Source organism: Molothrus ater, chromosome 12 (assembly GCF_012460135.2).
Source record: "Molothrus ater isolate BHLD 08-10-18 breed brown headed cowbird chromosome 12, BPBGC_Mater_1.1, whole genome shotgun sequence".
Classification (NCBI taxonomy): Eukaryota; Metazoa; Chordata; class Aves; order Passeriformes; family Icteridae; genus Molothrus; species Molothrus ater.
The window spans coordinates 4,744,242-4,813,540 of NC_050489.2; the positions used below are offsets into that span (position 1 = coordinate 4,744,242).

Genomic DNA, 69,299 nt, shown 5'->3' on the forward strand with positions numbered 1-69,299 from the left:
GTGCCCCAAGCCACGGCAGCCGGACCTTTGCAATCCCTTTAACCGAGCCCTTTCCTGCTCTGTCCTCGGCCTCCAGGGGCAGCGTCACTGGACCGAATTTACACTTCGACCTCCCTGAGCTCGACTTCGGGGACATCTCCTTTGGTGAGTGTTGCCTAGGCTGGGACACAGCGTCAGGGATCTGTGCCTTCCAACAGAAAAGCATCCCTCACTCCTGGTCTGCCCCAGCAGCCTCTTCAGGCTGTGAACCAATGAGTGTAGTGGGTCTAATGCTGCCCAAATGCCAGTACACCTACTAGAATTATTTACTCATTCTCTATTGCGAGGTAAGAACCAGGACGAGAGCAAAGCAGGCGCACTTTTAGACCAGAAAATTATTCCTGCTACTTGTGTGTCCCTAAGAGGAACGAGAAGCTAAATGTCAGTGCCCAGGACCTGCAGCTGGCTGATTCCCACTTGTACTATCGCTGAACACAAACTGTTGAGACCCTGGGTTTTTCCCTTTGTGGAGGAGCAGCCCAGAGGTGGGGCCGAGGCTCTGGCGACATCGAGCGCTGCCTCCGGGCCCGGGAGCGAACCCAGCCCGCTGTGCCCGGGGACCGAGGGAGCACCAGGGCTGGAACACGGGCAGATCGAGAGGGGACCGAGGCGGGACTAAGGTCCGCCCAGCGCCACCGCCCCGGTCCCGCCTCGGCCCCCGGCGCTGCCCGGCCCATCCCGGCCCGGCCCCCGCTCGGTGCCGCGGTTGCCCGGTGACTGCAAACGCGGCCGCAGAGTCTGGGGCCGGCCATGCGGCATCAGTGCCCGGAGCCGGCTCTGATTGCGCGTTCAGGCGGCGGCACTCGGCGATTCGCCAAGCGAATTGTTCGCCCCACCGTGGTTTCTGTGAGCGAGTGCTGTGAGATCCTCCCTTCTCAATGGCTTCTAGATTCCCAGGAAGGACACCAACACCTCGACTTTTGCTTAGGGAAGGACTTAAGCCTAATAATGTGAGTAGCCCCTGGGGCTGTGTTAAGGCTGGAAACTGCCCTGGTGTCCCTGCTCTCCCTGCCCCTGTTGTCCAGCAGTGCTCTGAAGCTGCAGATCCCCTCCCCAGCCCTCTGTGCCATGCTCCTGTTGCTGGGGCTGTCCTGGTGCAGTAGGGAACACTGTGGGATGTGTCAGGGACAGCCCAGCGCCTTGCCTGGCTGTGCCAGCAGAGCCAAGTGAAACCAATGTACAGCTGAAGCCCTCAGCATGGGCTTCTTTCCTTCCCCTTTGCCACAGCAATTCCTCCTGTCAGGCTGGGCACTCACCTGTGCTGCTCTGACCAAGCTGCCCTTGGGCACCTGGGCATGTGAGGGGGAAGCTCAAACTCTGCCCCAAGCCTTGAGAGCCACGGCTGGTCCCAGCTGGAAGAGCTTCCAAAGCAGCTGTTCTCTCCCAGCTGCTGGGTGGGCACAGATGCAGCCCTGCAGGCAGCACTGGAGCCAGGGCCACAAAGGTCCCTTGCTGTCTGCAGCTCACTTGACTGAAGATGCCCCACTGCTGAGGCTCTGCCAAGGACATCCCTCTGTTTTCTTCTCTCGAGGGCTCTGTCAGCCCAGACAGAGAAAACCAATGCTAAGTAGCAGAGAGAGCTAAAACTTGGACACATTCCTGTGCACCTCACTCTTGCTACAGCTTTTCTTGCTTGCTTCCCTTGGACTCAGCCAGCAGTGCTATCTCCTGCCTGTGAGTTTTGAGTGTTGTGCAGGGGTGGAGTTCAGGCAGTTCTGAGAGCTCCTCCCCACTCTCTGGAAAGGTCACTGCCTCAATCCAGTGAAATGTAAGAGGAAACAAATGCCCAAAGAGCAGAAATCCCCAAACATGTCCCATCAAACCACAGAGAGACTCATGGGACACAGCCATGTGGCTGGAGTATGTGTATTGCACTCTGTATCATTAATTTATTGGTGCTAAGTATTTCAGCAGGCAACTTCCAGTGTTTCCAGAACTGTCCAAGTGGTTGTGATCACAAATTATTCATCAGTGCCACTTGTTCAAGGAAAGCCTTTCTGAGCAAGCACATCTCTGACATTCTTGCTGTTTGTTTTTTTTTTTTTTGTTTGGTTGGTTTGTTTGTTTGTTTTTGCCTTTCAGCTGCTTCCCTCTAAGTTCCAGAGGGAGAAGTTTGTCAACTCAAAGCAGGAGGCCAGCACTGGGGGGAGTTTTCTGCCCAGAATTGGCCCGTGTGTAGACATGAGTGAGACTCGTCAAAAGGTAGCCTTTTCCTGCTCTTTTCCTTTCTGTTTAACATGAAGTATGAAGAGGGTCAGTGCTTGTGACAGGCTCGCCTCCAGCAAAAGACCTCAGTGTCCAGGTCCTGTTGTCATTGCAAACTGCTGGGAGTGGTGGACTGGGAGTCCTGATCTGCACTAAGCCAACACAAATGACCTCTGCTGAAGCTGCTGGGCTGTGCTGGAGTGTAGCTGCCATTGCTAAACCAGGGGGGAAGGCTGAGGACACAAAGGCACAAAATTGCCATTTGTCATTCTCCTGCTGAAGGAGCCACCTCTTGCTTTGGTGTGGTCACCATCAAATGCTTGGGGTCACAGCATTCCCTCCAGAGTGGCAGCGTTGGCCTTTGAGGCCGAGGACCTGCAGGAATTACTTCAGATTTAGCAAAACAAATTGCATTACTGCTTTGGGCGGGAACAATGTGTTGGGACCCTGATGGGGTGTTAGATTTTGCAGGCTGCCAGATGTACAGGGGACTCACCCATGCCAAAAGAGCAGCTTGGCTTGAGCCTGTTCTGTGTGGCCCAGCAGCTCTGAATCAGCTCAGAGCAGAGGTGGGTGAGCCAGTGTTTGCCCAGTGTGTCCTGGGCAGACATGCTCACCCAGAGTCTGTGCTTCACTGGGGATCAGTGTAAGGGATCCTTCATGAACTTTCCTCCCAGCAGCTGAACCTCTCCCTGCTCTCTCTCACCTCTCCAGCTGTCACCAGTTCCCCCAAAATGGAGCTTGTTTCAGATCTCCCCATCAGATATGGTATTTCAGGACTTCATCTTGTGAATCCCAGAGGGCAGAACCTGGCCTGCTGGCTGCAGGCAGGAATGCCCAGCAGCCCAGCTTGCCTGCACAGGCAGCAAGAAGCCCTGCAGAGCCAAGATTGGCTTTGCATACTGGAACCACACTGTCACTCAGTGCTGGTCATGTTTCTCCAGGCAGAAAATGCCTTTGAAGCCCAGAGTCAATAGGCACAGCCTGTCTGTGTTTCCATCACTTTTGGCAAGCTGAATGCTCTCATGGTTTTATGATTCCTCCTTGCTGCTTTACTGCCCGTTTAAATTCTCTTTGCCATCTCCTTGTTTTAGGGATTGTCTTGCTGTGTTCCTTCTTTTGCTTTTCAGGTTTACTTTTATTCCCAGGAAGGCCACAGTGGTTTGGTCTCCTCTCTTGCTGCTCTGCCTGCATGACTCTATCTCCACAATGTCCCTACCCAAACCTCATCTGCTAGAAGGGAATATTTTCCTTCCCCCCAGGACAATTTGATGCTTTGCTTTCAGGAAGCACATTCACCCCTGGAACATGACAACTTCATGGCTGTGTGCAGGCAGAAGCCAGCAGGTTTTTTGGCCTTGTTGAATATGCAGATGACTTGGTTCAGGTGCTCTGTCTCCATCCTGCTGGTGCTGACCTGCTTGGCCCTTTCTTCCCACCAGGCACTGCCCTACTGGCCCTGGCCACAATGCTGGAGCCAGACAGGAGGGATTCAAGCTCAGCCTTGTGAATGATGTGCCTGTGCCTGCACAGCTGAAAGTGCTTTGGAAAAGGGGCCAGGGAGGGATGTCAGCAGGGCACGGACAGGTCTCCTCTCGTTTCCACAAGTGGCAAAATCATCATTTGATGTCTTTGCTGCAGATTGCTCGGATGGTGAAGGTCTCCATGGAGAGCTCACCTTACTTCCAGCTGGCCTGCCCCAGTGATGTGTACCACATCGTGCCACCAGGCGCCTCTGCCCCTGTGCGCATCCGCTTCACTCCCGACGAGAACAAGGTGAGGCTGGAGGAGCCAAAGCACACAATGATCTCCACAGCCATTGTTTTCCCTGCACTCTGCTCCAGCCCATTGCATGCTGTGAGCTGGGCTCCAGGCCCTGGGCAGGCAGCCTGCAGCCAGTCACACCTTGGCACTGCTGGCAGGCACTGCAGCCAGGCCTGACAGGCTCTGCTTCCCCTCCCTGCACATCCCTGAGCATTCCCAAGGGGAAGATGCACAGGGAACAGAATGAAAATGACAAAGAGATGTTGACAGATATTCAGCCATCTCTAGGTCCAGTGGAAGGGGTTTCATTATTATGGAAAACACTCGAGGGACAAAGAGGTCAGAGAGCTTTCCTCCTTCCTGACTGCCAACAGCTTCCCTGCCTGCCCCTGGGCTGGAGCAAAGACGGTGCTTTTCCACCCCCTCTGTTCTGCAGCCTTGCAGCTGTGCTGTCCCAGAGCACAGGTGACCATGGCACAGCTGCAGGGGCAGGGCAGAGGATGTGCTGTGCCCGTGAGCCCAGCCTGGCACAGGCACACTGGGCTCTGGGTGCCCTTGGTCAGCAGGCGGTTGCTGAGCTACAGGGGACTTGGACACCTGCCTGAAGGAGCTCGTGTAGGGCAGGTACAACCTGCAGGCAGAGCTGTGGGCCCAGAGCCTGTGGCAGTGACACTGCTGGGGCTCTGTCTTCATGCCTGTCACTGTGCTTGCTCTGTCAGCTGGCACCCATTCCGTGCCAAAGGTGCTTCTGCATGGAGGTTTGAACAGCAGTGCTGAGGCCCTGGCAAGTCTGATCTCACTGCTGGCATCTGGAGACTTGTTCATACGGAAGGGTTTAGGACATGGCATGGAAGGGAGGAAGCCTTGCAGGCAAACAAAGAGAGGCCCTTTCCAACAGCATCCTGCAACCTCTTAGCACTGTTCTTCTCCTGACTTGGTTGGAGAGACAAAGTTAGAGGGGAGTTGTGAGCCAACTGATGTTTCTGCACCAGGCCAGAGGTGCAGGATCTCTTTGGGTGCAGCTGTTTTCTCATCTTCCTCTTGCTGCTTAGAGTCAGTTTAACACTTTGTCCTATTCTCAGACAGTGGGAATATAGAAACCTAAAGAGGAATGTGCTGTGTTCCCTAGCTCCATGTTCCTTAGAAGGAGCTTAGGAATTCTTTAATATCATTAAAATTTGTGAGTGAAAATTATGGTGGCCTAGGGCAGTTCTCCGTATGACCCAAGTGACACAAGAGCTTAATGCCACTGAGATAGCTTTTGCAAAGTGCACTGGTGCCTTTAAAATGTGACATATTAGAAAAACTCAGTGTTTATTTTAGGGTGGAATAGATAAATTGATGCCCAGTAAATTGATGCCATGGATGAGTTACAGGAAATGGTTTTTCTTCTGCCATGGGGATGGCACTAAATGCCCTGTGCTGAGCCAGTTTCTTTTCCTGCAGGATTATTCCCATGAGCTCACCTGTATCACGGCAAAGGAGAAGATCGTTGTGCCAATTCGGGCCATCGGTGCCCGAGCCATCCTGGACTTCCCTGCCCAGGTGGACTTCTCCGAGTGTCCGGTCAAGCACAGCACCCAGAAGACTCTGCTGGTTCGCAATGTCGGTAACCGGACAGCTCATTACCAGCTGAGCACCCAGAGGTGAGGCAGCTCATCTGTCCCTGTGCAAAGGATATCACCTTTGGGTGAGAGCAGAGTTGGGAAAGAGCAGCAAAAGGAACCAGAGCATCAGAGCTGCTGCCCTGCAGCCCTGGCTGGAAGTGAGCAGGCAACCCCTGAAGTCACCCCGAGGAGTGTTATTCCCATCCTGCCATCTGAGGGCAGGAACATGTAACATGGGGCAGCAGTGGGAAGGGAATGGAATGGAATGGAAGGTAGTGCTGAAGTGTGGCCAGGGATTCCCTTAACTGGCAGCTTCTCTGTTCTGGTGGAATTTCTGGCAAAAGAATAAGAAGAAAATCCCGTGCCTTGCCCCCAGCAGGCACTGATCCCCCCGAGCCCCAGCAGGGACCTGCAGCAGTGCTGGCATCAGCCCTGGGGCAGATGCAGGAGCCCGTGCACTGATCTGGCTCTGGGGCTGCTGGGGCCTTGTCTTTCCTCCCCTCCCTCCAAAGTCTCACGTCCAGCACATAAACATTGCTGGCCCAAGGCTTCTCCATCAGCCAGTGATGGTCTCACCAGTGGGAATGGGAACAGCTCAGCCCATCATTGCAGCAAGAGGTCCTGAATGAGCTGAACCTGAAGCAAGTGACATGAATCAAGCTCAGCTTGCCAGATGTTCTCTTTATTTCTGTGTGTGATGTAATCATCACCAAACTCCCCAGAACACACTTTAAAATGACAGAGTGACCAGCAGCAAAGCACTCAGGGCCAGGAACTTTTGTTTCCTCAGTGGGGCTGGAGAAGAGCACAAAGCACATTTCCCCTGAGCTGTCCCTGAGCATCAAAGCACAGAGTCTTGTGCTTGTCAGGCAAGAGCTCTTTACCTGGTGACCAATCCTGATGGCTCCTGTTAAATCCAAAGTGCACCAACACATTTGCATTAACATTTCCAACACCTCGCCCAGAGTTTCTCTGCTGGGCCAAGCAACAGTTACCAGCCTGGATGACAAGCCACAGTCCCAGACTGCATTGCTGGTAAACACACAGAAACCTCCTGTTCTGCTTCCTTGATGTGCTCCTGCTCATGGTGCTTCATTTAGCTGGCATGGGATCCTTCAGACTGTAAATAGCATCCTCCTTTTGGGTTTCCATGTCACTCTATTGCTCTAATCTGCATTTGCACTCTTTCAGAGTTTTGACTGCTCCTTTTCTTAGAGCAGCTTTCATTGAAATGTTGATAAAATGTGCCCTTGTTAGGCTAAATCAGGATATTTTCAAGGCAAAATAAACCAAAGAATCACACTGCAAATTCAACTGTAACTATTCCTTGGTCTTCAAGGAAAAGTTCCTTCTCCCTGTCTGATTCCTAGGCTGTAATATCCCAGGACAGGTAGTGCCCTAACATTGCATCTCCTGAGATGAGGTTTATAGGCAGCAGGAAAAGAGAAATTCCTGAGGCAGTCAGTGTCAAGTTCTGCATGCAGATAGCTCTGAACCCTCTCTGTGCTCTTCACAAACCATTCTCTGATGGGATTGCTGGCAGTGGGACCCTTGAGCCTCATTGCAGAGAGCTGGATGCAGAGTCTGGGGGAGATGAGGTCATTTTACCCCCAGGATCTTGTGAGGGCTGGATCTCCTCAGCAGTGGCTCAGTGGCTGTTTCTGAGCCTGTCTGTTCTGTCCTCTGCTGCCTGTGCTTGGTTTGCTCCCTGCTTGCCCAAGGGAGCTGCAGGAGCTGCAGTGCAGCAGGAATCTCCTGGCCAGGTGTCCCCCCAGCCCTGATCCCTCTCTTTGTGTTGCAGTCCTTTCTCCGTGGTGCCGACCGCAGGAACTCTGGGTGCTGGTGACACCATGCGGGTGACAGTGACATTTCATGCGCTGACCAACGGGGACCATTTTGGGTCCCTGAGCTGCAACACAGGTGAGTGCTGGGCCCTGCAGGGCACAGGACAGTTCTCCACATGGCTCCCTGTTGTCCCTCCCCCTGCATTCCCTCTAGAGGTACCTCCCTGTTCAGCTTTACCCCAAAGAAAACTGAAAACTGCCTTGGTGTTCAAGGATCCCATCTAAAGGGTGAAGATTTTTGATTCCTGTTTTGCTGGGAGTTGCTGAGTGGAGGAAGGAGGATCCCTGATTCTCCACTACCATGTGGCTATGCCTGGGTGAAGTTTTATTTGATTCCTGGGCCGTGCTGGATGTGAGGTCTCCATCAGACTCTCTCCAATGCAATGGATTTCTTGCACACCTCTGTCCCATATGCTGCTTCTCCACTGGCTTCTCACACATCCTTTTTCTATGTGGCCCTTACACATATATGTAGTTTCTGTCTAATAACATTTTCAGGCCCTCAAGTTCCTGTTTGGTGACAAATCAAGACAAATTTTTCCCTGTGCCCATTTCCCAGGCTGTTCATGTTGTTACAAACCTCTCACATCTATCTCCCATTTGATTTCTAGACTGAGGAATCCCATTCAGTCTTAATGTAGAAGCTGCTCTGTACTTATTAATCTTTCTATTGTCCCTTTCTTCTTTAATGTGCAATGCTCCAGCTTGGTTTTTGAGATCAGAACAATATAAAATATTTCAAGACTGATGTGGCTGTGGGTTTGGACAGGGAGATGATGATGATGATTTTCATGGTGTTCATTTTAGAGTGGTTTGTCACATTGCAGAGCCAGGCTGGTTGTGTTTCCTCACCTGTGTCCCCTCCTGCTGTGCGCTGTCACTTCACTTGTTCCTCTGGGCCTCCTTTTGCTGCCCACCTGCCCCCAGGCATATTTGCTGGTCAGCAACAAGGGATCCAAGGGATCAGGAGAGATGGGAGCCTCGTGGGATGCCCAGGGAGACCCTGGGCAAGGCAGGGCTGAACAGGGCTCCTCACCCTGTCACCTGAAGGACTTGGATGCAGAAATCCCAGTGATCTGAGTGGGTCACCAGAGCACACTGACCAATCCCACTGTCCATCCTGTCACCTTGGGGCCAAATCTCTACAAACACACTCAGAAACAAGGGGTTTAAGGAGCTGCCCAGGACGTCCTCACCACTCTACACACAGAGCTGTCAGGATGTGACAAATGGACTGATCCACAGAACTGCTCATTCAGATAAAAACTGTGACACCTTCTTTTGTGCCCTGGGATTTGTTCTGTTCCTTGTGCTTCCATCAGCCAGTGAGCTGAGCAAAGACTCCCCTTTGCTTTGTTCCAGGTGAAGAGAGTATCCACACAAAGCTCCATGGAGAAGCTGTAGATGTTGATGTTGTGTTGAGCACAAATTCTGTGGAGGCTGGCAAGACCTTCATCACCACGGCATACCAGACAACCGTGTTCCTGGAAAACAGGAGTAACATCACAGCCCACTTCCAGTGGAAGGCTTTGCCTTCTGAGGGAGAAGAGACTATGAAGAGAAGAGGAGGTTGGTTTGGAAGATGCATTTCAGTGAGATATATGGCCCAAGACTGAAACTAACGTATGGCCTCAGGGGGGTGTTGGTGCTTTTGAATGGTTTAGGCCAAGTAAACCATGCCTGGCACTGGGGCGTGCGTCCCTGGGCTTCAGGAGCTCAGCACTCAGCATTCCAGTTCCATTTATACTCCAACCAGGAATGGCATTTTGGGAAGGAAAGGTTGGTTGCAATGACTGATTTCCTCAGGTTCTAATTGGGCTCTTGTCTCTCTAATCTTATTCCTACATGACCTGGCAACATCTCCCCTTCCCAGGGAAGTGCTGCAGTGGGTGCTCTGTGACCTTTATCTGCATCCCCCAAGCAGCTCAGTGGGAGGAAAAGCCAGCTGAGGTGGTCGGTGGATTCTCCCTCAGTTCTGGCAGAGGCTTTGAGCCAGGAGGTTTCTCTGGAGGGATGTTGGCTTTGGAAACCTCTCCTGAGCTTGCAAGTGTGGGGTGAAACTCCCTGCTGTGCCAGTGAACAACAAGTTATCCTCTGATCCATGTGGGACCCTCGTGGCTTGGCTCAGCCTTTGCTGGGGAGCTGCTGCTGATCCTCCCCAAGTGCTTTGCTCTCCTGCACTCCCACTTCTCTATGCAAATCTGTGGCTTATTAAATGATCAGCTGGCCTTGTCTCTCCCTGGGGCTGCAGGCAGTGTCGTTTGCTGCACCCATCGGGTGAGGAGTGGCTGGAAAACTTCATGGAGGAGAAAGAAGTAGAGAAGGTGCAGGGCTTTTCTGAAGATCACACTGCCCTCCTGAGAAGCAGGGTCCAGGAGAAGAAGGCAAAGGGTGCAAGATGACCCCCTGCTCTTCTCCAGTGACAATTTTTTCATTGAGCCATTGGTAAGTGACACCCGAGAACCTCATTTTCTTCCCCCTCCTCTTCCTCCTCCCAAGCACCCTTCCCCCGGCTGCAGTCACTGGGCAGATCCTCAGCTGGCCCCATGTGCTGGCAGGGAGGACGTGGAGTTTCTGGAGCGGCTGCAGAGCTCCCTGCTCAAAGCATTTGTGCCCTGCAGGCTCAAGGCAGGGCTGGGAGCCTGACACAGCCCAGCTCTGCTGCCAGGCTGGAGCTCAAGGCCCTGCGTGCGTGTCCTTGCAGTGTCACAGGGAGCAGTTCCTGTAGGCAGGGGCTCCCCCCACACGTGGGGCTCAGCAGAGGCTGTTGGAGCACTGCCAGCTCACACACTGACCTGAAGCTTGCAATGGCTCCCTGGCAAAAGGAGGCCAAATTCAGCCCAAGGTTAATGACAGAAATGCCAATCCCCTCCTGTAACCATGCCTTGCACTATTGCTGAGTGTCCCTTCCAGTGTCATCCTTGTGTGAGCCTGGACACAAGGGTGCAAGGTTGAAATGGGCCTTTGGAGCTCTCCTGCACACAGGGACAGAAAACCTTTTCCTTTTCTGGTGATGCAAGCAAACTGCCACGTGCTCCCATCAGCCAGAGCCCTGATTCTGAGTACTGGCATTGGGAGAGATGATGAATGCATGGTGTCTGCACGGAGCAAAATCCCTTCTCATCTTGCAGTAAAGCCCAGAATAATCCCAACCTCTGCTTTCTTTCAAAACAGCTTAACTAATATCTGTAGTTGTCTCTTCTTGGTTACTCCTATGGCCCATCTAAGGCCAAGAGCCACCAGTGCACAGTGGCACTTACATCCCATGTAGCTGACAGCAGCATGATGGGACCAAGAGCTTGTGTCAGAGCAGCAGGAATATTGTGGAGAGTGGCAGCTGATCAGCTGAGCATTGAGAGCTTCCAGCGCTGTGTTGAGCTGGGTTTGGAGGCTTTCCTTGGCTCCTTGTGTTGTTCACTCATCATTGATGCTCAATCAAGGCTTACAGGCCTGTGGTTGGAAACAAGAACTGTGGAGTTTGAAGAGCAATGCTTTGCTGTCTCTTTCTGTTGTAGGAGGGAGAAATTGGGCCGAATTGTTCGGCTGAAATCACGGTGACCTTCGAACCCCTGGAAGCACTGGAGTATCAAAGTGTGGCTTACTGCCATGTCTCAGGTGCAGCTCCTTTGCCCTGCTCCTGTCCCCCTCAGTGAAGCCATGGTGCAAGCCTGAGCCCTCTGGGCTCCCATGGAAGTGCTGGGAAGAGTCCCTGGTCAGCAGGGCAGTGCTGGCACATCCCCCCTGGCCCTGCAGCCTCCAGGGAGTCTCCTGTGCAAGGCCAGGGCTCAGAATGCTGGGTCTGCCTTACTGATCCCAGAACAGCCCAGGCAGTGCAGGGAGAGGTTTTCATGCCATGGCTTTGCCAGCATTTCCTCAAAGGCCAGAGAGCTCCAGAGCAGAACAGCTTTAGTGAACAAGCACTAAGCCCCTGCAGGCCCCTGGCCTCCAGGATGGGTCCATTTGCCATGGATCCATCATCAGGTGGAAGGAGCTGAGTTAGAAATGTGCTCCCTGGCCCTGGATCACCTCCCAGTGCCCAGACACCCGCAGAGCAGAGGTGCTGAGCCCCACTGAGCACAAGGTGTTTGTAGAGGGAGCACCCTTGGCCAGCAGCTGCTTCTCTGCCTGTGTGGGAGTTGTCCCCTTGCAGCTCTCACTCTGTGGAAACAGAACACAGTGCTGAGTGTCAGAAGGGGAGCACTTGGGCAACAAAGGCCTGTGCTCCTGGCCCAGGTAGTTTGGTAATTGCCAAACTCCTCATGAGCTTTGTGCCTGCACTGAATGGATTTCAAAGCTCCTCTAGGTGCACAGGAAGGAAACCACAGAATCACAGTATGATGAGGTGGGGTGGACCTTAAAGATCATCTAGTGCCAAGGCCCCTGCCATAGGCAGGGACACCTCCCCCTAGACCAGGTAGCTCCAAGCATGACTACATCCAGCTCAGAGTCAGGGACTAGCACTGAGGCAGCCTGGAAAATCCAGTGTGACAGAGGGAATGATTGTACTGCAATGGACATCTCTCCCCAGGCCGTGAGAGCAGGCTGCCCCTGCAGCTCAGAGGGGAAGGCCAAGGACCCCTGGTTGAACTCAGCTCTCCTATACTGAACGTTGGGAGATGTTTTTGTCAACACCTCCTATGTCTATAAGGTGAGCAGCAGGGCTTGGGATGGATCCTGATGGCTCCTGAGGCAGCAGCAAGCCTGGTGGAGCTGCGGAATTGCTGCCAACCTGGGCAGCTGTGAGCAGGGAATATTTGATGTACTGCTCAAACCTGGGGGGGGTCAGAAACGTGTGTCTGTTCCTGAAGCCCCAGTGCCTGCTTTTGGGCAGCCTTCCTTAGGGATCAGCTGGGAGGCTTCCTGCAAAACAACCCCTTGCCACATGAAACCAACACTGGGTCAAAAAGCTGCATGTTCAGAGGCTTTTGTGGCAGTGCCAGACACAAGGCACCTTTGGACTGGGCTCTGCAGAAGCAGCTGCAACAAACTGGCTGCCTTTGAGCTTCAGCCCACTGCAAACAGCTTCCAGTCAAGTGTCCCTGCTTATTGCTGAAGTCACAGGAAATCCATCCAGCCTCCTGGCTCAGTGCTGGCCATTGCAAAGGGCTTGGGAGTTCTCTCCCTTGCTGACCAGTCCCTCACCACACTTCAGCCTTGGTGCATCTCTGGCTCTGGAAGGAGAAAACTGTTCCTGGAATAAAGCAAAGGATTTTTCTATCTATTTTCCTTGCACCCAGTAGTGTCAAGTTTGCAAAAAATTCATGAGAGAGCAACTCAAAGAGGTAGAAAATGAGGCACTACATCATGCCAGACACTTTCAAAAGCGCGGCTGGGGAAGGGAAAGACACGCTGAGTTTTCTTACCAAAAGATGGTGCTGTCTGTACATGTTGATGCTGATGCCTCATTCTCAATGAATTGTTTCCATGGTATGGGAAAAGGTGAATGAGTAGATGGTGCTGTTGGAGCTGTGCTCACTGGGGCAGCAGCAGCTCTGGGGTGATTCACTCTGCAGCTGCAATCACCCCACTCAGGGCTCTCAGGGCCAGCTCCCAATGAGCTTGGTGATGCTGAGCAGAGGTGCACTGCTCTGTGTCCATGGGATAAGCCCAGGGTGACTGCAGGTCTGTGGAGTTGCCACTGCTCTGCATGAAAACCCAAAGGCAGAACTTGTCCTGCTGTATCTTTTGACTTCTGCCATTCAGCAGCACAAAGCATCTTCTGCCTTTGCTGGGTGTTCATTGCATCATTAGACAATAACTCACAAGAAGGGAAGGTTCCACCTGTATTTCTATTTTGCTTTCTTGCTTCTGCAGGTGGAACTGATTAACAAAGGAGCTCTTGATGCTCCCTTCACCTATATCCCTTCAACCACAAATGTGGACTTCTGCTTCACGGTTGAGCCCGAGCGGGCCATGATTGCACCAGGTGGGACCCAGACTGTTCAGATCTCCTTCCATACCACCGTGCTGGGGAGCTTTGAGGAAAAATTCCAGTTCAGTGTGGCTGAACTCCTACACCTGTGATCCTGACCATCAGGTAAGGACTCTAGGGAGCTTGGTGGGCACATCTGTAGCTGTCTCTGGGACATCCCCCACCTACCTCATTTTGGGGTGGAGCAGAGAAAAAAGGTGATGCCTGAGGTCTTAATCTCTGCTGTGATCCTGGCATTGCCTTAGTGTCAGGATGCCTCCTGCCCTGTGTGGTACCCAGGAGCTGCAATGACTCCTCCCTGCAGGGATCTCCCTGGGCCTTGGGCCATGGCAGGCAGTGGGATGGAGCAGCTCTGGGCAGCAGCTGCTCTGGGATGTCCCACCTGAACACCCAGCAAGGCCCCCAGGGCTTTGCAGATGGGCCAGCCTGGGGGATTCTGCAGCAGCAGCAGTGTTTTTAAAAACTTCCATTAATAATCCATGCCAGATGGGCAGCAGCAGCCTCAGCTCCCCTCTCATGGCCATGCTGTGGGGGACAAGCTGTGCTCCCAGCTCCTGTGCACAGAGTGCTCTGGTGCCTCCTTTGCACAGCCAGCAAAGGGCTGATGTGGGAGTCAGGAACTGTGCAGCAGGGACTGTGCCAAGGACTGGGGCACCATCCCATGGGCTGGTGCCATGGCAGGAGACAATCCTGGCCCAGCCAAAGGGAGAAGGGCTGATCACAGGGGAGGCAGAGCTCAGTCCTCAGCACCACAGCAGTGTGAGGCCTTGTCCCTGCCAGCCCTGTGCCATGTGCTGGGAGGATAATGGAGTGGAAGCAGGAGAGCTGATGCTGGCTGCTCTGCAGCTTTGGAGCTGGGCTCCTGCTGTTGGGGGGCACTGGCTCAAGGCAGTAAAGAAATGAAAGCAATCTGCACTTGATTGTACCAATAAGATAAGGGAGATGGATAAAAAGGAACAAGGAAGTTATTATTTGGCAAGAGAAAAGTGGTGAGTAGGTCTGCCCATAGTGGAGAAACAATTATGCTGGCTTTGTTTTTGGAGGAAAAGTGCTGCTTTTTTAGTTTGGAAATCAAGAGGGAACCTTTCACCATCAAAGAATTGATTCTCCTCTGTCCCTCCCCCAAAGTGGTCATGGAGTGTTTCTGCATAAGCAGCTTTCTCCTTGAGCAAGGCAGGTGTCTCTTGTTGAGATGTGCAGAGCAGAGCCAGGGGCAGTCCTGTGAGTGCAACAGAAGGCACAGTTCACTGCTCCTTGATTTTGAACCAAAAGGCGGAGTGGGCATTGATTGGCATCAATCATGAAATCAACTGGTGAGTGTTGTGCAGCTTCAAGTGCTGATTTCAGTGGATGTTGGTGACTTTTGGAGTGTGTCTGCTGAGTTCAAGGCCAGGTGAGGTGCTGTGCTAGATTCAGGACAGCCTGGTTTGGTTGTTGAAGCTCTTGCTCTTAGCTGTGCCAGCTGGGGCACTGCTGACAAACCATTCCTTTCCTCTAGGATTCACCTGTCCCCTGGGTAGAACTGTTGCTGCTCTTTTCAGAGGATGTTTGGGGCTCCCCTGGATTCATGTCTCAGAACTGTGTCTGTAATGATTGTGTGGGTCAAACTCTCCTGAGAAAGCTCCTCCACGGGAACAGCAGTTCCAGCTAAGAAGGAGCAAAGCAGGGAACCTGTGGCTGGAAAGGCTGGTTACAGAAGTTTGTGGGGACACCTTGATGTCCATCCCATTGCAGCTGGGGAAACTGAGGCACGGAGCCATGTCTGGGTGTGTGTTCAGGGTCCTTCATGGGACCCCCAGCATCCCAGGGGCTTCTCCTGCCTGCCCATCAGTGGCTGTTGGCTGCTGGCCACTTGGCTTGAGCTGCCTCCTGTGCACAGGGCCCTGTGCTGAGCACACGGTGCTGTGTTGGTTGAAACCCAGGGTGCCCTGAGCCCAGGTTTTGTGCCCCGAGCCACGGCAGCCGGACCTTTGCAATCCCTTTAACCGAGCCCTTTCCTGCTCTGTCCTCGGCCTCCAGGGGCAGCGTCACTGGACCGAATTTACACTTCGACCTCCCTGAGCTCGACTTCGGGGACATCTCCTTTGGTGAGTGTTGCCTGGGCTGGGACACAGCGTCAGGGATCTGTGCCTTCCAACAGAAAAGCATCCCTCACTCCTGGTCTGCCCCAGCAGCCTCTTCAGGCTGTGAACTGCAGGGCTGCAGGGCTGCTGCCTCAGGGGGCATTTTGCCATTGTGAGATCAAATAGAACCAAGGAATAGAAAGGCAGTATTTTCTAGTGTCTCTGTCCTGCTTTAAAAGACAGATCCCCACCATGTGTGGCTGTATCTCTGGCTTTGCAGGATGGAAAGCAAATCTCCGAGCCAAAGTGGGGGATCCCCTTGCAGGCACAATCACAGTGAGCAGCATGGCTGTGATGTCCCTGTTTGTTGGGTGAGGTGGGAGCTGGTTCCTAATTGCTAATCTCAAACCAAGGCTGGGGTTTGCCCCCAGTTGAGTGGGCTCTGAGCTGTCACGTGCTCAGTCTGTTTGGCCCAAACCAAGAGATGCTTTAAGGGTCCTGCAGAGAGAAACTGCATTAAGGTGCATCACATTCTAGTTCCTGATTCCATCCTCATTTTCTTTTGCTGTAGCTTCTTCTCAATGACAACTCACTGTTTAATGTATCGTGAAAACAGTGGGAGTGTTGGCAGACTTACCAGGGAATTTTACAGCTTGAATTCTCAGAGTAAATGCTGGGTCTGGGTGCACACTCATCACTGAGAGATAACTGGTGCTGGTTTGGGGCAGGGGAGGGAGCTCCTCCCCATCACAAAGAGAGAAGCTTGCAGTGTTCAGCAGGGCTAGGAGTGGGCATTTTCAAGGCTGCGGTCTGGAATCAGTGTCAAAGGGAACTCAGTGACGATTAATTCCTCATGCAGCTTCTCTGGTGAGCTGTAGTTCAGAAAATAAAGAGCTAAACTCCAATCTCACTTTTATCCTGGCAGGATATTCCCACCAGGATCATGCCATAATGGGTGCCTGAATGGATATTTCTGTCCTTTCTTAGGCTTTCCCTGCACCAAGAGCATTCGCCTCACCAACTGCTCCGTGGTGCCCGTGACGTTCAAGCTCCGCATGTCGACAATGGCACGCAGCCGGCTGTTGAGCAGCCTTGATCAAATACGCAAAGAAGGTGACCCATCCTGGAGGAAGGGAATTCATTTCTATGTGGAGCCAAGGGAGTTCACAATGAATCCCAGCCAAGGAACCATCCTCCCCCAGGGACACCAGGACATTGAGGTATGGGAAGAATCCCATAGATGCATCCCGTAGATGCTTCAGCACCAGGGCTGAAGCTTCACTGGAGTGTGGGAGGGCTTTAGCTCTGGTGCCAGCTTTGAGAATCCTGGGAGTGAGAGATCTGCACTGCTGGGAGGCCTCTGCTAGCTGGCTTACCCGGGATGTTCCTCAAGGAGCACTGGTTTGTTTCCAAAATCCTACACTGAGATCAATACCATATGGTCAAGTCCTGAAGCCATTCTTGTGGTTTTGAGAGCGATTTCAGAGAGATGTCATTGTATAAAGCAGTTAGCTTTTCTTCTTGGTCTCATTTCTTCTCTCCTGGGGAGCAGAAAAATTTGTGTTCACTGCAGGGATCTCCAGTGGAGACAAAACACTCTGCAGCCATGAACTGCCCAGCACCTGCTGGGCCACACTTTGACCTCAGTCTCCTGCTGTAAAGCTGAACTCATTGTGTTCAAGTCAGATTTCCTCTGCATTTATGTCATTGTAGTCAGATGAGAAATTGGCCCCTTAATTTGAATACAGTGGTGTGTAGAGCTTTAGTCTAATGTTTTAATGAAGCTGACTTATGCTGTGATAGCAAGGTGTGTTCAACAAATCTGGTATTGCCAGAAGGCTTTTGTTACTCTGAGACTGTGCTCTACACATGGACCAGCAGAAGAATTAAAGCCAAATCCTTCCTCAAGAACTGGAGGATATCACACATGGGTAATGAGCTTTTGTAAGGAAGAATTTACTGTTCTTTTTTCTACCAGGTGACCCTGTGTTCCAACACCGTGATGAGATACAAACAGAGATTGCTGGTGGACCTGGAGGGTTTTGGTGAGGGAGTGGCATCAGTGGTCATCACAGCCAGGTACCAGCCCTTCCTGGCCTCCCCCAGGCACTGCCTTGCACAGGCTTTGCTGGCTGCAGCTGCCAAGGAGAAGAGCTGCTTAATGGCCTCGTGTTGTGCCAGCTGGACATGAGAACAGCAGTGCTTGGGCAGCAGCCTGTGGTGAAAAGCCCCTGCTCACAGCCCAGCACGGTCCTGGGCCCTTTTCTAAAGGGACCAGGAATGATATCATTGATTGGCCTGGGTTTTGGTGCTTGAGGTGGAACAAATTTCCCGAGGGCCTCCTCTCCTTCTCCCTGCAAGAGATGGAGTTGTGCTGGTTGTGACCACCCTGCATTGGTTTGGGACACACCAGGCAGCCTGCTGAGAGTCAGGGTCTGGCTCTGTTCATGAGGGCACATGACAGGGGAAAGTGGCTCCCAGCAAGAGTGGGGAGGGCAAGGTCTTATGAGGGGAAAGCAGCCTTGATGTGGCAGGTCAGCTCCAGTTTTTCTCCTTCCCTGTGCTTCCCATTTTGAGCTTTAATGTTCTCAGACTTAAACCAAAAGTCGTTCTTGCTGCAGCAGAATTCCACCCTGCTGTGCTGCTGTGGGTGTCATTGTGTTGCCAAGAGGGATGCAGCTCCCTGGTGCTGTTCCCTCTCCCAGGCAGAGCCATCCAGGCAGTGCCTGGGCTGCCATTTTGTCAAGCAAATGGAGCTGGGGCCAGTCAGTGCCTGGAGCTGTGCAGTGAAGGAGCCAGGGAGCTGGAGGGGGTGGCTGATCAGCCACTCTGTGGGGCAGCTGCTGTCTCGTGCCCTCCAAGGCTGGGGCCAGCAGCTGAGTTCTCAGGCAGGGCAACAGCACCATGGCAGAGAAGGGAGTCATTTTTATGAGACACTAGGGTTGTGTGTTGCTTGAGCCTTAGGGAGCCCTGATCCTTGTTGGGAAGGCTCCCCCAGAGCTCGTGGGTCACTGGGACTGTTCCAGGAGTCCTGTCAAGCCTTCTTGGGTAAAGGAGGGGCTGAGGCAGCTGTGGCACAAAGTGCTCTGCCTGGGGCACTTGGCAGCCTCTGGGTGCTGCCTCTCAGGGTTTGCCCCTCCTTGACAAGACATGTTGGAGTGGGAAGAAGTAGAAGGCAATTTATCACTGTAGGGCTGTTCAATGTGCATTTGACAGTGACCAACGTGTTCTGCTCCATTTCACAATCTTTGGGGGTAAATGTTCTCCATTCTCTCAGTATCTCTGACTCCCTTGGGGTCATCTCTTTGCCCAGATGTCTTGTTCCAGAGCTGCATGTGTACCCCCAAATCCTTCTGTACCACGAGTGCCACCTGAAAGTGCCGTACGAGAGGAAGCTCTTCATCAGGAACCTCAGCAACCTTCCTGGCTGCTATGGGCTTATTCCCCAGGTTTGGCATCACGTCCACCTCCTCCTGTCAAATATTATTGGGGAGACTATTAGTGGAAAAAGGGTTTGGATAAGACCTTGCTGGTTTCTATTCAGTCTTAAAGATCTGCTGAGAAAAGGATCCTACCTGAATGTAAACCTTAGGATGCAGTTTAACCTCCTGAGGAAACAGTTTATGTTCTAGTCTAGTCTTCAGGGTGTTTTCTTGTGGGAGGTCTTAGAGGGTTGTGAAAAGCTGCTGCATTCACAGACTCCAGTGCCTGTGCTGGCAGGCTCCTTGCAGGATCCCCTGGGAGTGCTAAGCCTACAATTCTTGCAGCTTGTTTGTGCCTTTACCTTTGTCCTGGGGAGTTTTAAACGTGTGTGTAAGTTGCTGTTGTGGTGGATGTTAAGGAGTCTAAAGTTTCTTCAGAGGTCCCTCTGAAGTTGCATTTCATTCTGTCCCTTCCAGAAACGCAAGGACGACTCTCCCGTGCTCTACTCCAGCCCCAAGCCCTGTGGGATTGTGCAGCCTTACGGCACTGCAGAGATCCCAGTTATCATCGAAGTGCAGACGCTGGGCGAGCATCGCACCAAGGCTCTCGTCGGCGTGTTCGGGGATGAGAGAAACCCACGGGTGAGTGCAAGGGGAGATGTGAGCCTGTGTGCAACTGCTCCTGGCAGGGTGCACAGGGACAGGGATTCTTCCAGGGAAAACAGGCACAGGCTGCTGGGGAGAAGGACAGCAGGGATGGGTGGCATAAACAGCCCATGCCTCATAGGTGGTGATCTCAGTGTCTGACGCAGAAGGTAGTTCATCTAAGCTGGAATTGAGGGTAGTTTTAGTTAATTAAGCTTTAAAATGCTGTTAACTTTGGAAACACCTGTTTTCAAATGTCTTGTCATCTCTCTGAGCACAAAAGAAGATGTCAGAAGACTTCTGGGAACCTTGAGCTCTCTGTAAAAGAAAGGAAAGCTGGCACTGGAAGACTGGTTGCAAGGATTTAAACTTAGATTAAAACATAATGAAATGATGATGCCAAATTCCCTGGTTGGCACCAAACATCTGAACCTGGGCCATTGTGGCACTGCATGTAAATCAGTGAACAGGAAGGACAGGCAATGCAGGCTGTGCCAGGGAGCTTGAAGTTTGACAAAACAGTTGCTTTCAACTATCAGGCTGCTTACCTTAAAAAGGAGGGTTTCTCCCTGCCAGAATAACCAGTTGTTTAACTGTCAGCCTGGTCTTAACTAGAGATTTCTTGCAAAGCTTTTACCTTTGGGCCAATAATTTGTAGTTTGAAAGGTTCTCTTACCTTAATCCTTTTAAATTTGGAGGTGAACATGTAATTTTCTTTTTCTTTTTTCCCAAAAGCCCAGCATTTCAGCTGGAGTGTGGTAGCTGTCCCTAAAGCAATAACTTGAGCAGGGTTGAGCTGTTTAAGCTTTTTTAGGTTTCCCTGTTGTGGTTTGTTTTGAGTGGTTTTTAATCTTTCTTGCCTGCTTCCTGGAACAGGGAGTAGAATTACGGAGCTCTGGACGGCTGGCAGAAATCTACCCAAGTCCAACTGTGTTAGAGTTTGGCAGGATCCCAGTTCTACAGCCTGCTTCACAAAGCTTTACCCTCTTCAGTGAATGTCTTGTCCCTGTAGACTTCAGCATAGAAATGGTAAGTATCTGGGGGCTGTTTTCCAGGGAAATGGACTGGTCAGTAGCAGCCATGACTTGGCTTTTAAAAGCAAGATTTCCATATTGCCCTGTGTGAGAGGAGGCAAGATACTCCAATATTCCCTCTGAGCCAGGCAAGAGGAACCTGGCTCTGGAGTGGTTTTAGCTGGGGCATCCCTCAGTGAGGTCAGGTGCAGAGATGTTGGAGCAGCAATTAATCTGGGTTGTGTTGACAAGTTCTCCCTTAATTTTATCTTTTGTCTTTAGCTGTGTGTGTCACATTTTGGAGCTCCGAGATCAAGAGAAACCTGTGGTCCTTTGCTCCCCAGAGCATGGATTTCACTGTGGTTTCCCTGTCCCATCTACATTTGCTTTGTGCCAAACTGCTGTTAATAGTAGAGAGCAGGGTGTGAGGTGTGTCCTCAGACTGCTGGTGGGGAGGCAATTTTCACACCTCCTGGGGGTCAAGCCAGCTGGGCTGTCCACACAAGGACAAGGGTGGAGGTTGTGCACCCCCCAGCCTGTGATCTCTGTGCTATTGAAGAGCATCTTTGGGGAGCAGCTGCAGAGAAAGGCTGTTTAATATGTGGGGGCTGCATAGGGCAGAAGGAGCTGGGGCTGCTCCCCTGGCAGGGGGAGCAGGGCTGGTGCAGCCAGGAAGGGCTTGTAGGCTGGGCCTGGGGCTGGGTGGGATGTCTGCTGGAGGGGGAGATCTGTGAGGGGCTTGAGGTTTGTTCTTCTTCATGCTGGGTGTGTTGAACTTGTAGAGCTGGTTAAAACCTGATACCATGGACTTGTCTGTGTCTGTGGATAAAGCATCAGGCCATGTGGGAGAGTCCAGCCACAGCCTCCTGGGCCAAGGAGGAGGGGTGTGACTTTTCCTCTTGCTGCTTTTCCAGCTGTTTGGGAGATAAATGTTATTCTAAAGCGAGGTTTTTTTCCAGGGCAGCTTTCCCTGACTCCACAATGGAGTTCTGCTTTCAGCCTCTGCAGGGAGCAATGCCCCTTGGCTGGGTGCTCATGGTGTGTAAAGGTTGAGTTTCATGTGCTCCTGCCAGGGCCAGACCTGCAGAGCTGTGTCTGCACAGCTGTGCTGGTGCAAGGCCTTTCCTCCCTCCTTTGGGCAGCCTCCAGCTCTCTTGGCCAATCTGTGAAGTCCATGAGAAAGCAGATGACAAGAGTTCTTGGGAAGAGTGGGCCATGCCCACAGAGCACATGTTGTCCAGTTTTCTTTCTGCTTCCTGCTTTCCTGCTCTGCTATAAGCATTTGGAGGTGACTTTTCTTTAGGCAGAGGGCACTGGGGCACCTCTCTACAGCTGATGATTGGTGGGGAGTGAGGGCTTCAGTCCTTTAGGGGGTGTTGAGAAGCACTGATGGCCTCTTGGGAAAGATTAGTTTGGTGTTGGGGTTTTGCTTCCCTGGTTTTGCAGAGACATTCTTCAGGCTCTCAGCAGTGTCCTCCAGCCATGTGGTTTCTGCAGTGGGATTTGAGCAGTCCTGCCTTCCTCTGGCCTTGAGCCTTTGTGAGAGGCCAGGAGAGAGAAAGCAGCTTTCCTTGGCCCACAGTGCAGAGAAAGACTGGGGAAGGAACACTCTCCTGAGGATAAGCATCCCTTGGGTTGGGCAAAATGGGGTTAATTGGGTGAGTCCCTTAAAGGAGGGGAAAATACAGGTTGTATGAGCTCTGCTGTTGCCCAGTACTGTAGCTTAACTTTAGGGAGATTAGGCCTTCAGGATTTTTATCCTCCCCTCTTTAGTCTTTCCTTTTCTTATATCCCACAAGACACCAGGGTGTGTGGTTTCCATCCTAAATGCATATTATGCTTGTCTTACAGGCTTCCAAATCCAACTGCTTTGTTATTGAACCCAGTGAAGGAGCGATCCCTGCTAGGGGTGAGGTTCCTGTGACTGTCACAGCAACCCTGGATGACACTGTGGGTTTTGATGACGCTGTCCAGCTGTTCATTGGGAACAGCCTTTGGAGCAGTGTCTTTCTCCAGGCTTTCGGCATTGGCACCACAATTGTCACAGACAAACCATTTGCCCCAGAGCTCAACTTGGGATACCAATTCAGGTAGGAGATCTCTCCACTCCCACCTCTCCTCCTGTCTCAACAAGGAGCAGTTTTTCTGTAGTCCTTCAGGCAAGATCTTCTTCAGTGTTCAAAGCCCTGACTCCTTCCCTAAAGGCAGAGATTCCTTTACAAACATGTGATGGGCACTTGAGAGTTGTTAGACACCCTCAAAAGCCACTGAAAGGGAAACCAGTTGCTAAATTGCCACAAACTGTCTCTAGTTCTAATACATTGATGTCCTCACTTGATCGAGTAATGATCTCACAGGCTGCCCCAGAACTAAAGGTTCCTGAAATGGTGCCCAGATGAGGCAGTCCCTCCATGTGGCTGAGGCACCAAGGGAAGATCCTTTCTCTTGCCCTTGCCCTTGCCCTTTCCCAATGGCACCTCCCAGGCAAGCAGGGGCCCTGGGAACAAAGAGACAGGAGGGTGACAACCCCCACCAGGAAGGCAGGAGCCCACAGAGCAGTTCCAGAGGCAGAGTTGCCAGCAGAGTTTGCAAAGTTCACTTCCAAACAGTTTCTAATTGCAAAATGAAATTTCTACAAATGGCTACCAGTGCAGAGCCAAGGCTGATACGAACGAGAGAGGCTCTGCTCCCCTGGTTTCCTCTCCTGGAGCAGGCAGATGATTTTTACCAGCTTGCTGGGATCATCCAGAAACTGCCTCTGAGCCGGCTTTTAGGAATGTCTGCAATCCTACCCCCACACACAAGGTCCCCAAGGGCAGCATCTCAAAGATTCAGTTTCAGCTTTGGGCACAGATTAATACAAAATGCAGCAACAGTATGAATCACCCCAGAACAAACATTTTGGGGGAAAACACCACGTCCTGTTAGCCTCACCTGGAAAATGTTACATTACCATTATAAACATATTTCTCTTTGCAATAATGACATCAAAAGGGCACCTTATCAGACACCACTTCTGGTCCACATTAAGAGCTGGAAATGAAGACAGTCTCTAAGCAATTAACACCTCAGGTTGCTCACTGGGAGCAACCTGATGACCAGGGAAATAGCTACTCTCATACTCTTTTCCATCCTGCCTTCTATTCCAGCCTCGTGCCCTGTATTCATCAGTTCAAAGTAACAAACAAGGGCCGCCGTTACCATCAGCTCTTCTGGAGTGCGGAATGCTACAGCCCACCTGAGGAGGGGGGCCAGAGTGTCTCAACCCTCAGCAGCCCCAGGGCCAAGGATGATTCCCAGCGCCCCAAACGTTCCAAGCCTGCGTTTGGGGTGAAGTCACCGACGATTGGCCTGCAGCCAGGCCAGTCTGAGGACATGGTGCTGCGAGGCTTCTCCCGCATCCCACAGGTGAGATCCCCTCCTCTGGGCTTGTTCCACAGGCCCTTGACATTTGCCTGGGGAAATGAGCAGGGGCCTTCACAAAACTGATTTAAGGCTACTCGTTTCTGTGGCAGCACCAGTTGCTTTCCTTGCTGGCCACCATCAGACCAGCTGAGACTTTATTGTGATTCCACAGCTAGCAAAACCCAGTGCTGATCCCAAAGCAGGGGTGGATGGAAATATTGCTCTTTTGGGGCAAGCAGTGTTGCATGCTGAGTCAGCAAAGAAGGGCAGAGAAATAAGTTACACTTAGACTAGGAGTCCAAAAAGAAAGTGAACTAAACAAGTGCCAAGTGGTTTATCTGGGGTGAGCACGGAGTAAAACAAAAGCCATGTCAAGGGAGGGGGTTTCTTACAAATGCCTTTTGTGGTTATTGGGGTGCAGTGTTACAGACAATTGAGCACAGGAAGAAAAGGGGGCAGGGACTGTAACTGTGGCAGGAATAGGGCCCGTGGTGGGTGCAGAGCCAATGCAGGGCATTTGCAGGGTGCCCTGCCACTACGCACTGGTGACAAGTGACTCTTGCTTGCAGGAGGTGCAGGATTATGTGTTCTGTGAAGCCATCATTGGGACATCCCCCAAGATGGAGAGGATAATAGAAACAATCATTACCTGTCAGTTCATTCACCCCTCTATAGAAGTATCAGCCAGACAATTCTCTTTCTATGTGGAGAAGGTAAGTCTGGATTGCATGCTGGCATTTTAACAGCATGGCTGAGGGGGGTGTGTGCTTGTGCTAAAGCCCCTCTTTACCCTTCCTGAGGCACTTTGTAAAGTGAGTGAAGATGCTTTTAGAGATGAGACTGGTATTTGACTTCCCCAAAGTAAAAGTGCAGTTCCAGCTGCAGTGCCAAGGAGATGGTGGCCACCCCAGAGAAATGCCAGTTTCTGTGCTCACTGTAAAGGGAGGCTTTTGAGGACCCTCCAAGGCACGGTGATGTCTGTACACTGATGCTGCAGGGAAGCTGGGAAAACTGAAGATTCCTGCGAATTCCTCAGGCTGACAAGGAAAAACCCAACATCTCCTGTGTCTCTTTGCCTTCTCTGCTGTTGGCATGGATGCTTGATGGTACAGCTATATGGATCAGCTCTGTGCATTTCCCTAAGCCTCCTCTGCTTCAAACGACCCCCAGGCATCCTGCAACTGCAGTGATGATAACACTGAGGCAGAGCAGGTGCCCTTTAGTCTCTGGATCCCAACTCCAGCATCATCTTTCTGCCTCCTGCAAGTTGTCTGAAAAAGAGAAGATGGTTAATGATTTGGTTTCTGTAGTTTCAGGCCTCTCCTCTGGTTCCCAGGCTTCCAGTGAAGTACAGAATCCCTGGAACAGGCAGTTCAGATGTAACTGAGAAGCTTTTCAGCTCTCCCTGATTCTGCCTGGGTTCTGCTCAATGCCACACACACAAACTGATTTATTGCATACTATGGCACAGCACCTGTTTGGTATCAGTACATGCAGAAGTCGTTTCCCAAAGTCTCTGGTTTCTCTAAACCATGCAGGAAGCCCAGCACAATGCTCAGACAGGAAGGAAGAGCCCAGGCTGATCAGAGCTTTGAGACCACAGACACCTTGTCCCTGTAGCAGGGGCTGCAGGACACGTGGTGCAGACAAAGTGCTTTTTGAGGCTGCTAGAGCCAGGAAGGTTGTGAGAAATGACTGTATGTGAGTGAAGATCCTCTAGTGCTGTTCTGCCCAATAGAGAGACAAAACTGGAGACAAATGGCCTGGATTCACTTTCTGCTTTAGATCTTAGGTCAAGCAGCCACCTCCTCTCAGGGGCCTATTCCCTCATCTGTACTTGGGAGTTTTCCCTGTCCTCCAGAGGATGCTGTGGTTTCTAAACATGAAAAGCATCTGCTGTCAAGAGAAACCTCCTGGAAGGGTAGAAACAAATAGAAAGGGTAAACAGAAATGTATGCACTCGTGAGGCTGAAAAATGTGAGCTGCAGCAGAAGCAGAAGGAGGTCTGTTTCTAGTTGAGGCTGTTTTTCCTTGTCTCCTGTTTCCATAGAAACCCAGTGATGTCCTGACACTGCAGTACCAGCCTTTGTCTTTAAAAAACACCTGCCTGCTGCCACTGGACCTCATGCTGCACTTGGAGCAGCCATTCCTGGTCTGTGATAAGGAGCAGCAGCCCCTCCCAGGTGGCCAGGTGAGCAGCCCTGGCCTCCTCCAGTGGGGTCTGAAGAGGAGGGATGTGGTGGTGCCTTTCTGTTGGGAGCTCCTTGAGTCAAGAAGTTTATTCTGTAGCATCAGCAGTGGGCTGGCCTGAGCTGCATCAGCAAAGCTGCTGAAGGAATCAAAATCTTATCTGAATTGAGAAGATCCATCCTGGCTTTAAGGCACAGGGAGAGGGGAGCAGGCAGCTGGGTCTGGGCAAGCCATGCAGGGAAGGTGTCTCCTGGAAAGCCATGCCAGCTCTCCAGCAGCCACCCCCTTGTACTGGGGCTGAGCACAGAAACGGGAGCCTGAGGGATCCTGGACTGGCCTGTGGTGCCTGCAGCCAGACCCCTGCTGTAGAGAGATGAACCATGAACTGAGAAGCCCGTGCTGGGGTCACTTGGAGCATTTACTGTTTCATGCTGTCAGACCTTGGGACATCATCCCACAGGTGATTAATTACTGCTCATCTCCTTGCAGCCTGTGAGAGTGGATGTAGGGGAGACCTGTCATCTCTACATCGTGTTTGACCCAGCTTATGAACTGGATTTTAAGAGCTGGAGAAAAGAGAAGGTTCTGAAGATAGACATGGTCAGGGGCCATCCTTTTGTGGAGCATATCAGCCTTGAGGGAGAAGTTCACTTCCCAAATCTCCAAATGGAGCCCAGCTCCGTGGAGTTTGGCTGTGTCATGGCTGGCACTAAAAAAGTGCGTTCCCTGGAGATGACCAACTGCAGCCCACTGCCCGTCCAGTACCGCTGGTCATTCCGTTCCGACAGCAAGGTGACCAGGTTTAGGTATGTGCACCTTTGCCCTCCCCTTGAAGCTCTTCTTGCTGTGTCCTGTTTGTACTTGGCCAAGAGCAAAGCTGTTTGCCTGGCATCTGACAAATGGCACTGAGCAGCTGTGCTCAGGCTGGATGCTCAGGGAATAGGTTTTCCACCACTTTGGTGCTGCACAGCCCCCACAGTGGTTTCCCTTGGGAAGGAAAGCTGGGGTGAAAGCTGCTTTCTCAGACCTCTGTGGCCTGAGGCCATGTCCACCTTGATGAAGGGCTCCTAGTCCCAGCTCCCACAGTTCTGCTGAAGGCCCTTCTGGCCCCTCTGCTTTGGGATGGGTCCTCTCTGCAGGAGCTGCTCTCTGCTCCTTGCCTTCCTCCCTTGCATTGTGCTGGAGGATGCCCAGAAAGTCCCAAAAGCAGAGAAAGAGCCACTTAGCACCAGGGCTAGTAGAGCTAGAGAGTTACTGCCGTTGGGCACTGGGGTTTGCTGTTATGTTCTTTTCCAGAGATGAGCTTTACCCACCTAAATTCACACCCCAACCACCAAAGGGGAAGGCAACCTATTTGGATCACCCGGCATCTCGATGGAGACACTTCAAGATGAGATATGAGGACACAGCCAGAATGCTGAGAACAATGCAGGATTTTACCCAATCTTTAAGAAACAAGGTAGATTTTCTTGTACATCTACTGCTTGTGTTTCCTCCCCAGCCTGCCACCACCAAGTCATGCTCGTGCTGACCTCCCTTTTTGCTGCCCTGCTGTCCGGTGCCCTGACAGTGGGCTGGGCAGCAGGGCCAGTGGCTGGACGTGGGCTGTGTGGGAGGGAGAAATAGGAGAGTTTTCCTTGGAGAAGCTCACTCAGATCCTACAGACCTGTGTTGAGTGTGGGATTTTTTGCCCTCACAATGAAAGATGAGGCTTTTATCTGCATCATCATGGTAAGGCCTCCAGCTTCCTTCCCAGAGCAAGCTGGGATGAGTCCTGATCTCCATGGAGCCTCTTCCCAAGGCAGCCAGACTCCCTGTTTGCAGGGCTCTGCTTTCACCCAGAGCTGCTATTGCACTGCTGGCCCTGGAGCTGTCTTACAAACGGAGACTTTGCAAAGTGGCTGTCTCTTCCTCCCAGCATAGAAAATGGCTTCTTTTTCAGGTGCAATCAGATCAACTTCCTGAATACCCTCGCCTCCAAGTAGGGTTTGAGGGATTCAGCATCTCCGTGGACGAAACCGCAGACTTCCCTCGAAGCAGAGGAGGTAAGAGGGAATCTGTCTCACTTGCACATTGTCAGTGTAGCAAGCAGGGCTGGAGCTCCCAGTGCCACTGGTGGCCCTCAGCATTGGCCACAGAGGGGCCGCCCATCCCTGCAGGCCCATCACAAAGTGCTGCTGAAGCAACTGGTAGTTGGAGAGGCCATGCAGGACATGTTGTAGGGCTGCCCAAGGACACTTTGCAGCACCTATGGAGGGCACTGCTCCCCCTGGAACTCCTCAGGTGGTCCATAGGAAACTTTTGCAGGAGCTTTTGCTGTAGCACCTTGAGAAAGCATCATTTAAATCAGAGAGAGGGGAAGAGCCTCAGGAGTCAGATGAGCTGGGCTGGAGTCCTGCGCTCAGCTCCGAGAGCTCTCACTCTGAGCCTCCTCCTTTTCTAAAAGCAGTAAGAAATGCTTTTTAAAGGCAAGTTGTGCATCAGAGAGAATTTCTACTGCCAGGAGACATCCCAGTTCACTTTCACGTAATGTACTAATTAATGCATGGATCTGTGAGTGTGGGAGAAGATTTTCCCCATGGTCCCTGCACTGGTCAGTGGCATGGATGCAGGATGAGGTGAGGGTGATTCTGGCAGTGTTTGGGGAATAGGCCCCTCCAGATACAGCTGCACTTTGCTCCAAGATGCTCTTCTGCATCCATTGCCATGCTCAACAGCTCAATCTCTCCTGTCTTCCATCCAGGCTTTCAGTATCCTGCCGATGTCAGGTGTGCTGCAGCCAGGTGAGAGCCAGCAGGTCTCCTTCACCTTCTCTGGCCACCTCAACACCATCTCCGATGTCACGGCGCTGTGCCACGTGGAGGGAGGCCCCACCTACGAGGTGCTGGTGACCGGGGAGATCTCACGTGTCAGCTACCTCGTGAGGCCCCAGGAGATCAACTGTGGCTCACAGGTACCACACACATCCCTGGCACAGCTCCTTGCCTTGGCACCACGGCCAGCAGGTTCCTGCCCACCTCGCTCCAGGGCTCCCTTCCCTTCCCAGCCCCTTTGTTGGCTCTGGGGCTTGGAAGTCCAACCTTTGAGGGACACATCTGGCATCCAAGCTGCTCTAAAATGGCCATCTCCAACCCTCTCCACAATGCTGGGAATGCCTCTTTTTCAGGGTACCTAACACTGCCTCCTGGGGCAGGCAGGGTCCCAGTGAGGGTGCTCTGAGGGGTGTGTCCTGAGACATCTCTCTGCTGATCCACACCTAAAGCCTGACCTCCAAGGAGATGCTCTTGTCTAAAGCTCTTGCTTAATCCACACAATAATCAAGGGAAGAAGTTGGGCTTCCAGGCACTACAGTTGGAGAGACTGTCCCAGAATAATCCCCACTTCACTCTTTTCCAGTCAAAAGCCCACAGATATTTCCAGCTGCTGGCCCTGTCTGTGTTGCCCCGGGTGACTCCCTTGTTGCATCTATGTTGCTTGCCAATACTTGCATGCAGGTGCCTTTTCTCCTGGAATGCCTCAGTGCTGTCTCTGTTTCTCCTGGCTGTTGGTGACCCCTCAGAGGGCAGAGGGCCTGTGTGCCCTGGTTCATTTATTGCTGGCCCTCACATGGTTGTTACCACAGCTCTGTGTGCTGCCAGAGCTCCCTGGTGCTGTGCAGGTGCCCTGGGCCTGGGGGTTCCCCAGGTTCCCAAGTGCCCCTATCTCCTCCCTGGTCCCTGCTCCCATGATGTGTCTGCTTTCAAGCCCAGGAGGGAGGAAGGAGATTCCCAGCAGCAGGCCTGGGTCTGTAACTTCCCTCTCCTGTGCCTTCTCTCCAGATATTTAATGAAGTTCATCACAGCAAGGTCACCCTGGTGAACGGTGGCAAGATTGAATTCAAGTGGGTGCTAAAGCCTAGCCCTGCAGACAAGCATCTGCCTGGTGTGTTTCTGGTCAACCCCACCACTGTAAGTAGCACAAGTGACTGAGCCCAGCCCTGTGTCAGGTGGCCCAGGAGAGTGTTAAAGAGAAAAAAAGGGGGGGAGGTGGGGAAGGGGGAAAAAAGTCAGAGGGGAAAACCCCAAACCCAGCCATGAGAGAGACAGGGCTGTAAGCAATTTCTGCTGGGGCCAGAGAAGGTCAAACAAGTGCTCTCCTGACAGACTCCCCCACGGCCTTGGCTGGTGGGTGGCTCTGCTGTCAGAGGCAGACACCGGCGGGAGGCACAGGAGCGTGGGTCACTGTCCTGTCCTGCTGTAAGGGGAGCAGAGGAGAATTCTTTTTGATAGATTTCTCAGAGGAAAATAAGGCACAAACCCAGCAAGTAGTGTATCTGAAAACTGTTTGTTGATAAAGAAATGGCATGGTCCCGACCAGAGGGGGGACAGAAAAGAGAGAAAATGAGAAACAGAGAGAGTAACACAGGACAGGGACAGAGCGTCACCACGAGAGCCCTGAGGCGCTGTGTCGGCTCCTGCTCAGCAGATGGAGCAAGTGCAGTTGTCCTAGTCCTGGTCATTTGTAACTTTTCAACACATTCAACAGGTTTCCATTCCTTCATTGGTTAAATGTTAATATTGCAACAACTCTTCACCAACGTTGGTATCAAACATAACATTCTCATTAAAAGAACCCTAAACTTTAGCAAAACTTCTTTTACAGAAGTCATCGTTATAAAACACATAGTATCTACTCTAACAATTGTGAAAGCCAATACTGTAATATATTTATCATGAAGGTGATGTGGTCTGATGGTTTCTTCTAGATGAGAACCTGTCTCCTCAGCCTGTCTGTCCCCTGAGCCATCCCCCATCAAACACTCTGATGCATTCCCTCCCTCTTCTCCCATCCCTGCAGGGTTCCCTTGCAGCCGGTGAGACGCAAGTGCTGAAATTCTCTTGCATGCCAGGATTACCAGGAGCCTTCAGCAGGACTTACCAGCTTAAAGTGGGTGACCTGCAACCAGAAAATATCTGCCTGAAAGGAGAAGCATCCTTTCCCATGATCAGTCTGGACCTGCCCTGGAGCATCAGAGGTGGGCACTGCCTGTCTGCCCTCAGGAAAGGCCCCTCTGGTTTTGTTCCCTACCATAGGCCCTGAGGGCAGCTCATGCCAACCTCCACCGAGCCTGGAGGGTTGCAGGACTCCCAGACCAAGTCAAGCCCCCTGGTTGCTTCATGAGTCTTGAGCAGAGGATGCCATGTGGACTTTGTCCCAGGAGCCAACCTGCAGAGCCTGCCATCCTCATCCCTGAAGGACGATGGCTAGAGTGAAAGGCTTGGGAAAGCTGTAAGAGAGGCTGGCAGGGCTTCTGGCAGGGTTGGATCTGTGTGACATTGCAGGGGATGAGATTCAGAGAGGAACAGCAGCATCCACTTTCCATAGATGGCTTGAGGGATTTCTTTCTGGTAGAAACCAATGTTGGGAGGCAGGGACTTCCCAGCTTCAATGGGACTGGCACTTTGCTCACACTTCTCTTTGTGGATGTTTTCTTTCTTCAGGAAATGAAAAATATGAGAAGACACTGAAACGGCTCATAAAACGCCGGCAAATATACGATCCCAGCTATAAATCAGTTGTTCTGAAGAAGCCTCAGAGCCCAAAGATTGAGACCTTGAAGTCTCAGACCTTGAAGACTCAGAACCCAAAGACTCAGGACCTGCAGCCCAGCGTGCTTGCCTCTGGCACTGTAGTAAGAACAGCTGCAGCCCCGTTTGGCACAGGCCACCCTCTCCATGTCACCTGAGCCCCTTGCAGCCCACAGCAGCTTCCTGGTGCCCTGATGACCCTTGGGACCTCCCTGCCCACTGACAACCTTGTGTCACCTCAGCATTGCCCCTAGGGCTGCCCCGCTGGTCATGTCTCTTCTGGGGCTGCAGCAGCTTCCTGGCTACCCCAGGGAGAGATCCTGAAGGCCATGCTCCAGGGATGGAGTTGATGGTGCTTTGAGGGAGATGCAGGTCATTGCTGGGGAGTTCATTGTTCCCAACCCAAGCCCTGCCAGATTTACAGCCCTTACCAGCAGCTGCCTGATTGTGCCCTGGGGCTGTGCTGGAGGTGCTCATCTCCAAGAGGCACCAGCTTGGTCCCAGTTCCCTTTCAAGACAGCTGCTGTCCAAGCTGCCTTGGTACAGGCTGGGGGCAGGCAAGTATCTGGAGCTCTGGAAGGTTCCTGGCTTGTCTGTCTGCCTGGCCAGATCAGCTTTGCTGACAGTGTCTGGGCAGGCAAAGATGCTGGAGTTACTTCCCTGGAGATGAGGTCCTGGCTAAGAGAGCAGGAGGTGTCACAGGCACTGAGCAGCCAGACAGGAGGACCCCACACCCCCTCCCAGCAAGAGTGGGGTGGGATCCTTTCTCAGGTGCAAGCTGGGCTTTGGGAAGGACCTTTGCTAACCAGCCACTGTCTACCCTTTCTTCAGTCAGACTCTCAGCTGCAGATAAAGATGATGAGGATGCTGATGGAGAAACCTTTTGTAGAGCTGCAGCAAATTCTTCCGACCCATCCCCTGAAGAGCAGGTTCCCTGACAAGGAGCTGTGCCAGAGTCTTGCCAAGTGAGTAGGGGCTCCCATGCCCATCTCCAGGTGCCCCTTGGGAACACCCAGCCATGTCCCCTTCTCCTGAGAGCTCCCTGTTTCTGCAGAGCTGGGAACAGCCTGGACTTCAGAAAGGGTCTGGTCCTGGTGGCTGTGACATGCTGCCTGTGAGCAGTGGAGTGTCCTCCCTTCCCCAGCACCACGCTGAGCTTTGGACTGCTCAGCTCCCCACAGCTGTGGGGTTCTGTCCCTAGAGCTGGGGGACCCAGTGCAGACCTTCAGGCCCTTCCAGACAGCATAGATTCTGTCCCTGCTGCCTAGCTCTGAAGGAGACAACTCCCAGCTGAAGTCTTGCTTCCAACTAACAGCTGTGCAGCTGTGACACTGAACAAAAGGAGAAGGGAGCTGCACATGTCAGCAAACCCTTTAAAACCCAACATCAGATGGTTTGAATCCTGGTGGGGTGGCAGGGCAGGTGACATGGCCTGTCCCTTTGCACCATCATGATGCAGCACAAGCACGGGAGGCTTCAATTCAGGAAGAAGATGCTCTGCAGAGCAGCTCATGTGGTCTGGTTGTAGAGCAATGAAGATTTCCTGTGCAGGCAAACCTTATTCCTAGACCCCAAAGCAATTTCAGGCTCAGGCTGTACACCAGGCTAGGCAGTTCCACTGAGAGCAGTGGAGGCCCAGTGGACTCACCTAGACTGGCTTTTCATGGCAGACGAGCTGTGGCCAGTGTCCATTTTAAACTAATTTTATTTTCAGGTACCATTAGTAGCTGATCAAACCTAGGGCCTGCACTCCTCCTGACTTCCCAAAGTCATTGCCAGGTGGTCAGGCTATGGGTTTCATGGGCTTGAGCTGAGTTTTTACAGCAGTGAATAAAGAAATAGCCACTTTATTTGTATCCTCCATCCACTCGGATGTGTAGCCAGGCTGTGGTTTAAGGACTGTCCTTATTCCTTGCAGAGCTGAGCTGCTCGAGTATGTCCTGGACATGGGCCCTGTCCTTAGGGGTTACACTGAGACATGCTCTCTGAAGATCACCAACCCTGGGCAGATCCATGTGTCCTTCAAGGTCGATGTATCTGTCCTGCAGGACACAGGTAAGCAGTGCTGGAGACACTTCCTGTGGCCTTGAAGGAGGTGTCTCAGACAGATTAGCTTAAGCCCCTGAACCTGGGGAGGTTTATGAGCTTTTTCTTCTCAGTGCCCTTGCTGGGAGCTTTAGAGGCAGAGCTCTCCTGGCCAGCCATGCCCAGGGACCTGGCCTGCCTGCGACTGCCCCAGCGCTTCAGTGCAGGGGCCAATGGACTCATCACCCTGGTCACCTGTCAGCATCTTCCCCCCTTGGCTCCCACGAGCAGCAAGTTTCTTTGGGCACTCTGTGGGCTGGTTTTGCCAACCAGTGGGGTCTGCTGTGTTTTGGAAGTGCTTTGTTTGGAGTTCACACTGTCACAGCACTTGTATTCAGTCTTTATTGAGGAAGCAGCCTGTGAGATCCTCTGGTGGATCAAAAGAGGTTTCCAAAAGAGGCCTTGAGGCAAAGAGGCCTTGAGGCAAGGCTGCCCTTCCATCACACAGTGGCTCACTGTGTCTGAAGGGTGTTCAGGTGCACTCTTAAGTTTTGTCCAGGTCACAGCACAGCGTGGGGCTTTTGCCAGACCTCTCAGCCAGGACACCTGTAAGGCCTTAACGTGCTTGTACACATTTTGTGTTTTGTGTCTATCTCAGCTGCTTTGTGTTCATCTGTTCAAGGTTTCAGTGTGGGCCTGGACCAGATGATTTGTCTGCCCCCCAACAACAGCGTGGACTTTGACGTGCGCTTTGAAAGTGCCCACAAGCCATATGGTGATGTGGAAGTGCTGCTGCCCATAGAGGTACCACAGCTCTTGGGGCAGGCAGCAGAGGCTGGGCACAGCAGCAGATGTCACCCACGCCCTCTGCTGAATCCTCTGTCCTTCTCCAGGTGACAAAAGGCCCTATGTACAGCATCCGCATCCGTGCCACTGTGTTTGAAGTGTCACTCACCCTCACCAAGAACAGACTGCAGTTCTCTGACATCCTGTTGGGCAGTGCCAGGTTGAGACCATCCGACTCTTCAACTGGTTCCGAGTACCCTGCAAATGGTTCATTGCTTCCAACAAGCCTGCTCTGAAGGTAAAGCACAGGCGACATTGAACACGGAACTTGGTTGGGTTTTCTTTGTGACTCTTGCTCTTTCTGCTCCTGTGGCTGCCTGAGCACTTGGGTCTACAGTGTGTTTGAGGAAAGTTCTGAGGGTCTAGATCAAGGCTGGTTTGCCTCAACCTGTTCCATTAGCTGATGCTTTGCTTTGCTGCCATCTTCACCCATTCCTCTTCCTCCTCTGAGGACAGTAGTTCCCTATCTGCCTGCCCTGTCTCCAGGGCTTCCCTCCAGCTCTGGGCTTTGGGGCCACACTTGGTTTGGCTGTGGGTGCTCTCAGCTCCGTGTCAGTGTCTCAGAACACAAGGAGAACTCACATGATTGGTTTCTGTGCCCAGAAGAATCAACAGGAGCCCTGTCCCTTTGACGTGACGCCCTCCCAAGGAACCCTTGATCCAGGGAAGTGGCAGGAACTTGCAAATCCAGTTTACACCCGAGGAGGAGGTGAGATTGGCGGGTGTCAGCCCAGGAGGCTGTCAGGGCTGTCTGGAAATGAGGGCCTGGTGCAGAGAGTGTGGTAGGAGCTCTGCCTTCACAGAGAGCTTTCTGCAAGCCCCATACTCTGCGTGGCTCAGTTCACCCCACAGAGCACTCGTGTGAGATGTGCTTTGAAATGCCCACAGGGAGCTTGCACAGAGAGCACCAGGGCTCTGAGGCTGCCTCTTGGCACATGGGGGGGATGTGCCCAACTCCCCTCAGCCTCCCCCTTGCCTGGCTGTATTTGCAGCTGTGACACTCAGTGCAGAGCAGCTGCCCACTCACAGAGGATAATCCTGAATGGCTCATCCTGCTGCAGGACTGACAGACCAAACAGCCACCACCCACCTTCCTGGGCACGGCAGGACGGTCACCTGTAGTGGGGTGCTGCCAGCAGTCCCTGGGGCTCTGGCCTGCCTGCACATTCCTGTGCAGCTGGGGATTCAGCTTAAAGGACAAAGCATTCCCAAAAGTGGTTTGCCTGTGGCTGCTGGGTCTCGGAAACTGGCAGTGTGTACCAGCATGGCCACAAGTGCTTCTGTGCCACACACAGTCCCAGGGGTCTTTTAATTGCTCAAGAAATGTAACCATCTTGTGTCTGGCTTGGACCAGAGCCAGACACTAAGCAGAGAAGATGACCCTTGTTTCTTGCCAGTGAGAGCTCATTTGCCTCTCTCGTGGAGCTGGTGTTTGCCTGATGCAGCAGTGCCAGGACTGTGTCTGGACACTGTAACCCTGAGCGCCCTTCCCATGAGCACTGCACTCCTGCATGACTTGGTGAAAATGTCTGACAGTCATTGTACATACATCCATCTGATTCCCAAATACCCAGTTACAGTGCACACCAGCATTCATCCCAGTTATTTAGACCCAGACTACTACAGATGCTCTAGTCCCTAGCATAAGTAAATATCTGGTTTCCATTCACCTTGGAGGGACTGATAACACCCTGACCTTGGGGCAAGCATTGTTGTATTTGGGGTCCTGTCACCTGGGACTTCATGGATGAGTTTTCTGCACTTTCCTCTTTTCAGAGGTCTTACAAGAATGAGCTGGAGTTTATCATTTGTGGGAGCAGCAATCGCTTAAAGCTGCACCTCTCAGGACAAGGTCTGGAGCCACGGTTGGAGTTCAGACCCCCAGCACTAAAGATGGGAGGGATGCTGGTGGACAGCAATGGGGTGGAGGCCACAGTGGTGGTGAAGAACCCATGCAACTTCCCCATTGAGTTTTATTCACTGGATTTTGATGAGCAGTACCTTGAGGAGGAGAAGGTGAGAAGGCAGGTCTGGTCTCCATGTACACGCTGCCCAAGCTTCACAGCACTCCAGCATTCCCAGGCTTGTGCCAGGGAGATGGAGGCAATCCCCAGGGCAAAGCCAGCTCTGCTGACATGCTGTGGGAGGACCTAAACTAAATAGTTTGTGTTATTGGGAGGAAGGGAGGAGACAGAAAATGGGTTGATTGAGTCTGTGTGATGAAAGGCAAGAAAAGGAATCTTGCATATGGCTTCTCTTCCCTCCACACACAGATCCTGCGGATGGCAGTGGGGTCTGAGTACCAAAAGAGCTTTTTTATGCCTCCACGTGCCATGGGTGAGACACTGCCTCCAGAGGTGCTGCAGGACCACGAAGCACAGATGAGGCCAAAGGCTCAACAGGCAGAGCTCAAGCCCATGGCAGAAGCCAAGGCCAGGAGGCCATGGGCAAGGCAGCAGCAGGTCAGAAAAACAGTGAGGGTTTGGTGGTGTCTGTTTTGCCTGTGGTCCAGCCCATACACCCTGAACTCTCTGTCACCTTGCTCTCCAGGGAAAGCCCATTCTTTTAGCAGCTGCCTGTTCCCCAGCTTGGTGGAGGAGCTCTTGGCTGAAGGGCTGTGGCATCCTCTACCAACCCTGAGCGTAGCCAAAGCAAGCTCCTATCTGCCTGCCATAGACTGGGAAAATAATCAGGATATTTCCTTGTGTCCCTTAGCCACAAAGGCTAGGGCTGGATGAGTTCCTCAGCCAGTAGGACCAGGTCTAATATCACTGGCTCTTTTATATTTGCACCTTCCTAGCAACAAAAGAACAATCTCATCTTGCTTTCACCGAGTCTCCTTTCCTGGGATCTGAGGAGATGGGGAGGATGGTGAGGATCAAATGTAGCAGGAGGCTGACTTTTCCCCCGGTTTTGCACTGTAGCATACCACAGGACTGTCCTACTCACTCCTGAGTCCCTGCTGAAAGAGACTGGGAATCCTGTCTCTCGGGCTGTCGTGCGCCACCTGGGCATTGCCCCGTCCTCCTGCGAAGCGCAGCCCCACCAAGGAGGGATGGTTGTCATCATCCATGGGCCACCCCGGGCAGGTACGTGAGCTGCAGCCCAGGGCTGCGGGGAGAGGGGCAAGCAGGAGGAACACATCCTGGTGGGCCATGGTGCTTAAGGCAAAGTCCTCAGCTGAACAGGAGGTGGAGATGATCCTCTTGGCTCTAGAATTCAGAGCTTGTATCCACACTGCAGCTGCCTCCCTCATGGCCTGCCCTGGAGGGACACCTGCTTTCCCACTGTCCTTTTAACTTTGAAATCTTGTTGGAGGTTTTTCCAGGGCCTGTCCCTGTAGTGCCTCCTGTGCCAGTGTCACCAAGCAGCCCTCCTCTCTCTCTCAGGAAAGACAGAGATAGCAGCAGGCCTGTGTCAGTATTACGACGCTGCTTACGTGTCCATTGACACCGTGGTGAAAGAGGCCATGGCCAAGGACGGGAGCCCAGCGGGGCTCCGTGCCCGGGAGCTCTGCACCCAGGCTGCCATGGAGCTGGAAGGCAAAGACGAAGGTGATGCTGGTAAGGAGAAATGCTGGTAAGGACCCAGAGCCAGTGCTTGAGAAACCCACCACCACTGTCCACTTCTGCTTACTCAGAGCAGCAGTTTTTCAGTCCCTGGGTTTCTCTTAGGGAACATGGGTGAAGTGCATCACTGGCTTGCCAAAAAAAAATGAAATCAATTTTAAGGGCTCAGTAAAAGGTTCTTTTGTAGCCCCCTTTGCTGCTATTCTTGGCACGTGTTCAGTTTTCTAGAGCTACCAACTGCCCAGGAAGTTTCATAAAAGTCTCAAGTCTCACATGGAGAACAGCCCAACGAGCTGTGTAACCTGACAGTGGCCATAGGTAACTCTCTGGAGAAAAGAGCTCATCTAGGGATGTTAAAACATGCCTGTCTCTTTCCCAACTATTTTATATTTCCTCAAAGCTGAATTGAGCCTTCTCCTTATGGGGCAGCAGGCAGAACTGCTGCCCACCTGAGCAAGGAAAAAGCCTGCTGAAGTGACTCATTAAGCACAAGAGGACTGTGAGTGTAAACTCACAAATGAGAGGAAGGGAAGGTCAGCCTCCCAGAGGAATTTCCAATGAGAGACATGCTCCAGATGAGCTCTTTTCTCCAGAGAGTTACCTATGGCCACTGTCAGGTTACACAGCTCGTTGGGCTGTTCTCCATGTGAGACTGGAGACATTTATGAAACTTCCTGGGCAGTTGGTGCCCTGAGCACTGCAGGGTGAGGCCAGACCTGGCTCGGTGCAGGGGGAAGTTTTGCAGTGCTCAGTTTTGAACCTGGCTGGGCTGGGAGCTGGTGGAAGGAAGAAGAGTCTGGGTCCCAGCTGGGCTTTTCCCACAAGGAGGATTTAGCTTCAATGGAGATGGGTGATGCAAGTGAGGCAGGGCTGCAGGTCTCCACATGGGAATGCAGGATGGGTGCAGTGTATGGGAACAATGCTCCTGGAGGACAAATCTCTGGCTTGATCTGCAGGGGAACTGCTGTGTGAGCAGCATCACCTGCATGCACAGTTGTTAGGAGGGACGTAGTGCTGGCTTTAAAATCAAGTATGGGATGGTGTGCTTTACCATGCTGGTAAGAGAAGCAGGGAAGGAGCTGCTTCTGGGAAACAGTGCTGCCAGTGCTGCCATGTTCCTTCCCAAGGCTGTGCCCATTGCAGTCAAAGGTGCCTGCTTGCTTTACAAAGCCCCCCTAAACCATCTGTCCCCTGTACAGATAAAAAGTCTCAGACCAAGAATAAACGAGCCTCTGGGGAAAAAATCGACAAGAATGTCAAAGACAAGACCCCTCCAGCACAAAAGAAGGACTCAGCCAGCAAACTGGACAAAAAGGACATCAAGGTAAACATGATCTGCCCTGGTTGATGCCTGGGACCTTTGCATTGTCTTTGAGATGGGCAGGGGCTGCTTACAGTGGAGGCTCTGTGGGTCCATGGGCCATGACTTGGGCTGGGAATGTGCTCTGGCAGACAGCTCCTCTGGTTCTCAGTGGTTTTCTAGCAAAGTGCAGTCCTGGCTACTGTGGCTGCAGGCAGTGAGCAAAGTGCTGGGAGGCTGCACTGGGGCTTGCAAGCTCGGGTCTCTGCTGGCCAAGGGATGGGCCCTCCAGGACCATCCCCTGGAGCCCCCAGCCTGCACTGCTAGTCTGTTCTAGTCTCCATTAGTGAGGAACCCCAGCTCCAAGCCCAGCAGTGGGAGTTGTTCAGGGCTTTCCACCGTGGTTTCTTTTCCTTACAATGGTTCCCATTGCAGTTCACAGTTTCCACTGCTCCTGCACCCCAGCAGCTGAACATCATCAGCAGTCATGGAGAAGAGCTGAACTGCTTGAGCTGTGTGCTGCCCGAGGAGCTGCTGGTGGACATCCTCAGTGAGAGGCTGAAGGTGTGTGGGGTGGGGGAAAAGGAGACATTCCTGCTCTGCAGAGACAGGCACTGAGGTATGACTCAGAGAGGAGGAGGAGGAGGAGGTCTGTACAGGCTGCTGGAGGATCCTGGACTGTGTGCAGGGAACCCTGGGGGAAGCTGCAGCTGCCCTTAGCTGGCAGAGCCTAGGGACAGGTCCCAGCTGCTCTTAGCTACTGCACTTGGAACAAGGATAGCTGGTGCCCTGGGACATCTGGGCTTAGTGTCCAGCTGCGAGCCCCCTGCGTGCAATGGCTGACTTACTCTTCCCTTTATCCACAGCGTAAAGACTGCTCCAAGGGAGCAATCTTTGATGGCTTGGAGAGCCTCTTTACAAGCAGCCTGGAGTCTTCTCTACTCTGTGTACTCAAAGCTGTCAAGAATCGTTGTCATATCTTCATGGTGAACCTGCACGAGGATTATACTTCTTGGAAAGCCAGGGAGGAAGCTGAAAGAAAGAGGAGGGAAGCTGAAACAGAGAAGAAAGGTGAGATATCTCCATCCCTCTCAAATCTTTTCTCTCAAGCCCTCAACTTTATATCTGTGTACCTGGGTTTGCAGCAGAGCTTGTAAGAAATGTTTTTATTTTATCTTTCCACCTTTTGCCTCAGTGTAACCAGCACTCATCTCAGAGTTGCAGGAGATCTGAGGTTTTAAGACTCACCTTAATCTCTAACATTAAAGCTTGAGCACAAGTGCCAGCTGCTGTAGCTCAGTGACAAACAACTTTCCTCAGCCTTGGTGCACTTAAGCCAGGCAAAGCACAGGACCTCACTGCCCTGCCATAGCTTGGGAGATTGAATTCTGGAGCAGGGCTATGAGCTCCCCAATATCTCCTGGGATGATAGGCTGGGTCAGGAAAAGCTGTGAATCCTTGCAGCTGACCCAGAGCACCCAGGTCAGCTTGCAGTCACTCATGGTTTCTCCTCTTTGTGCTAAAGAACTGCAGCGAGAGAAAGCTCTGCAGAGGAAAGCAGAATGTATCTTACAAATGGATGAGGATGAGTATGATGCCCTCCCTAAGGAGAAGAAAGCAGAAGTGGATAAAATAATACTGGAAAGGAAGCTCATACGGAGGAAAAAGTGAGTAAGGCTTCCATGGGTTACTGCTGTTCCATGGGTTATTGTCCCTGGAGGGCTTCCCTGCTCCAAGGACTCTGAGCTCAGAGGTGCTGGATAGCAAAGGCCAGAAGCAGCACAGGGATGGCCATTCTGAGCTCCCTGGCTCCCAAGAGAGGAAGGACCTTCTTCTGTTGAGACAGAAGATCTTCTTCTCTATTGGAGTGCTGAGCCCTCCTGGCTTAGATGCTGCCTGCAGGGAGCTGGGCTCTGGGCTTGCCTTGGCACTGCCTCTAGAGGTGTCTTTAGGTCCATGGTGTTGAGTTGCACCTTCTTGATCATCTCCCTTCACCAAAACAGTGGGATTGTGGTATGGGCAGGTGTGGGGCACAGAGCAAACCTTGGTTTGGGTCCTGCTCCTGCCACAGCATTGCAAGTCCTTGCAATGCTGATCTGCCAGGCTTCTCCTTATGGTGGGACACCACCCACAGAAGCTCACGTCCTTTAGGCTCCCCTTCAGCTGCAGCAGTGGGCCAGCCCAGGAGAGAAGCTCAGCTCCAGCAAGGCAGCCCAGCTCAGGACACACAGGCAAAGTGTGGAGCTGAGAGTGGAGGCTGGTTAAAGCAAGTCTGTGTATCAGGACTTCCTTCAGCCCAGGCTGAAGTTGGTTTCATGGGGAGGAGACAGAGGAGGCTGTTTCAGATGGCTTTCATGGCAGAGAGCACCGGTTTGCTTGGTCACAGCTGGGTTCCTGCAGGAAATCTGGCTGACAAGAGCCTGTCTTGCAGGAGAGGAGTTCCTGCAGCCTTTGCTTTTGACTGATAGGATTATTCTCATTAAGGAGCAGGCTTAAGGCTAAGGAGCAGTGCCCTGAGGGGTGCTGAATGATCTGAGTGAGAATTGTAGGAGAGATAAGCAGATGTCAGCAATCTGTGATCTGCTTTAAACTGGGAAATCAAGAGACAAAGAGCATTTTCAGGCATCAGCACAGAGAGCTGGTGGATCAGCCTTTGGCAGTGGGCTGGAGGTGTCTGGCTGTGCCTTAAGAGGGAGCTTGCACAGCCAAGACCTTATGATGGCAAGGTTCAGGTTTGGCTGGTCCTGGAGGTCCCCTTCCACCAATGGCCTCACTTGGGATGTTCCCAACCTCTGTGGGTTGAGAAAAATTCATGGAAATGGTCTCGTGGTTCTGCCTGGCCTCAGGGTCAAGGAATGAAGTGCAGGGCCGGCCAGGACTGCTGAGCCCAAGTTTCTGGTGGGGACTCTCAGCGATTTTTTCTGTTTTGTTTGCTGAAGGGAGCTGAAGCAGCTGGCTCAAAAGCGTGAGGAGGAGGCAAAAGCCTTAGAGGAGGAAGAGAGGCAGAAGGAGGAAAAGCAGGGTGTCTCTGTGGGGATGCAACTTACAAAACCAGAGAAGAAGGAAACCAAATCACCAGAGGGGAAGGAACCCGAAGCCCCTGAGAAGGGGGAAAACCAAGCCCCTGAGCGGGGAGAAAGCAAAGCTGCAGAGATAGGGGAAACTGAAATCCCAGAAGACCCAGCTGAGATGGAGAACTTGATCCTGAGGTTTCAGATCTATTACTCATCACAGCAGAATGTTGCACAGGTTTCCTCCTGCTGGGACAGGGTTCAGGGTACCGTGCAGTTATCTGTGATCCAAAAGGGAAAGTCTTCAGCTGGAAACAAGGGTCAGAAGACCAACAAGCCCCAGGAGAAGGTGGAGAAGAAGCCTGAACAAAAAAGTGGAGACCAAAGGAGTCTTCAGTCATCTCAGCTGGGGACGCAAAGTGAAGCTGCCGAAGGAGCAGTCGGAGACGAGCACATTGGGGTGCCGTGCTTGGACATTGAGGTCTCAGATCCAAAGGCCATGATTGAGGAGATCCTGAGGGATGGGAAGCTGCCAACGGAAGAACAGGTAAAACCCTGCAAGGCTCAGATCTTGATCTTGCTGTGGTCTTGGGCCCTGGAGCATTGTGTCCCCCCAGCTGACAATGGCACAGAGCTACATCCAGGTCCCTGATGGTGTTCCACAAAGACTCTATCATCCATGTGGAGGGGGAGGTTATCACCATCCCTCAGATGAGCAGGAAGTGGGAGGGCTCTGTGCACAAGTATCCCATCTGTTCAGAGTTTCCCAGCCTGGAAATCATAAACCGTCCCAGGACATGGCCATTGTTTTCTTCAGCTGAGTCACTTGGGAGAGGTTTCTCTCCCAGTCCTGTTTGCAGCTCTTGTGTCTGCTCTGGACCCTGCTCACCCCACTGGACATAACAAAGCACTTGTACTTCATGTAAATTAAAAACCTCATTGCCAAAAGCTCAGTGCCCTCAAAGAAGGAGTTGTGAGGATGAAGGTGACAGAAGTATAAACAGGATTTTCTCTTCTGTTTTAGCTGCTGAAACATCTGGGACTGCATCCTGACGGCCCTCCCCTTCCCCCTGCTGCTGTGCTCTCCATAGTCGAGTACCCAGAGGAGAGGCTGGGCTCTGCAGAGCGTGTGGAGCCCTTCACCATTGTGGCACCAGAAGGTGCTGCTATGGAAGAGGATCTGGTGGGTGCTCCAGTGGTGCTGGCACTGAAGGTGCCGGGGCAGGGACCAGTCTAGACAGGGACAGGCGGGACAGGAAAAGGGAGCATTGTGGAGAGGTAGTGAAGATGTGATGGGGTCCCATGTCTGCAGGTCTCCTTTCTGTCAGGGATGGGACAAAAGAGACAGTTCTGCTGGAGACAGAGCAGTTCTGTAAGACAAGAGGGGAAAACAGCACTTAAAACCATGAACTTCCTTTGAGGAGAGGGTCCTGAGTGAGCAGGGGTATCCTAGGCGAAACAAACACCAATAAGGAAGACCAAGTCCATGGGCAGGTGGACTTATTTATTTTTTCTCTCTTCTGTTGGTGAACAAACCCCCATTTTCCTTTCCAGAATGAGGATGTCTCAGGACTCACCTCTCCCTCCCTCTTCTCTCTCCGCTTAGGCCAAGGCCCCAGATGTGAAGGGCAGTTCTGCCAAGGGCCATCCAAAGACAGGTAAAGCAACCAGCAGAGACAGCTCTGCAAAGGAGAAGCATATCTCCACACAGAGATCAGAAAGTCCCCAGGATTCCTCTGCAACAAGATCCAAAAGTACAGTGGGAAGTGCCTCAGTCCCCACAGAATTCCTCAGGTGAGCTGCACAGGAGGAGGTGATGCCTCTGCTTCTCGGTCCTCTTGCCAAACAAGGTCCATCGTCCCCAGCTCCACAGTGACCCTGTGCCAGTGCTGGGGGATGGCGAGTGCACCCTCCTTGTTCTGTTTGCTCCTCAGCAATGTCTGAAGCCTCCTCTTTAATTGCCAGGCTGAAACGGTACCGGTGGATAGTGCCTGCCCACGGTGAGGTGGAACTGAAGGTCCACTTCACTGCCAAAAAGCCAGGGAGGTTTGAGCAGACACTGAGGTTTGAGCTCGTGCAGTCAAAGCGCCAGTACGAGCTGCCCTGCCGTGGCACCGGCCTCTACCCCAGCATCAGCCAGAACCCTCGGTAAGGCTGGGCCCTGGCAGCCTCCCACAGCACAGCTGCCGCTGAACTCACAGCCAGGGCTGCCCCTTGGGGCTTCTGGCCTGGGCAGATCATGCTCCCTGGGGTCACACAGCATCTCTTCCTGTGCTGGGAGCTGGGAAGGCAGATGGTACCTCAGCCACCAGGAAGGGTTATGGCTTTCTGACTACATTTCCTGCTTGGAGCATCTCATAGCTCCTCCTTCCCCACTTTCTCTGCCCAGGGTGGTGTTTCCACAGTGCAGGAAAACCATGAAGGAAGATGAAGTCATCTTCAAGGAATACGTTGAGAGCACAAAGCAATTCCACTTTGGACCGCTGCTGTGTGGGAAATCAAGAGAGTGGTATGTGCTCCCTGCTGGGCCTTGTCCTTTTCTGGACATGCCTGGAGAGACATGCTGTCCTGGTGGCACAATCCAGGGCAGTCCCCAGCAGAGTCCTGGGTTTGAAGGACCAAAGACACGTGGGTTTGAAGACACATGGGTTTAAATGACCACAGATGTGTGAACTTGAGCAGATAAGAGGCAAATGAGCCTTGGAGGAGCTGCTCTGCCTACCCAGTGGGTGCCTTGGTGGCCACCTTGGTGGCCAGAGCCATGTGCTGCTGCCAGTCCAAAGGTGACTTGGGGGCAACTTTTGTGTCCCCCTCCACATGTCAGCTTCAACCCACAGGAAATGAACTTTATGGTGGTTTTTGAAGTGCTTTGAGCTCTGCAGGTAGTCTGATCTAGCAATTATTCTGTAGATGGTTTTGCAAACCTTTCATTAATCTGTAATTATTAATAAGATTTTGTGGTTGACCTGCCAATCAATGGGCGTCGAGGGGAACATACAGCAGGAATTACATTTTCCTGTAACGACATTGCATGCTCACTGCTGGATAAAATCTGCATAAACACATTGTCATTGAAGCTATTGTGTACTTCTACTTTTACTGTCACTTAAAAAAAAATTAAGTTCTTATTTCCATGGGAGCTCTGGAGGGCTAGGTCTGTTTTGACAGCCCAAGGAAATGAAACTGAAATACATACAATCTTTAGCCAGGTTGACGATGGTCTGGGATCTCTGTTTGCCTCTTTAACCCTTTCTCCAAACTCCTCTCTCTAACTTTAACTCCAAAGTCATTTCCACACCTGAGAGAAGGGTCATTTGTTATCTTTTTGCATTCCTCTTAGGAATTGATGCTTTATGTTTCTTTCTCAGACTCTGAGCTAACCCATGAAATCCAAAGCACTTTCATGACTTTTATGAAAGAGATTAGCTAAACTCTTTTTCCGAAAGCCTTTCCTTATACCCTGCAGGGAAGGCATCCCAAGAAAGAAGGGGAAAGAACCCATGTGTCTGGTGTACTTTTATTTTTCTAGGCACCCTTGAATTAATGTTGTGTTAAAAACTCTTGAAGTGGCTTGAGCATCATCAGGCTTCTGGGCTGGAGGCACCAAGTCCAGGGGAAGGCATCAGAGTAAGGCAGGGATGAGCACACGCCCATGGCCCTGACTGGGATCCATTTCCCTCACTTGTTTGTTAGAGCACGGTCTCCCAGCATCACTTCCTCGGGTGCACACGGTGCTCTCCGCGGTGTGTGGCAAAGGCAACAGTCTTCTCTGCAGCCTTTTCCCCTTTTGTGGACAGGTACAAGGCCCAGAACTGTCCTGGCAACTCGGAGAAGCTGACCATCCTCAACAACTCCTCTATGGACATAGAGGTCCAGTTCTCCTTTGAGAATGATGGGGAAGCAGAGACATTCCTTCTGGACCCTCCCAGCATGACCCTGAAACCAAAGGAGAAGCGGGTAGGAGAAGGGCAGGTAGAGCAGAGCAGGCACTGTAGAAGTGCCCAGGGGCTGCTCCTCCTGCTCACACTCAGAGCTCCTTTGATTTCTTCCTGTGGGGCCATGTCCAGGAGCTGACCATTTGGGCATACCCCACTTCCCTTGGCTTCCTGGAAGACAAACTCATCTGCAGCATTGAGAAGAACCCGGAGCCAGTGGTCTTCAGCCTGTGCTGCCATGGGGTGCATGTGAAGCTGGAGGTCAGCCCCTCGGAGCTCTCTTTTGACAAGCTGCTTCTGCACAGGTCAGTCATCCCACAAGCACTCCAAGACTGGTGACAAAGAGAAAACATTGGACTCTGGTTTCTGGGGCATGGATGGAGCTGCTCCGAGTTGCATTCAGTGGTGAGGCTGGTGTGACCATCCAGCAGCTGATGCCAAGTGCCTTCCTCTCTCTGCAGGACTGACAGCAGGACCTTGGTCCTGAAAAACAACAGCCTGCTGCCCATGGCCTGGCAGCTTAATGGGCTGGATTACCTTGCTGAGAACTTCTCCTTGTCACAAGATAATGGCATCCTTGATCCCTGCTCAGAGTTTGAAGTGACACTGCATTTCAAGGCTGAGCAGATTGGCATAATTGAGAAGATCCTCCGACTAGAGGTGAGAGGAACTGTGCTCTGCCTGGCAGAGCAGGGCACAGTGAGCAGCCATGTGCTCCTAGGGACAGAATCAGGAAGAGCTGCACCTGAGAGACACAAGGGTGCTGTGACCCCAGCTTCTGCCTCTGCACAGTATTTGCCAGAACATGCAGTGCATCCACATCCCCCCAGATAAGCAGACACTGCATCCTGAGCCTGTGCCACAACCACCTTGTCCCTTTGAATGGTTGAAGGTTGTTGTTTGGTGGTACAGACTGTAGCATGATCTCTAGATTCCTCCTGGACTTTGTCTGAAGCTCTTGCACAGTGCAACAAACTCTCCCCCTGGGATTTTGTTCCCCATGGTTTAGGGGCTGCATTTCAGACAGGGTGCTAGGTGATTGGAGAGGGTTGTCAATGCCACCTGCTCTGAGACACCTCACATTTCTTGTGGTAGTTCTTACACCCCTGTGCCTCTCAAGGATGCTTTAGCAACAGCATTCCCTGCTGTAGGAATGCAGAGTTGGGCTGATAGGGTTTTTTACTGCAGCAGAATCCCACTGGGGCAGCCCATGAGAGGAACAGGTTAGCAAAGCTTGGGAGTCCACCAACACTTGTGAAGCCAGGGAGGCCATAGGGGAAGCAGCCAGCAGAGACAAGGACTTTTCAAAAGAATAACCTGAACAGTGTTTGTTTCTTGCTGCCTCAGGTTTCAGATACAGAAAACGTCCTGGGGGTTGTCCACACTGAAAACATCGAAATCTCTGCAGAGGTCTATGATGTTTCTCTGACCATTGACTTCATACCTGAAGGTCAGTGGATGCCTCCCAAACAAAGCAGTCCAGGTGCACTGCATTACCTTGGGAGGTGGGCAACCAAAGCGATGGGATGGGATGGAATACAAGGATGGCATGGATACATAAAGCATGTACCCTGCAACCTGCATGAAATAAAGCATTGTCAGGTCTCTGACAGCCTTAAGTCTCTCCCCTCTGAACTTCGAAGTGTGCAGCTTGATGTGCAGATTGGATTTCCCAACAGTGACGTGAACAGGCAGTTGGCAACTCCCACAGGCTCAGCACAGCGTATAAAGTAATTGGATTTGTGCTTGGGAGTGAGGAAATGGAAGCTCTTTAGCTACTAAGCCTGCAGATATTTTGAGTGTGAAGAGAAAGGGCAGACAAATAGCTGGAAAACCCTTTCAGGAACAGAAACTTGCTGGAAAGGGGTTTGCACCAAGACCTCCACGTAGCTTGTGGCCTGTTGTATTCTGCAGCAGCTCACAAATACCATGTTTGACCTCACTCTGTGGGTTTTCTGCAGGTCCAGAAGGAAGCTTGGACTTTGGAACCATTAATGTCATGGATAATGTGAAGAAAGTCCTAAGTTTAAACAACAAAGGGGTATACAACATTGAGTACAGGTGAGTCCTGCTGCCTGGTAGTGAGCATTTCCTTGGGTTCCCAGGCCTGCATGCTCTGTCAATGGCTAGAACCATTTCCATGCTGGCTACCTCATGGTAAATACAAAACCTGGGCTCTCTAATCTCAATTATTCTACAAGAGAATCCAGCCGCAAACCAGCAGTTCTTCACAGCTCAGCAGGAACCCAAAGGACAGCCCCAGAAATTTCAGCCACTGAAATGCTGAGATTCATTGCCTTTCTTTGATGGTCACCTCCTTTCTCTTTCTGAGACTCTGTAAGGAAGTGAATGAAAAATGGTGGTTCAAGGTTTCTTGCAGTAACCTCATGATTGTCTGAATTCTCTGTCAAGATCCAGGATTCCCTGACAGAGCTGAACTCTCCCTTTTTTTTTCTGGTCCTATGCAAAGTCCTGGCTGTGCTGGTGGCACCTGTACTTTTAACTGCAGAGATCTCCATTCCTTCCCTTTCTCCCCAGGTTCACGCTGAAGGGTACAGGTCCCAGGATGCGAGACGTGGCATCCCACTTCACTGTTGTGCCTCAGTCGGGCGTGCTGATTGCCTCCCAGCCTGCTGTGAATGTTGAGATGCTCTTCCACCCCACAAATGAAATGCTCCTCAAGAACAGACCCATCCTGTACTGCCAGGTGAGCTGCCTGGGCCAGGCTGTGTTATCACACGGTGTTTTGGGAGTATAAACAGGATAGATGTCTAACGGAAGGAGGGCTTTAACTGGAGAATCCTCTCTCCTACATACACAAAGTCCTTCAACACCATTTGGGAGGCTTCCTAAGTGGAGCTGAGAATCTGACTCTGGAGGAGGTGCTTAAACAGGGAGGGGTAAACTGGAGGCCTGGGGAGGGAGGCTGGGAACTGGGGTAGAGGCTGGCCTCTTTGCTTTGTTTACCAGCCCTTCCTGTGGACACAGGTGCTAGATGCCAGATCAGGTCGAGGAGGCCAGGCTGTCGCCGACATCCCGCTGAAGGTGTCGGCCAAAGCTGTGTACAGCAAGTACAGCATTGAGCCTGCCTCACCCATCAACTTTGGAGCCATGATCAAGGGCACCAAGAAGAGCCAGACTGTGGTGCTGGAGAACAAAGGCATGCTCCACTTCAAATTCTGCATCCGCCAACCACCCAAGGACGCGTCTACATCGGAAAGCAAAAGGTACGAGAGGCCCTGACCACCCTTCCTGTCCGAGGAGGCACCACCCCACAGCTGGTATGTGGCAGGCAGCCAGGAGACCTGGGCTGTTGTGCATTTGCATCCCTGGCTTGGGGAGAGGGAGCAAAAAAAGGCCTGGGTATCCACATGTGTAGTATGAAGCTGGTGATAGAGCTGCTCAGTCCAGCAGGTGCTCTCAATGGGTGCTGCTGGCTGCTCTCTGGGAGCCATCAGGAGCACAAGACTTTCCTCTGTGAGGAGGAAGGCCATCTTTGGCCTCAGAGAAAGGCAGGGGAGTTCAGATGACAGATACCTCTGCTTTCTCCTCCCAGTTCAAAGGAAGGGGAATCTGCTCCACTGGCTACGAGGCTCTCAACAGCAAGGAAATCAAGCTCCTTGACACAGGTGGGTGACTCCTGCTGCCCAGCAGTGCTGCTGCAGGGGATGTGAGAAGATGCTGCTGTGCCCAGGCTGGGGCTCATCGCCACAGGGTGGGATGTGGTCTGCAAGACCAGTATCTGCTCAGTCCCACTGACAGTCCTGTACTCTGGCTCTGACCTGGAGTTGTGGGGTCAACAGAGGGGAGCAGGTCCTGTGTTTGGTAGCTGCAAGCCAGCATAGGTCTGTGAACACCTCAGAAGCAAAAACATCCCCCACTGAACTCCCAGTCCACAGAGCTCAGACAACATTGCTTTTTCTTCTTTGCAGTCCCCTAGCTCTCTCCCATCATTTCTCACAGGTATTTCTGTCTTTCTCAGAGGCATTTCTGCTCTCTCTGTTACCTCTGGAGATTGAGGGATCACAGCTACCACCTTAATTCTTTACACTCAAATTCCTTTCTCTCTGCCCCCTGGGACAGATTTGTAGCTCTTCTTGGCTTGTTGCTCTCAGCCTGGGGCTGCCTTTGGGCCATGGAGTCATCCTTCCCTGCCCTGGGACTGGGTGCTTGGGCCCAGCTGGAGGCCAGGGCAGGACGTACTCTTTGCTGGGGTGCTCAAGGCACAGCTATTAGCCATCAGCCTCTCCTGGAACTTTTTCTGCAGAGTCACCTCAGTCTTGGCATGTTCACGGTGTCCCCCTGCTCTGGCTCCATCAGTCCGTGGGGCCAGCAGAAGATCACAGTGGAATGCTTCGCAGGGCAGGAGGGGAAATGTGAGGAGCAGCTCTACATTGACATCCCAGGCAGAGACCCCAAGGAAAATCCCCTCGGCATTCCCTTCACCCTGATGGCCGAGTCCTGCCTCCCAGGTACACACTGCCCACAGGGCCCTTGGTCACACCTGCTGCTGATCAGCACCTCAACTTGCTGCTGGGATAGAGAGGCACGCTAGCCCTGGTGTCCCACCTTAAAATCCTCAGAGGTTCCAGCCCTCTTCAAGTCCACCAGTGGACTCATCCCTCCCAGGCTGAGAGGGATGCTTGGAAGCATAAAAGGAAAGCAATGCTCTCTAAGACTGAGGTTGACTGAGCTCCTTCCTCACAGCCAGTTCCTCCACCCAAGGCTGGGTTTAGCAGTCACTCGGGCAGAAAGGGCTTATCAAGCCTTCTGAGTGGCCTAGCAGGGTCCAGATAAACTCATCAGGGAGGCTTCTCCATGCTCATCCCTCTGGTGTGTCCACAGGACTTGCTGAGGATGTGATGTTAATCTTCGAAGAGTACCCGATCTGCAGCAGCACCGACCTCGACCGCAAGCTGCAGTCAGTGAAAGGCACGGGCCTGTTCATCAGAGATGAGAACAGGTTCATCTTCAACAAGATTCTGGTTGGCCAAGAGGCAGAAGCTCATTTCAGTATCTACAGTGCAAGCAGCCTGCCATGTGATGTGGTCCTCTCCATCAAACCTCTGCCTGGAGAGGTAAGAACAGGAGGCCAAGGTGGTGGTTGCCCACTAAGGGCTGGGTTAGAGCCTGTTTTGTTCTCCAGATGCGTTGCTTCCTGTGGCCCAGACTAGTCTTGATCAGTGCAGGTCAAACTGCAGGGGAGAGCAGCAGAGCCAGGGAACAGTTGTGTGGAATTCTGCATGTCTTGGGCAAGGTTTTGGCTCACACCTCTGGGTCTTTGGTGGGAGAAGTGAATCCTTCTGAACCTCTCCTGGAAGCACACACAGAGAGGGGCTGTTATGAACTGACCTGGCAGGGCTCAAAGCAGAGCATTTCCTCAGGCTTCCTGGCCTTTCCTTCTCTTTGAAGGCCAGTTCTGGGTTATTTGCAGGATCTTCCATGCAGTGCCCATCTCCCATGTAGGCTGGGGAAGGTTCCTGCACTCAAACACACAATGCTTTAGCACAAGGCCAGCATTCCCTGAGGAATGGGAGGACGGGAGCCTGCCCAGGGAAGGAGGAAGGAAGACACAATATCTGGGGATGTTCTCAGTAATGCATTTATGAATAAAACTGTGTCATGTTGAAAGGTGTTTTCTCCTAACACTGCTCTCTGGATTCCCCCAAGGAACAAATCCCTATCAACAACATTTTCAAGTTGGATCCAGTCAAGATGTCCGTTCCTGGCTCATCCCATGCTGTTGCTACAGTGACCTTCACCCCGCCGGATGAGCAGAACTACAACTGCACTTTCAAGGCTTCCCTTGTCATCCCAAAAAGGTAACTGACCCTGTGAAATATTGGGGAGGCCTCACTGATAGCTGCCTCTCCCCTGGGAAGGCACAGACCTCTTGTTAGCTCTAATGCTTTCAGTAGCCTCAGGCAGAGTACTTGGCATGAGATGATCTGGGAGGCTGTAACTCTTAGATAGAGCAGAAAAATGAGGCTGATGGTTTAGCCTGTATGAAGAACTAAGAAGACAGGCAAATATTAGGTAGCCAACTGGAAGTTACTGAGATGTGCTGCAGCTGAGCTGGGCGTTTCTAAGGACAAAGGCTTGGATGAAGCAGTTTCTGTACCAGCAAGTCAGCAGTCACAGTTTCCTCTTTGTTTCTGTAAAATTAGGTGATCCTCTGTGATTCCCTGGCATTCATTAAGCTGTTTTATGTGAGTGATTGGAGCTGGTATGAAAGAAGAGTCTGGTTCCTCTGCCCTGGGATCTGTGTGCTGGGGCTTTGGCCTGCTCTTCCTCAACCCTTTAGGGGCTGAATTGGAACAAGACAAGTCTAATTGCTAATAAGCAATTGCTTTTTTACTGTTCATGGAAATGATCTTTACTGACGGTGATGATGATGTGTTTTTGCCTTCTTGCTTTTGTACTGCTTACATGCTGTGCTTTTGCTTGTTGCATAAGTTCATCTCACTGCAGCCAGGGGATTTGCCATGTCTCATCTGGTGCCTCATTATTTACCTGTTGTACTGCATGATTCAATTAAGTAAAATAATTTTTAACTGTTATTGTGGAAGGCTCTGGCTCTTTGGAGCAGATTCCTCTAGCGAATGGCCCTGAGTGGATTGGGAAGAGGCTGGTGGGGGGCTGTGTTGTGGGGTACAGGAGCACCAGGCAGGGAAAACACTGTGGCCCTTGCTGCTTTGCCTGCCTAGTGAGAAATGGGTTAGTGCCAGCTGAAATTGTTTCTGTGCCTCTCCTGCAGCCCTGTGAAAATTAAACCCCAAACCGTGACCTTCACCATCAGTGGGAAGGCGCACGAGGCACAGCTGACAGTCGTGTGCCCCAGCGCTCGCAGCAAGAGGGGAACGGCCGTGCTGCGCTTCAAGAGGCTCCAGGTGGGGAGATCCGAGAAGCTGCCCCTGGTCGTCCGGAATGATGGCATCATACCTCTCAAGGTGAGGAGGACCTGCTCAAGGAATGGTCTGGTTTGGGAACAAGCGCTTGTGGCACAGGGGAAGGGTCCCAAATAACATGGCAGACCTGGGAAGAGGTGTCAGAAATTCTTTTTAAGCAAGTGACTGACATCTGTTCTCCAAGAAGGGAATTCTTGGAAATTTTCCATCCAGTCTTTCTTCTTTAAGTTGAACACAAGAAAGGTGGTGGAGTATTTTCCCCCCTGTCCCTCAGGTCACCTTTTGTTCTCATGGACATGTGTGATTTTCCAGTTCCATTAGATTGTATTTGATCCCAGTTTACTACATTTTAAGTAGACTTAGATGTAGTTTAATTACATTCTGCTCATTACTTTCTGTCCTGTTTGGTTCTGTGTCAGTTCTACCCAGATGTTTCTGAACGCCCTTTTTCTTGTCTGGTTTGACTTAACTTTTGTGCTAAGTGCTGTTAGTAGTGGGAGAGGTGCTGGGCTGCCATGTGGGACCAGCAGCACTGTGGTGTCAGTCCCTGTGCCACCCTGTACTCGCACCAGCATCACTGTGCTCTGGTTTCCCTTTTCTCAGTTTATGTTACGCCTGGAGCACGAGTACGGAGCGTTCTTCTTGAAGGGCAGGGCCTCCACACTCAAGGTATTCCACACTGAAGATGAGGACTCCGTCGGAAATGGTAAATTCATTAACCATGAAATGTGATCATGCTAAGAGGGAAAACTCAGCCAAGCCTGCTCTTGGCTTCTCCGAGCAGCAGCCAGATGTTAGGCACAGTTTTGTTCCTTGGGCTCTCTGTCCCCCAAGCTTTTCTTGGTGCCTTTTTGCAGGGTTTCCTCCTAGCAAGTTGTAGGAAGTTCTTCTGTTCTAGACGGGGAGGGTTGAGTTGTGGGGGACTGTCACTACCACAGTGGACCCTCTGGGGTATTTGCTGCATGTGGGAAGGTACCGACCTGAACAGACACAGCCCTTGAGCACACAGACAGCCAGCAGAAGCCAAAAGCACTCTTTGGCACTCAGCTTTGCATATGGCTGGACCTGGCTGGAAGCAGATGGAATGAGGGCTGGGCATCAGTCTGAGGTTAAGCTGCTTCAGTGGTGATGTGTCTGGAGGTGGCATAGGCACAAGGTGTCTTGTGAGCATAGGAAGAGGGTCTGGAACCACGGAGGGGGTAGAAGCTGTGCTTAGAAGGTACCTGGTTTCAACCTCTTATTCCTCATATATCCTATGGAAATATTTCCTCTGTACAGCTGTATCTGATTAACTCTGATTTCCATTGCTGTGCAGAGAGCAAGCCCACAAAGCCTTTCTTCCTTCTGCATCACGGGGAATCAACAGAGTTTGATGTCATTTTCAAACCCACCCTGGCTCAACGTCTGGAAGGGAAGATTCGTCTGTTGGTGGGGGACACCTGCTCTAACAAGATCCTAGTAGAGCTGGTGGGTGAAGGCCACAGGGACAGATTCGCCTTCAGAGGACTAAAGGAAGACACAGAGGAAAGGGATGCTAAGAGCAGTCTGAATAAAGACATCATTGATGGTAAGAGAGGAGAGGCTGCCAAGGTGGAGCAAGGAAGAGGACAATGTCTGATCACGTGTGTCCTCCCTCTAGCCAGGCCTGGGCTGTCACCCATGGGACTTGGTGGCCTGTGGGTGTGGCAGCCATGCACGCAGAGCAGTGTGTGCTGTGCTGCATGTCGCTGGCTTAGGGATGTGTCAGGGTGTTTCCCTGGAAGTGGTGGGATGGGGAACTGCCTGGGGAACTCCCTGCAGAGGGAGGAAGGCTTGGAGCAAGGAAGCATTGAACGTGCAGGTGTCTGTGCACGTGAGGGGGTGGATGGAGCTCCCTGCATGCTGAGATCCCTTGCTCTCCTCCTTTACAGCTATCAGAGAGAACCACATGGACTTTGGGCACTGTCCCATCGGGAAGCGCTGCCACAGGACCTTCGCCATCATCAACCGCACCCAGCACCGGTTCCTGCGCTTTGAGTGGGAGGCAGACGGCCCATTCCAGTTCTCCCCCAAGGTGAGCGTGGACTGCTCTGCCTTTCCCCACTGCTCAGGCCCTGCCCTGGTGTTCCCAGGAGCTGGCAGGGAGTCCTCACATGCCACTGATAGCCCATTCCAGTGCCATGAGGAGATGCAGTCCCTGGCTTGGCTGGGCCAAGGCTGCCAGCCTTGCAGCAAAGGTTTCATGTTATGGGAGGTGGCACCTTCTGTTCATACTTTTGTCTATCAAACTTCACATAAATCCACTCTGAAGTGCAGATTCCTGGCACAGCTGCTCACCACATCAGTTCCTTTTGCTGTCAGTCCTGCCCTTGGCAGTGCTTCCAGTTTGGTCTTGACTCCCCAATTCCCCCTAGGTGGGACACCTCCGTCCTCGCCGTGCCAAGGAGATCAAAGTGTCCTTCAAATCAAATGTCCCAGTCACCTACAGGAGGCACCTTGTGAAATGTAAGGTGACCAAGATCGAGTTTCAGCTGCCACCAAGGAAGGTTCCGGACTGGGATGACCAAAAGTGCATTGTCTCATGGAAGACTACCCCCAGGAAAGACCCAGGAGACAAATTCTATAAAATGGAGAAGGTAAGAAGCAAAATGGCAAAAAAAGCCAACCCAGCTTTTACAAAAAGAACCACCATAACACCATCACTGCTGGCTGTGCAGCTCCTGCCTCCTCTGACATTGGGCAGCTGTGAGGTTCACCAGCAGTGCAGTCCAGGGGGGAGGTGGATGCAGAGTGACTGGATACATCCACACAAGAGGGGGAATCCTTTGGACAAGAGACCTTTAGCCACACACAAACCATCAGTCTGTGCCACAAGCACAAGTGTTGCAGCCCATGTTGAATGGGGGACAATGTTTTATGATTTTATCCCATTTTATGGTGTTAGAAATGTCTTCATCCCATTTGGTCCCTTTTCACCAACAAGGAGGTAAGTCTGCTGCACTCTGTCTCTTCTTTTGAAGCAGAGAGAAATCCACTTCTCCTGCATATGCTGGTGAAGTCCAAGTTTTGTCTGCATGGATACCAGAGAATTTGGTTATAGTCTCTGTATTGTGTGGGATATCTCATCATGGAGTAGCTCAGGCACTGTGTGACAGTATGGAGGAGTCCAGAGAAGGATCATCTCCAGAGACTCTGACTTTTATTGTCATTATTGCCACGCAAACTCGTCTTGGGTGAAGGTTAATTCTGAGTTTCTGGACCATTTTAAGGCTTCTAAGCCATCCTCTTTTCTGTCAGAACATCTGCAGTTGGAGACTTTCCTAGTGAGATCTTTCACATCCCAAAATGCCCATCCTCAGCTCCCAGCAGTGTGGCTGTTGATCCACACAAGAAATTTGGAGAGCACTTTCTCCTAAGACAAGAAGGAAAAGGTGCTTTCTAGAACTCTTCAGTCATGGGGTTCTCCATCTACAGAGCTCCAGCAGGGGAACTTAAACCAAATTTTGAGACCTGCTGGATTTATAGGGGACCAGGAAAAGAGTCCATCCCTCTACAAGGTTGAAGTACAGGGACTGGAACACAGCTGTAGTCTCCATGGGGATATTAACAGCTGTGGTAGTGACTGCTTGGATCAGTGGGTAGAAACAACTACTGTAGCAGAGCAGTCCCAATTTTGTCATCTTTCCAGGGAAGTAAAAGTGAATGGTCCTTTCCAGTCCCTCTATGAGGCTGATCTTGGAGGTCAGAAGATTCCCTTCTCAGCCTGACCTTCCGGGCTCTGCACAGTGATTCCTCCCTCCTGTGTTTGCAGGTGGTCGAGCCAGTCCCCGAAACGGATCACACTGTGGTGGAGGACAGCACCCAGGAGGCCGAGGTGTGCCTCAGTGCTGCTGTTGCCTACACCCAGCTGAAGACGAACACCATCGTGGTTCAGTTCAAGGATACCTTGCCCTTCCAGACAAGGACAGCCACGTGAGTGCTGGAGGCCAGGCACAGCTCCTCCGGGGAGCAGGAGCTGCCTTTGCCCAGGGCTGGCCCAGTGCCTGCTTCCCAGAACTCTGCCCCAGCCCAAACCAGCACAGGCCCATTTACGTGCACACAAGGCCAAGCAGGAGATGGTGGTCAGGAGAGCCTCAGTGCTGCCATACCTTTCTGCTGAGAACAGAAAGGTTTGCTCTCACTGCATGTCACCTGTCCTCATCTGCTCAAGAATAAGTTTGCAGTCAAACCAAGACCTAAAGTCCAGAGGAAGCCCCTTAGCTTCAGTGTCCTGGGCACCATGTTGGCCCTTTCCTCTTAAACATCCAGACTTGGAAATACTGTTTTGGGCCACCCAGGACAGCAGTCTGAGCATGGCAGGGTTGCCTGGGGAAGAAGGTGCTCCTCAGCAGAAAGTGATACCAGAAGTTCCTCAAACAATATTACTGTACTATTTGCTTTATATTTATTGGGCATTTTTTTTATTCCTCCTTCTTGCTTTTCAGTTTCAGAATTCACAACAGAGGGAAGGTAGCCCTGGAATACTACTGGGAGGAACTTGTAGCTAGTAAACCAGTGAAGAAGCCATACTCAATCGCTCTGATGCGTAAGGACATTTCACCCCAAAACATGAATTGCTTTTTCATCCTTGTCCACACGTCCACTTTCATCAGCATCTTCCCAGCTGCAGCTGGAGCGTTTTCTCCTTATCCCTCTCTGCCTTTCAGCCTTTTCTGTTCTTGCTCTGCCACTTCTGCTCTGCAAAGGAGCTGAGCCAGGCTCTGGGGAGAGCCACGTGCTGGGTCAGGACTGGGAAGGGGGACATCAGGTCATCTCTTGGAGAAGTCTGAGACTGGGAAAAGCAGTGGCGTAACGAGTGAGCTGCCCTGCAGCCACTGTCTGTGTGCAGTTCCCCACTCCAGGGCAAATGCAAAGTCACTGTCTAAAAGCAACTCTCCTGCTTTGGCACAGGAATGTGTGCTGCAGGCAGGGACCCTGCTCCCAGACGCTCTCTTTCTTTCTAGAATAAAGTACTTGGCCAGAGATGCTCCAAGTGCATCCCAGCTCTCTTCCACCTATGTGCAGCAGGAGGCAGAGTTGCTGGGAACACAGGTCTTTGAAAGGTGTCCTCTTGCTCCCTGCAGGTCGGTTCCTCTCCAATAAAGTTGTAAAGCATCGCAGAAAGCTGCTGCGTCATTACTGGCGGCAGCTGGCCCATCCTCCTAAAGTGCGGCGGCCGCCTGACAAGAAGCAGCAGCATTCCAAGTGGTGGCAGCAGCTGCAGGATTCCAAGCAGCAGCAGCCTGAGGAGCAGCAGCCTGAGCAGCCAGCCCCTTCCAAGAAGAAGAGAAAGAAAAAGCACATCTCTCTGCAGCATACCAGTTCCTCCATGGAAATCTTCCCAGATCTGACCGATGAAACACCAGCAGCACTGTTCTCCATCGACCCCTACCGCGGCACCCTGGCTCCTGGCGAGAAGCAGACCTTCCATCTGCGCTTCTCCCCGAAGGCTGTGGGGAGTTTAAGACCATCATGGTGTGCAGGTGGGAAACGTCTCCGCCAACTCATGCTATCAATGGGTGTCACTGAATCACAGGGTGGGACAGGGTGGAAGGGACCACAGTAGGTCATCTGGTCCCACTTCCCTGCTCAGGTGCGGTCCTCCCAGAGCACAGGGTTGTGTCCAGAGGGCTCTGGAATAATTCCAGTGAGGGACACTCCACACCCTCTCTGGGCAAGCTGTCACCTACACAGGAAAGAAGTTCTTCCTCAGGTTCAGGTGGAATTTCCTGTTCAGGTTCTGCCATTGCCTCTTGTCCTATTGCTGGGCATCACCAAGCACAGCCTGGTTCATCCCCTAACACCCTCCCTTCAGTCCCTCTGACTGGAATGGGGAGGTGGGCATGGAGTCAGGCAGCCCCAGAGAGGCAGCAGAAACACCCACAGGAGCACAGAAAGATCATCATCTGGCCTTGGAAGGGAGCACTGGGAAAAGACATCGTATGAAACATCACGCTCCTGGAAGGTTGCAAAATCTGGAACGAGAGATCTGGGGACAAGCCAGTCCCTAGCTCTGCTTCCTTTTGGGACAAGCAAGGCCTGCTTCTCTACATGGAACCCTGTGTGCTGTAGTTGATTCCCAGGCACTTAACTGGTCATGTTCCTGCCCTTGCACCTCTGTGCAGTGAGTGTGTTTATTTAATCTGCTGCTCACTGCTTGCACAGAGAGAGGATGCAACACTGTGTGCTCTGCAAGGAGACAGAAAAGCAGCTGGCTGGAAATGTTCCTCTGGCTAACACCAGTCCCCTTCTTCCTAGGATTCCTAAGCTGAGGCCAAGTCAGAAGAGGGTGCAGGTGATTTTGAAAGGCAGGGCCCGGGACAAGAAGAAGAAGAGGTTTGGTAAACCCAAAAGCCCGGTGTTACGGCAGAGGGAGGAGAGCCCGAGGCCCGAGAAGCATGTGCACTGGAAACTGCCCCCTGAGTGACAGCGTTTGTGTCAGCTGGAGGCTCCACAGGAGCCAGCAACACCGTGCCTTCTGCTGCTGATGGTCTTCCACCCTAAATTAGTTAAGTAATTCTTGGGTAATTGTTAGTTAATTGTTAATTGACATGGCTTCCAGAGCCCAGGCTAGTTTAATGTAGAACCCCAGTGCCACACCAGGAGCGGGGAAGTACCTTGGTATGGGGATTTCCCAAGCTAGAAACTTAAGAGCTGCTTGCTCTATGGTGCATGATCTTCAAACCATGATTGGAGGTCAGGTAAGGGAGACAGGAGGAGGCTGTGTCTTGAGGTTCCAAAAGAAGAAGGTTTATTGGTTGAAGGGATCAGGAGCAGAAGAGCCCCAAGCACTGCTGTGCTCGAGTTTAAATACAGTAATGTCATTATAGTGCAAGAGTTCTATTGTCATTACATTGCAAGGGTTCCATATTGCTAGAGTTTTGTACCTCCTTGATGTTTCTCGTAGGCACCTCCTCTAGGCACTGACTCTTCCTTGTCCTCACAGCAGCCAACTGACTCCAGTTCCCCACAACCAACCAATCCACTCTTTCATAACACTCTTCTTATTGGCTACAGGTGTGGCCTGTTAAAATCAGGCCTGCTCCTAATCTTTCATAATTAACCCAGCTGCAACTCTTCAGGGGATAAGATTACTTTCTATACTACCTTTATTTACTTATATTCTATTCCCCTACACAGTAACAAACTGGGTGGGAGGATACAGACAGACATCCAAGGGGGAATCCTTGGGGGAGGAGTGAGGGGATTAGGTCACTTGCTTGGGGCCAGTTGGGGCAGGTGGGAGGAGAGGGCAGGTCACATGGGCCCCTGGGACATCCAGGTTTAGGGGAATTCCAGAGGGGTGGCACGATCAGGGATGGGTTCAAGGTGGGAATGACAGGGAAGACTCAGGAACAAGGGGCAGGGTTACACTGCAAGGCAGTGGAACAAAGGGCAGGGAAAACCATAAAGGGCAGCTTCAGGGGTGGATACAACTCAGAGACAAGCCAGCTTGGGGAAAATACAGGGGTGCATTGGAACAAACTACCAACGTTAACAATGTACTAATAAAATAAACATGGGCCACAATAGTTAATTAAACAACTGGCAATAAATCGTTAGTTGTCAGCTTGTCTTGGTTGGAAAGACAGGTGTCTGTGGTACTTCTCTGGAATGGAGAATGTGACCTCCTTCCCTCCAAATTATTATAACTGCAATTAAGGGGCTTTCAGACAAAGATATGGGAAAAGGAGTAGCAGTTCTTTACTAGCATGTAAGGCAAACAAAACCAACACTGGCAGCAACAACAAACAGAACCAGATACCCAACCTTCCCTCGGCTGCAGGCACTTGCCCTTTGCTGTAGTTCTGGTCACAGCTGTGCAGGGAAGGGAGGCAGATAATGAATAAAGCAATTACTAGAGAAATTTTAATTAAGCTACACCAAGGAATACACTAGAGAGCTCAAGCACTGTGTGATCAATTCGGAAGAACTTATTGCTGTGAGGGAATCTATACAGGAATCAAACAGACTGAACAATGTTGTTAAAATTTGTTAAAAGGTAAATAAGAAAGTGATGAGAAAACATCCCAGTGAGGGAAGAGCCCTAGCCCTTAGACCGTTTCAAAATATGCAAATAAATTACACTGAGTTCCCCAGAATACAGAGATGGAAATACCTTCTTGTAATAATTGATCACCTCACCCACGGGGTAGAAGCCTTTCCTACCTCAACTGCAACTGCCTCCAAAGTGGCTAAGATGCTATTAGAACAAACATTCCCAGATATGGGATAATGAAAGAATAGACTCAGAGAAGGGAACACACTTCAGAAATTTTGCATTCTATATGTGTTGAATTAGACATAAACTGGAGATTTCATACCCCGTGGCACCCTCAAGGCTCTGGATGTGTGGAGAGAATGAATGCTATCCTTAAGAACCATATTACCAAATTAATGATTGAAAGCAGATTAGCACTATTACGGATCAGAACTGCTCCAAGTAAGGACATAGGAGTTTCTCCCAATGAAATGTTACTTGGGTTACCTTATCTGGGAAGGGAGGAGGGGTTGCCAATGGCTGAAACTAGTGACTTAGATCTCAGAAATCATTTGCAGGCAATTGCACTCTCTCTCATGGATCTTAGAAGAAAAGAGTTGTTACCCCAAACATCACCTCTAGACTTTCACATACGCCAGATAAAACCAGGAGATTGGGTTCTAATAAACTTGGAATGATGATACCTTAACAGCAGCGTGGGAAGGTCCCTTTCAGGTACTTTTAACAACTGAAAGAGTTACCAGGACTGCAGAAAAGCTCTCACGCCTCTCAAGTCAAAGGGCCAAGCGGAAGCTCCTCCCCAAACTTGGACAGTGGTACAAGGAAGTGACCCTTAAAAGTTAATCTTCAAAAGATGATTTAATAGTGAACAGTCAAGGGCAAGACTGGACTGACCTCTGTATTTGCCACCTGAGAGCCTTTTGTTCCACTGTGGGCTGCAACCCCTTGGGTGTTGAGCAGTGGGAATATGAGGCAAACTAGACTTTGACAAAAGAGGAATAGGAAATGATGTTCTAAGACTCTGCAAATTGCTGGATGGAGTGTCATGGCTTCTATGCTTCACCTCTGCATTCCTGCAGTGTGCTGTTCTAGTGCACAGAACTCGGGAAGCAGGTATGGATACCGAGGAAGGTAACCTTTGGTGCTACAGTCACCCTCTGAGGTTTGCATCATCCCAGCAAGCACGGATGGAACTGCTCATGGCAGGCACTGCACACAAGCATATCTACATCCTACTTTACTTGAGTTGGAGGAGAACTATGGACAGCAACCAGAACTGACAAATCAGGAACCTTTAAATAGACTGAATTTAACACCGACCTAAGAAAAGACGGATTAATCTTATTTATAACTGCTTCACAAAAGGAGCCAGTTTGTGCTGACCAGACAGGGTAATTAAACCAAGGGCTTCAGCAAAAACAGGATAATAAAAGGAAAGAGTGGATTGTGAGAGATGAGGTGAGATTTTGCTGAAGCCAAAAGGTTGTTAGGTTAAAGAATGAAAGGTGTTGGTTTTATGTGGTGTTGTTTGGATTTGTTCTGGTTGGTTTGTTGAGTGTTGTTGTGAGCTGGGAGAGGGGCGGGATTGGAGACCTGACTAAAAAGAAGTGGGATGAGAGGGGTGGGGACCATAAATTTGCAGATGACAGCAAGTTGGGAGCGTGTGCCTATCTGTTGGAGGGTAGGAGGGCTCTGCACAGGGCCCTGGACAGGCTGGATCCAGAGCCAAATCCAACAAGGTGAGGTTTAACAAGTCCCAGTGCTGGGTCCTGCACCTTGGCCACAACAACCCCTGCAGCACTACAGGCAGGGGACAGAGTGGCTGGGCAGTGCCCAGGCACAAAGGGACCTGGGGGTGCTGGTCAACAGCGACTGACCATGAGCCAGCAGAGTGCCCTGGGGGCCAAGAAGGCCAATGGCTCCTGGCCTGGATCAGGAATGGCGTGGCCAGCAGGGGCAGGGAGATCATCCTTCCCCTGTACTCAGCACTGGTGAGGGCACACCTCGAGTGCTGTGTCCAGTCTGGCCCCTCAGTTTAGGAAGGATGTTGAGATGCTCAAGCGCGTCCAGAGGAGGCAATAATGCTGCTGAAGGGCCTGGAACACAAACCCTATGAAGAAAGGCTGAGGGAGCTGGTGGTGTTCAGCTTGGAGAAAAGGAGACTCAGGAGAGTTTATCACTCTACAACTCCCTGAAAGGTGGTTGGAGACAGGTGGGGGTCAGTCTGCTCCCAGGCAACAAGTGACAGAATGAGAGGACCCAGTCTTAAGCTGCATCAGGGGAAGTTTAGATTAGATGTTAGAAAAAAAATTCTTCACTGAAGGAGTGACAGCACACTGGAATCGTCTGCCCAGCGAGGTGGAGTTGCCAACCCTGGACATGTTTAAAAAAAGAGTAGGCATGGCACTCAGTGCCATGGTTTAGTTGATGAGGAGCTGTTAGGTCATCGGTTGAACTAGATGATCTTAAAGGTCTTTTCCAACCTAATTCATTCTGTGATTCTGTGAAAAATTGGCAGTCGGGAGAGAATGGAAGTTCCTGTGGAGTACCCATCCAATGGCAAAGGAGATAGGGACAGCCCCGGCCAGGAAAGGGTATAAAAAGAAGCCATTTCCTCAGAGGTTGGGTGTCTTGGTCTGTCAGGCAAGGGCAGCACACACCTGGCTCGTTATAATAAGAGTATTCTTTTGCTTCAACCATTTGTCCCCACTGAACTGTATCTAAAGGTCAGTGCATTTCAACACCATGGAGGTGGAATAAGGTGATCTTTAAGGTCCTGTCCACGTTCTGTGGAAGGGACCTCCTGTGGTTCCTCCTCTCCCACCTATGGTTCTGTGACTGGTCACAAATGCAGCTCTTTCACGGTCCTTCTCCCACTGTGAGCCCCTCTGGTGCCGGAGTTCAGGCGGGACTGGACAGAATCGATGGAGCCTCCGCATGTCTGGGGCAGCGCGGCCCCGCAGCTCCCGGCGCAGGGACAGGCCTGGAGGGGGAAAGGGAAAAAGGGAAAGGGAACTGTGAAAAACGCCAATCACTTGTTTTTAAAATTTTAAAAGTTTAATAGTAATCAAATGGTTATAAAAATAGTAATACAATTAGAGTAATAATAATTTGGACAATTTGAATTAGGACAATATGGGACAACAAATACAAAGAGTTACGGACATCCAGGTACCTTTTTCTGGGCAGCACAAGCTTGAAAAAGGACACCGGTTAACAAAGGATTAACCCTTAAAAGCAACAGTCTGTTGCATATTCATACACTTCATACATGATGCATAAATTCCATTCAAACACAGGATTCTGTCTGGTCATCATCAACTTCTTCCTCTGCATCCTAACAGCACCTTTGAGGCAGGAAGAAGTTAATTTCTCCTGATAAGAGGGCAATAAATTCTTTTTCTCTGAAAGATTTAGCTGTCCTGTGGCTGCTGTCTTGCTGCGAGTCCTTTCTTTAAAAAAAGTATCCTACACAGCATAGTTTCTATTTTAACACTTTTTATAACCTAAAACTATATTTAACACACTACTTAAGCGAATTAACACAGCATTACTTTCTAACACAACACATATAATAATCATTCAAACATTTGCGAAAAGCCAATCACAAAAGACGTGCATTTTCCACAGGAACGATCGAGCGCTGAGTGGCGGAGCCGCGTCCGTGCCGGGCCGGGGGCGGTGCCGGGGATGGCGGCGGAGCGGGAGGGGCCGGGCCCCGCTGCCGGGGCCTGTCCGTGCCCGGGGGATGAGCGGGGCACGGCCGGAGGCTGCCGGTGCTCCGTTCTGCCCGCTCCTGGGCACGGGGCCATGGAGAAGGCCCGGCAGCGCCTGAGGGAGTTCGATATCGGGGACAGGTTCTCCCGCCTGCCGCTGCCCAGAGCCGCCGTGCTGCTGCCGCTGATGGTGCGAGGGGGGCCGGCTGCACCTGCTGCTCACCGTCCGCTCCCTGCAGGTACCGGGGGGCTCCGAGGGGCGCGATCCTTCCGGGGACCAGCGGTGGCAGCTGCGCACCCCAGTCCCCCCTTGTTCCCGCCCTTGTGCCCAAGGGCACGGCCGGGTGTTTTTACGCTCTGTGGTTCTGGTGTTTGCCTGCCAGGAACACGCCGGGATCCCGGAAACCCGTGACGGGAAATTAACATTTGCACAGTCGGCAGTGGTTGCTTGCTTTAATAGGGAAACTGACCGTGGAGCGCAGCTTTGTTAAATGAGGCTTTTCAGTCTGCAGTTAATATTACTCTTTTCTCCCTTTAATATATAAAAGACAACAACCAAGGCTGCCAGAACTCTTTCTCCAGCATTTTGTATTCTTCTACATCTCTTGTTTTCCATCCCTGTGTCACATCAACTGCCTATACTCAGGAATTACTTTTTTCTGTTGCTGGGTCTTACTTAAAAAACAAATAATCACAGTTACATAGCTGTTAAATTGATTGTAAATGCGTTTGTTACTGATCCTTGATGCACAAGCCTACTACTGGAATGTATTTAAAGGTATCTTAGAAATAACTCACTTTTTGATACAGTCAGGAGGGGACACAGTCTTTGAAGCAATAACTAAATAATTTAATTTGTAATGAGTCAGCAGAGTCGGCTGTGTGTCTCCCTCCTCAAAGGCAAAAACACACACACAAACACACTTTGACAAAATGGTGATCTTTTATCCTCTTTCGAGGCTGGGGCTGGTCCCTGTCCCCTTTCCCATTGAATGGCTACTCAGGAACTCAGGCTCTGCCGACTGCCAACTCTTCTGTCCCTTCCCTTCTCATCTTTTTTTCTTGTTTTGGTCATGTCATCAACCCTGGCCCTCTCCCAGTTCTCAACAACACTCCAACAGATTAAACAAAACACATTTTAACCATAGATAGCAACAGATAAGAACCAACCATTTTCATTATTTTGCTCTGTAACCTTTTTGGGCTGAAGCAAAATGTTATTTCCTCTCTCACGGGTACTTTATTTAATTGTGTCTTTCAAAAGCTTTTGCTCTTAGAGTATTTTGATCTTGCTCTACAAGTTGTCTGTCTGGATTTATCTGTCAGCCATTTACATAAACAAGATGATGCAAAATGTGAACTTTGACATACTAAAGCAGAAGTTCCGGTATGAATTACACAATGCTATACAGGTACAGGTTATTTTTTGATAGTGAGGATTTATGGATTAGCAGGGGATAACTATCTCAGCATTTTCTTAGGTAGCTACTCTTGCTAAGGCATGTTTCTTCTGGTCTGCAGAAACCTTAACCACCATTTCCAGCTTCTTTGACTGGAAAGATAAACATAAAGGGATGCTGCAATACCAACATGCATCAGTGTGGATCCAACAAGAAACATAAACTTTGTTATATTTAACAGTAGTACTCCTTTACATTCTAGCTGAGAAGATCACCAGGGGAAGTCTGCTTTCCAGGAGGTAAAAGGGAAGACACTGATAAAGATGACATTGACACTGCTCTCCGAGAAGCTAAAGAAGAAGTGGGTCTTCAGCCAGAGAAGGTGGAAGTCATCTGTAGGCTGATGCCTGGAATTGATAAAGTAAGTCAGCATATCAGTACAGAATAAGTTTGGGTGCTTTTCTTCTGTGTGGTTGGCAGTGACCTTTGCAAACCTGGAACTGCCAAGAGGCGCCGCTTCTTCACATGCACAGCCCGTGTGTCCAGCAGAGCCCAGGGCAAGGGTTCTTGCCCAGGGCTTGGTGTTTGTGAGAGCAGCTCTGGGGCACCAGTCAGTGGCTCTGGAGCACCACACAGACAGCGCTGCCCTGTGAGAGTTCAGCAGAGAGCCATGAGAGCAGTCACGGGGCTACAGCCAGTGGGTGATGCATGAGCAGCCAGGCTGAGACAGGTGGGCTTGCCCAGCTTGAAGGCTACCAGGGGATTTGGCTGCTTTCTTCTCCTGGGTGTCAGAGAGGGGACAGTACCAGAACTCTTCTTGAGGCAATGGACACAGCAGCAGCATGGACATTTTGATGAGATGCAAGAAGGAAATTCTCTTCATCATGAGGTCAGCCCAGAAGTGGAGCAGATGTTCCTCACAGCTGTCTCGTTTGGTGTCTGCTGACTCCAGGGCTGTGCAGACAGAGAGGGAGCACCAGAGGGGATGTGCACCAGGTTGTGTGCATCATCTTCCTCTAGCAGGGAGACTCCCAGAGGTGTCTTTGGAGTGTAAGTCACCATTTGTAAATTAACAGGTTCTCAATTTCAGTAGCAGTGTTCAGTAGTACATAGGGTCAGTTTTCCCACAGAACAGAGGAATTTCTGTTTCTGAAGATTATTTTTGTTTACCAGGTAGCACTTTATTACTATGCTTCCTGTTCTTCTGTCTGATAGCAATATCCTCTCCCCATTAAAAATGGAAAGAGCTACTTTTGAAATTTTATTGCAAAATGCTTTATTTAAGCTTTATTTAACTTCTTAAATGATTGTACATTTTTGTACAGATAACCTTAAAGCCACATAGCTCAGAGGCAGTGTGCAAAAAGGATCAAATTTTCCCTCTTTTCCAGCCAATTACTTCAGTCAGTAGGAGAGATGGTGTGGGGTTTGGACCATGAACATTGTACATGTCAGAGGATACTCTGTCTGCTCAGTATATACATTCCAGGTGCTCCTGACTTGGACAGAATCTTTCCAGACTTGAATCAAGTACCACAATCACTGTTTTCCTCTCCTCCTTTCTAGAGGACAGTAGTCTTTGTTAGTGTGAACAAATAGAACTAGCAATGTATCCTAAAGAATTTTGGTGTTCTGTTGATGCAAGATTTCAGTGATTTTCCCTTCCCACGGAAGCAGGGATTACATTTAGAATTAAAATGTCCATAAATAAGGTGTTTCAAAAAGTGTTATATTTTATGGCTAAATACATTGCAATAATATTTCTGTACCTATAGAAAAATATTTCCATATTCTGGAAAATTCCTAAATCCCAGGAAAACAATACAGAAATATGATCTGTGATAGGGAAAATCTGGATTAAAATCAGAATTAAAAAACATCAATAAGGAAGACTCATGGGAAAGCATACATGCTTTGTACTTCTGTAGCAAACTGGCAAGCCTTTTTTAACTGCTCTGTGATTATACAGGATGAACAGAATATTTGTAAAGTCATTTTTGACAATACAAAAATATGACTTCAGATTCCTCAAGTCAAATTACATAGATTGCCATTAGGTGGACTAAATTGCATTGCAGTTGAAAACAGTTCATAGGCTTCTTGTATTCATTTTGTAACAATGAAATGTTTTTTTAAGTAATGAACATTTTTACTTGGTACAAACATAAGTGTATGAGGGTTTTGTTGATTTTTTAAAATTTACTTATTTACTAGGATTTTTTTCTCTCTCTCTTTTTAGATGAATAACTTGGTGACACCAGTTGTAGGATTTATAGAGGATACATTCCAGGTCACTCCTAACCCAGATGAAGTCAGCGAGGTTTTTGTTGTGCCTTTGGAGTACTTTGTCAAGCCCTTAAATTACAAGACCTTCTCTTATAAAACCTCCTCAGGGTACTCAACTCGCATACACTGCTTTATATACCATGACCAGGAACACAGAAAGTCATTCAAGATATGGGGACTGACTGCACACTTCGCTGTGTTTCTTGCTCTTGTAATTTTTGGAGAGAGACCTACCTTTGAAGTGGATTATGATCTTGACAACTTATTTTCATCCTCTGAGAATTACTTCACTAATTTGTATGCATCTATACATGAAAGAAAGAAGAGTAATCTGTGACAATTGGTCTGGCCATGAATTTATTTTGAAAGAGGAAAAGGAGGTTGGTTCATTTCCTTTGTACCTACTTTTTGAAAGCTACACTTGAATCTCATCGGAATTAGGAACTTGAAGATGATGATCCCTAACTAGATTAATACAATTTTTAATCTAAGAGCTGTGAGAAGCACACAATATTTTTTATGAAACAGATTTTTAAAAGGTCTGTTTCAGTTCTTTCTCAGTTTCAGTGCCTTTCTTCTGTGTGATC

General features: G+C 51.1%; 2 protein-coding genes across 2 annotated transcripts in view; both read left to right on the top strand.

Moving 5' to 3' along the window:
* The first annotated feature begins 789 nt into the window (after nt 1-789).
* Nucleotides 790-59,735, top strand: LOC118691400 (hydrocephalus-inducing protein homolog). The gene is given in 65 exon segments (XM_036390567.2): nt 790-885; nt 3,886-4,020; nt 5,455-5,654; nt 7,417-7,535; nt 8,822-9,032; nt 9,711-9,843; nt 10,975-11,074; nt 11,988-12,067; nt 13,274-13,479; nt 15,411-15,478; nt 16,442-16,674; nt 17,433-17,533; nt 18,768-18,903; nt 19,354-19,518; nt 20,398-20,550; nt 22,386-22,624; nt 23,684-23,942; nt 24,509-24,652; nt 25,990-26,122; nt 26,590-26,935; nt 28,881-29,082; nt 29,948-30,076; nt 30,966-31,143; nt 31,610-31,800; nt 32,528-32,661; nt 33,615-33,751; nt 34,404-34,525; nt 34,615-34,708; nt 34,711-34,805; nt 35,171-35,236; nt 35,238-35,276; nt 36,344-36,583; nt 36,841-37,029; nt 37,524-37,656; nt 37,957-38,130; nt 39,336-39,460; nt 39,872-40,000; nt 40,303-40,507; nt 40,980-41,103; nt 42,376-42,994; nt 43,472-43,630; nt 44,054-44,241; nt 44,413-44,595; nt 44,837-44,956; nt 46,245-46,404; nt 46,515-46,687; nt 46,844-47,042; nt 47,730-47,832; nt 48,344-48,443; nt 48,921-49,089; nt 49,371-49,609; nt 49,939-50,011; nt 50,650-50,854; nt 51,228-51,460; nt 52,053-52,204; nt 53,140-53,332; nt 53,894-53,996; nt 54,606-54,857; nt 55,201-55,343; nt 55,684-55,905; nt 57,081-57,241; nt 57,754-57,854; nt 58,393-58,764; nt 58,767-58,791; nt 59,567-59,735. Coding segments are annotated over 65 exon segments (10,779 nt in total).
* A 5,250-nt stretch (nt 59,736-64,985) lies between these two features.
* The window catches only part of NUDT7 (nudix hydrolase 7), a 4,965-nt gene continuing 651 nt past the window's right edge, over nt 64,986-69,299 (top strand). The window contains 4 exon segments of the mRNA XM_036390485.2: nt 64,986-65,222; nt 65,224-65,265; nt 66,689-66,847; nt 68,666-69,299. The exon segment at nt 68,666-69,299 is cut by the window's right edge and continues 651 nt beyond it. Coding sequence (XP_036246378.1) covers nt 65,001-65,222; nt 65,224-65,265; nt 66,689-66,847; nt 68,666-69,049 — 807 coding nt within the window. The 5' untranslated portion in view covers nt 64,986-65,000 and the 3' untranslated portion in view covers nt 69,050-69,299.